The sequence below is a fragment of the Mesocricetus auratus genome, unplaced genomic scaffold (assembly GCF_017639785.1).
Source record: "Mesocricetus auratus isolate SY011 unplaced genomic scaffold, BCM_Maur_2.0 Super-Scaffold_100008, whole genome shotgun sequence".
Classification (NCBI taxonomy): Eukaryota; Metazoa; Chordata; class Mammalia; order Rodentia; family Cricetidae; genus Mesocricetus; species Mesocricetus auratus.
Genome location: NW_024429192.1, coordinates 4,728,677 through 4,800,765, shown reverse-complemented (window position 1 = coordinate 4,800,765; position 72,089 = coordinate 4,728,677). Strand labels below are relative to the sequence as shown.

Here is a 72,089-nt window from a genome sequence, read left to right as displayed (position 1 = left end):
TATTTCCATGAACATTCGCTGTCTCTACTGGGGTAGACACTGTAGAAGACAGAACACTACAAATCACTTTGTTTAAACTTACAGAAGAAGTGTGTAGGGGCGTAAAACCATCCGAGAGCCTGCTGTTAATTAAAGGCAGCCAGTGACATGCAGCCATGTGTCTGGGGGCACTTTTGACTATATTGGTTCCTTGACAGCTGTACTTTCCTCCCTGTGTGTGTGGTTTGAACTGAGTCCAGTATGAACTCGCTAAATCTGAGATAGCTGTTGTTTAAACAGGAAAGGGGGGGCAATTTTTCAGAGAGACGGGGCGATGGGCCTTGTATCATATTGAAAGCGTTACTGTTTGTAGATTATTTTTACTGTGCCCTGCAGAATGCCTCTGGATGCTTTTGAATCCTGCTGATGTTTTTCACCACACAAATGTCAAAACTTCACTTCCACCCTGAGGGAGTCCTGCCATCGGCAGAGGGGAAATAGCATGAAACACCTGACCTATCTCAAAGGATGCTGGGGATGGGCGAATTTCACAATGGAGAACTCCCTAGAATCGAATCCATTTGAATATTTGTTAATGGAGACAAGGACCCCCCAAACTAGGGGGTTTATGAAAATTGCTCTTTTAGGTTGGCAGGCATTTGGTGTGTATGAAAAATTAACCAAAATATCTACCTCCAAATATCAGAGTGATTTAAAAATGAAGAGACACCCCTGCTTTATAAAAGACAAATTGACATTACAGGTGTATACAAAAAATCTTGACTGTGTGCTTATGAATACCCTAAACTTGGGGTATGTTTTATTAACATAATATCCTTCCTAAATAGTCACCAGTCATATTATATTCACATAAAATAAATATACAATACATTGGTCTAAACAGATACATAAAAAGAGAGCACATTGTTGATAAGTATGTACAGCTAGATAAGACAGATAGATTAGAGACATTGACAGATGATCCATAGATAGAAGATAGGGAGAAGATAGATAAAAGATAGGCAAACAGAAAAGGCATAGATACATAGTACATATATAGATAGTGGACAGACAATAAATAAATACATAGGTAGATGACACAAGAGTACACGCTAGATATACGAACACGATACATAATAGGGAAATGATGGGTTATATAAATTATAAATAAACAAAAAGATATATAGCTATATAGGCAGAATAGATATATGATAGATGCATAGATTGATAGTAGATAAATAATAGAAGAGACAGATGACAAATAAATAAGCAGATGATATATAGACATGTGCATATATAAATATATACAATATATAATACAGAGATGATAAGATAGATAGATCTATAGGTGGAAGATAGATTAAACACATGATAGATAAATACACAAACACATAGATAGATGGTTGATAGATAATAGGATAGACTGTTGAGAAATAGTGACATAGTTTGATACATATATGATACATATATATGGATATATAATAAGCAAATATGATACATACTGAAGAGATGATAGGATAGATAGGTGATAGATTAAACAGATATGTGCATAGATATAGATGGGCAGATAGATAGATAGATAGATAGATAGATAGATAGATAGATAGAGTAGATTGACTGGTTTAGTGTTTCATTTATACTTCAGGGAAATTTTCATTTTTGAAAGTCTGTTGGGGTAGCTGCTTTTACTACCAGATTTTGGTTTTGCTTGCCATGGCCCTTAGGTGTTCCAACACAGAACTGTAACTCCTTTCTTACATTTTTTAAAAAATATATTTTTAATTAAAATAGAATTACATCACTTTTCCCTTCAACGCCATTGTCTCTACGGAACTAAGAACTCTTGGGCTGCAAGCATAGCCCTTGATTTTTTCTTTTCTTTTTAAGGACTTCGGGAATTAGAAAAATCTTCTATTCTGTCTGGTTTCTAGGCTCTCAACTCCTGGAGCAATCTGCATCAAAGACAGGTGTGCAAGCTGTTTCGGTTGATTCAGAGTCATGGTCTCCTGGCCCCTCTGTTTCTGAGGCTGGCGAAGGCCGCATGGTAGTCTGGCTCACCGGAAGTTGCCCAGTGCTGGGTTTTCAGCACCTCCTGGGGTGAGTTAGTTTTTTGTTTTGTTTGTTTGTTTTTTGGTTTGGAAGATCCTAACAGGTTGGTTTAAGGTACTGGGGGTTCAAAGAGAGGGGGCAAAATCAGGAATTGGGGTCCTAACAAGGACCCTCAGATAGGGAAGCCAAAATGTAGCACTTAATTGGTAGGCAAGTTTCAATTCAAAGCTACGTTTTGATCACTGAAGAAGGCCATGAAGGACGGTTTCTGTGCAGAAACCAGGCTCCGTGAGCTCTGTGTTTGCTTCTCCGGCCTTGCCTACCGTTTAGAAACATAGACGAATCCTTCAGAAAATATCAAAGGAAATAATTTATCGATGAATTAAAATTTTCCTTGTGTTCTCTGACTTTTGGGGGAGAGTTTGATGCTCATCTTCTCCAGTCTGTGGACTGCAAACCTGAGACCATTGGAAGGTCTGCCGGCCTTACCTTCCTGAGGGTCTGTCCATGGCAATCTCTCTTCTAAGACTGTAGAAACAGATGGGCATAGAGTATGGAGGCAGAATCGGGTTCGAATCCATGTTGGTTCAATAGTTTTGTGAGTTGGCTTACTCAATCCTCAAGGCTTCAATTTTTTCACTCAACAAACAAAAACTTGATTATCAGTGTGGGATGGGAGCATACCATGGCGTAGGGGTTGGGGTCAGAGCTTTGTGGAGTGGGTCACTTCTCTTCTGCCACTTTTTGCGATTCCCAGGGGTGCCAGACCATCAGGCTTGCACGGCATTCGCCTTGACCCATGGAGCCATGCTGCCAGATGCCAGTTTCTCTACTTTTTAAAATGGAGAGAAGAAAAGCATCTATCTTGGGATTTTCAGTACTTCAGGGTAAGAATTTTTTAAAAGGCAAATAACAGACATTTGATGTAAGGCCAAGTATGCAACAAATGCCAATATCATGAGCTCCTGTGATTGTTTTCATAATCTTTCTCAATGACAGTTCCCAGGAACTGAGGCCTAGCTGGAGAAGCTGACAGACATCCCTAAATGGTTCTGTGTGCTCAAAGGAACCCAACGCCAGCAAGAGTGAAATACCTGTCAATCACTCCCTTCCTAGGCCAAACTTGTGTTTTCTGGACTGATGATTCTAGAAAGTATTCAAGGGGTGATCCTAGAAAAGACACCAGGCAAGTGCATGAATTCCCTGGGTCATTCACACTGGATTTGTTTTCTACATAAAACATGAGCTTTTAAAACGATTATTGGATAAGAACTTTCCTGTGATGGGCAGAATAAATATTTCCGTGTCCCAACTGCTTCTGTGGGATTGTGTGGTCTTGTATTTACTTATCTGAGTGGGTGCTTTGTGGCTTGACGATTTCAAATTATGTTTTGTTCTAAATAGTCACGCATTCATCTTAAGTGTCAATTAGATTTTAATATTCGTAAGAGGACTATTGTTGATAATAGACTAAATATCACTTCTAGCACACAAATCCACTGCCCCCCTAACAAGAAAGTTACCTGAATACAAAGCTGCTGATCTCAAAACCACTGGCAAGTTGGATGCATCAGGCAGAGGCTGCTGAAAAACACAGGTTCTCACTAAGGATCTGGGTTTGAATTCTTATTTGAAATTGACTGGCAAAACTGGTTTTATGTGTCTTCTGATTCAGGGGCCAGGGAGGCAGCTCAGTATCTTGCAAGGAAGGGTTAGATTCCCTGCAGCCACACAACAATCAACTGAACCTGTAACCCCAGAGCTAGGGGTGCAGAGACAGAAAGATCCAAAGAGCTCCATGGCTAGCCAGCTCAGCCATGAATTCCAGGCCAGACTCCAAATGATGTGACTTTGATGATCCCCCACTGAAGGCCTCACCCTCCCTGGGGAGTGGATGGTGGGTGGGATGGGGGGGATCAGTGGGGGAGGACATGGGAGGAGGGGAGGGAGAGGGAACTGGATTGATATGTAAAACAAGATTGTCTCTAATTTAAATAAAAAAGGACAACAGGGAAAGCACCCCAGGGATATATGGCATCCTAGGCTGACCTTTGACCGCCCCCACACACCTATAGCCACACATACACATAAGCACGCATGTACACTATCTACAGACACACACACACACACACACACACACACACACACACAGAGGCTTCATTCTTCTACTAAATACCTCCTAGAAATATCCCCTCTTAATACCACCACATTATAGTAAAGATTGTAATATAATATTTTAGTGGCATGTTGGCATATTCTGTCCATTTGACATCATCATTGCCAAGTAACAGCCAAGAGTGATTGTGCATAATTGGTTGCCTTGCAAATATTACAAAATATCTAAAGAACCTTCAATTTTCTTTTTTTCTAGCTCATCAATATTTTTATTAACATTCACAAATATAGTTATTGGGGGGGGGGAGAGAGAATCAGAACACCATAATACCATAATAAACCCTTTAGAGACAATCAAACCTTTTAGCTAGCCTGTATCATGTTGGCTTAAATGCAAATATTTGCTGATCACTGCTGGGACTTTCTGAAGTGTTGAAAGACAGTGAGAGTGACTGTAGGTGGTTAACTCAGCACCACGGAGTGGATTTCGGGGATTTCTGCTGTAGAATATGCTTCAGTTTGGGCGAGTCATTTGTTTTTGTTTTGAGCATTACACAGGTTGATCATCCCCATCCAAATACATGGATTCCAAAATGTTCCCAAACCTGAACCTTTCTGAGCTCTGACAATGATGCTACAAGTGGAAAATTCTACCCCCAACCTCAGATGGCAAACAGAACTAATAATTCAGTCAGACTCAGAATTAATTACATACAATTGCCTTCAGGCTCACCGTATGTGGTATGTATGAAGTACAAATGGTTTCCATGTTCTCACTTACATCTCATCTCCAGGATAGCTCATTGAGTGTATGCAAATAGACCAAAATCTCCCCCAAACAAAAAGCAAACAAGCGAACAAAAGAAACCCCTGAAGCACTTATCTAAATTAATTAACATTTTGGTTTTTTTTTTCAAACAAGGTCTTGCGTATCCCAGGCTGGCCTAACTCACTATATAGCCCTGAAATCCCAACCTTCCAGCCTCCTGCTTTCAACTGCCGGTTGGCATTCCAGGTGCTCGTCAGCATGCCTGGTTCTGAGACTCTTAAACCTGGGCATTTTGGAGAAAAAAAAGACTCAGTGTATTCCAGTTCTCTGGGGACCTGGAAAAAACGCCAATCATCCTCCCAACGTGCAGGTGACAAGATGGATTGGACGTGTCCTTCTTTGCTTCACAAACGTCCTAAATGCCATTGCCCCGTCCAGGCTGCTTTCTCTTCGCATCATCCGGGCCACTTCCCTCCGTCACGTTGTCTCCCTCCTCCCCACCGGATGACGGGTCTGATAGTAGAGGAGCTGTTTCCCCTCCGCTCCAGTTCAAGGGATCTAATGTTGTCAGTGACTTCGGGGTTCAGGCGGATGACAGGCAGTCCTGACTTCCTTTATCCCTCTTGCTTCTCTCTCTCTCTCTCTCTCTCTCTCTCTCCCCCCCTCTCTCTCTCTGTGTGTGTGTGTTCCTGTGTGTGTTCATGAGCACACGTGCAAGCAAACAGGTGTGTGTGTCCCATGGTAAATACGAGGTCAGAGGGCAGCTTTGGGGCGTTGGCTCCCCCCTTCTGCGCTGGGATACGGGGATGGAAGTCATGTCATCGGGTTGGAGTGAAGCACCCTGATCCACTGAGCTGTCCGGCCAGCTATCCCTCTCTGTTTCTTCACTTCTGCATCTCGTGGCCCTCCCTCTACACTCGCTCATTCCTAGGCTCTCCTTCTTAGGGCAGAAGTTGGAATTTGCATCCATGGATTAGTAAGCAGAAGTGGCCTACTTAGAAAACCTTCCAGTCGGCCTGCTTTATTTCCTCAACATGATCTTGTGACCCACCGTGCTCCCCCTGGCATACTCAGCTGGTTCAGAATCTGCCTCTTCCTGTCTCCCTTTCTCCACGATTGGATGAACCACACAAACCTCTTTGCCTTCCTTCCAACCGAACTCCAGCGCAGGGGTCACTATGTCAAGGCATCTGTCTGCATCGTGACTGGGTTCTCCATATTACCAGCAACCCTTCCCCTTATTGTTGGGCAGCTAATTGTCCAGTACTCCTCAATGCCTATTAAGGATCTACATCATTCTCTGTAAGAACTCCATCCCACAGATGTCCCAGTTTTGACAGAAAAGCTTGCTCCTTCCACAAATCAGTACATGTGAAGAGGCAACACGTTGGAACAGATGTGAGAAAGGTATGGAGCGTGCCCATCCCGACCTCGTGACTCCACGAGACATCTTTTCTCTGACTGAGGACCACAAGCCTTGCCTTTAACAGCATTTTCTCTCTCCCTCTAGTCCTTTCCACTCGTCGTCTTGGCTCCACCCAGATGTTCCTCTGTTTTCGTAGGACCCTGCCCTTCAGACTATTGGCACCAAGTTTTCCCAGCTTCAACATTCCTTCCCAGACTGACCTTTCCACTCAACACCCAATGGTTCCGTCTCTCCACACCTTCACAGAATTAGCAATCTCTGTTGCCTGGCATGCTTTCCTTGTTTCTCATTGTTTCCTTAGAACATACTGTAGCGCTGTGATTCTCTGGGGGAGGTGCAATAAGATTTTTATTGAAAATTGTAAGGTCAAGTTCAGTCCCTAACTCTTGGCTTGCCAATGGAGCAGTAAGAAAGGAGGGTTCAGGATTCCACCCAATGCCAAATGGAGAGCTTTGGGTGGTAAACTGGGGAGCACAGAATTTTCCTAAAAACCTTGCAAATGTCCTGAGGGTTTTCTTCTCCCAAGCTGTTTCCTCCCTTCTCCCCTGATGTCAGCGTCTCTCCCTCTGCTTTCACCCTCTCTCTGTTTCAGGAACATTTCCTTGTGTTCAACAGTGACACACTGTTTGTTGCCCCCAAAAGTCTGTTCAGCTCTGCCTTTGCCTGGCCATTGCCCAGGGCTTCATTGACTTATGTGCTTTCAAGTGCTTTAGGGCTAGACGTAGACACTGAACACTGGCTCCGAGGAACAACTTCAGATTTCCTTGTCCAGCTGGTACCGTATCAGTCACAGATAACTCACACGTTATGTTCCTCAAACTGAACTTACCACGGCTCCATGGTTATGTCTTCCTGTGTGTTCCCTATCAATTCACTAATGGTTGGAAGAAGTAGGTTTGGGGTTACATTTTGCCTGCCATCTCCTTCATCCATAACCAGTCGCCCACCAAGCTCTGTTGACTGGGTGTCTTGACTTCATCCACTTTCTCGACTCCTGCCAACACTGTGTAAACTGTTTCGCCAGCTTTCAGGGGAGCTCAGCCATTTCATGGCTACTCTCCACTACTCTGCCGAGATCAGCACCGCTCCTCTGAGAGTCATTCTCCGGAGGCAGCAGAATGATCTAGTCCCTGCAGAACCCAAGCATGGTGTGCCGCTTGAAGGAAGTCGTTGGTGCCTGCCATCCCATCTGAAACAAGGCCCAAGTTCCTTTTAAGGCCTCTCCATCCCCATCTTCCTTGGAAAGTCTGACTCTTCCTGACTCACATGTCTCAGCAGTGTGAAACTCTTAATGTCCCCAGAATGCTTCCCCCACCCTCTTCGGTCTTCATGAAAGGTTTTTGTTGGAGCTCAGTGATTAATACCCCCCGGATGGACGTCTCTTATGACACCACAGGCTAGACTAAACTCCCCTGCCCTAAGGAATGAACCTGTATGAAGAGCTTTGGTAATTCATTTACTTTATCAGGCACATATACTGTGACACATGTGTACATATGTGCATATATGCACACACGAACCTTATAATGTATGATAGCCATCTGTGAACATCGTGAATCTGGAAACGCACTGCTGTCACCGTCTGTGACACCGCAGTGACAACCACAGGATATGGGCAGAATGGGGGTACTTGTGGGCTATGTAAAAGTCCTCACTTCTGACTAATGGCGATAATCCAGGGGAAAGCATGACATCATCCTTCTCTCAAGTAGACTAGAATGTGGGGACAATTGGGCTTTGGGGAAAGCTCACTCTGTGTCGCAGTGTGTGCTCGCGCAGACACAGACATATGCACGCACCCTCATTTGACTCATTTATAGTCGACGGGCTTGCTATTGTTTGGTGCCACCACAGCAACGAGAGGTCTAGAAAGGAACAACGCAGTTCTCTTGTCCTCACATCCCAGAGTGAGGAGGAGTCTGGAACTGGAGGCAACATATCAATGAATAAGAGGACTTTGAGTGGTGGTAAGTCATTCCACAGAACAGGTTACTGATCTCCAAATAAGGGACCAGAAAGTTCCAAGTCCTGAAAATACAAAGGAGTGTCAGTGAGGCCACTGGAGTCTGTCCCACTGCACACACGGTCTCCTGGGAGTCCATTCTTCTCCAGACAGTAGACGCAGGTCAGCACCCTGGCCAGGATGGCGATGGCTTGTCCGGAGATGCTACCTGCAGGCCTTCTTGGGAAGGTGACATCTTTACTGCCATTTGCAAATGTGGAGATTTGTATTTTATAGTGTTTCTGTAAGTCTCTAGCTGGGAAGAACGGTTGGCTGTGCATCAACCCCCGGGGGACACAAGGTGATGCGTGTTGAGTGCTGGCTCTCCTCTTGGAAGCCTGGAGTTCTCGTATGTGTCAGGGAGACAGTGCCTGTGTGAACAGCCCAAACGAATGCCTGAGTACCAGGTCTTCCTAGCTTCAACAGCTCATGTGTGTCACAAGAGGTCTCTGGGGGAGGAGGGAAACGCAGTCTGTGCGGTTATCCTGGGAAGGAGGACTCTACCATGCTCGTGCCCGGCTTCTTCCCTGTCTTACCTCACAAACCCTTCTGCTTTGTTGGCTTTTTTTGGCATCATTTCACTATAATCAGTTGTAGCCATGAGTTTGGTTCCATTTTGGGTCGTACCAACATTTCTAGTGAATCGATGACTCTAAGAGTTGTCTGGGGACACTGAACATCACGCAACACTTATACCATAGATATCATTTCTGAAGAAAGATTAAAACGAGCTTAAATGGATGAGTTGGATAGCAAGAGTAAAACACGAGGGAGGTAATGGAGGAGGTCCTTCTGTGTATATGTTGTCCTATTGGTTGATAAATAAAGCATTGTTGGCCAATAGGGAAGCAAGATAGGTGGGACCAGGAGTTGAGGAGGATTATGGGAAAATATATTCAAGAGTACAGAGTCACCATGTGATCCCTGGAGGAGAGGATGCATCAGGATGGTGTCCTTGGAAAGATAAGTTCTTATAAAAGTGTATATTAGTAATTATGTGTTAATAAGTTAAGTCAGAACTAGCCAATGAGAAGCCCTGTACATTGGCCAACAGCATTGTAACTAGCAGAGTCTCTGTGTGTTATTTGGAGTTGATGCAGCACAGGGACCAGGCTGGCAGGAAGAATGATCGTTACAGGGAGGGTACAGGAAAGTCCAGATCACCAGAATGAAGGTCAACATGGCTGTGTGATGATGAAGTCATATGTGGGTTTCATTATGGTTAATTCTCTTCACTTGTTTTTAATTCAACATTATTTAGAAAATGTTTAAATACATGGTTGATACAAGGCTAAGATATTTTCTTCTTCAAGTCATACTTTCTGTATTACAGCAAAACCAATTCACAAAACTATCTTTAATATGTCTCAAGATGGCATTGTGCCATCATTCAATAAATAGTCATCAAACACAAATGTTTCATTTCACCCAGACACCATGAAAGTCTCTGGTGACTTAAAGGTGACAACACCAACCCGCCTCTCACTTCAAAGGGTTCACTCAACGGAAGAAAAATCTTACAGTAGGATGAGCAACAGGGCTCTGAACAGACAGCAGGCTCTGGAGCGCTGGCCACCCAGAAGCACATGTGCTGTCCACAGCCACGTCCGACAGGTGAACGCAGAGCAGGGAGAGGCGCGTCAGCTCAGGGGGATTCCTGAAATAGCAGTGAGTCATTAATCACTGATATCCTGGCTCCATCCACCGAGCAACTGGGGATGAATAAGCAAAGAAAGTGAGCTAGCCACCAGAGGATGGAAATACTCCGGGGGACATTTGTTGAGTCAGTACAAGGACATGGAGACTTCAGCAGTTACAGTTTCAATGGAGAGAAAGCAGAGCAAAAAGCATTTCCAACAGCTTGAGCTCCAACCAAGAGCTGCCGGGCAGCATCACGCTTCTGGATTCTGGGCTGGCTTTGGGAACTGGAGGAAGGAAGGAGAGAGAAAGGAGAGACAGGAATAAAATACTAGTTGAACCACAATGGGGTGTAGATTTATGAGATGGGAACATATGGTTCGTAACCTGTGTCTGATATGTGAGTTAACATTGATGTATAAAAGGCAAATTACAATATAAAAACAAATTCACAGCAGAAATGACTGTGGGAGGTTGAAGGGAGGAAATACGGGCCTTGGATGAATTAAATGCCTAGAAAAGACTTAAGGGCTTTAAGCTGCAAATTAGAATACATGCTGTATATATTGTCCCAAGACGCTGCTACGGCTGGAGAAAACATCAAAGCAACACTAACGCGGGCACTTCTTGTTTACAGAAACTTCCCATTAGACCTGGAGTCCCAAAATTTATGTAATAAAGATATGAATCTCTATGAAATGTACAGCCAGAATTTTCATTGATTCCCACAAGAAAACTTTAAAGATCTATCTCTTAGAGAAATATTAAAATCCCCCTTTTATGTAAAATTACCTTAGGAACACAACAAACTTTGCGTTGGTGTTTCGCCTGCCCTGCATATCTGTGTGAGATTGTCAAGTCTCCTGGAACTGCCATGTGGGTGCTGGGAATTGAAACCGGGTGCTAAGAACAGTCGGTGCTCTTAACCACTGAGCCATCTCTCCAGCCACGATGAACTTTGAGAAACACAGTTTCATATGAACAGCTGTTTCAGGTGAAAACATCACGCGTTGCAGTTGAAGATGCCGTTTTGGAGGGGCAACTGTTGGTTCGCTTTCTGTTGCTGTGCTAAATATATGGCAAAGGGCAGCTCAGTGGGGGCCCCCTTCATTTTGTATGTTACAGTCTACCGCTGAGGGACCAAGGCGGGACCAAGGCGGGAGCTTGAAGCAGAAACCAGAGAGAAGAGCTGTCTTAGAGTTGCTCTCTGATCCAGCCCAAGCCTACCCACCCAGGGATGGTCCCGCCCACAGTGGGCAGGGCATCCTACATCAATCTAGATAATTCCGCATAGACACTCCTGCAGGCCAGTCTCATGGAATCAACTCACCAGGTGAGGTTCCCTCTTCCCAGGTGACTCCAGTTTGTGTCAAACTGACAATGGAAATCGGCCACAGTCCCGTAACTGAGTCAACTCAAGGAACGCCAATGGTCTCCACGCCTAACCCAGTGCTTTTTCACTCTCTTTCTGCTCTTTATTAATAACTCGCTTCTGTATGGTATTATCCAGAAAGTGACTTTTAGAAAGGGTGTGGCCGGTGGCCTGGAGAAACACCGTACAGGACGGGACTCTAGAGATGCCCGGCAAGGGTTTGCTGTAAGCAGCTGTCTCCACGCCCACCAGCCCTCCTGGCCTTTGAGTCTGTCCCCTCGGACCTCCATTTCCTTCTCTGACTACATAGACACAAACAGCCGAGTGCACGGTAGCAGAGGGCGTATCTGAAGGATCCAGTTCTCATTATGGATGCGTTTGTGAACGTACACACGTCCACGTGGGTGCCGCACATGTGCGTGTGCGTGTGTGTGCATACCAGAGGATAGCTTCAGGTGCCTTCCCTCAGCTGTCACCCACATTTTCTTTTATTGGAGACAGGGTCTCTCACTGGCCTGGAACTTGCTGAGCAAGCTAGGCTGGATGGCTGCCCAGAAAGTGCCAGGGGGCGGGGCAGGGGCGGGGCAGGTGCTCATGAGCCAGCTCCGGCTAGCCAAAGGACTTCTGTAACACTCTTCCTCGAAGTGCTGGGCCTTATAATTTTTTAATGTGGGTTCTGGGGTTTGAACTCAGCTCCTCACTCTTGCATAACAAATACTTTACTGACCGAGCCATCTCCCCAGCCCCTCATCATTGCTGTTGCTAATGACTTGGTGAGTGTTTATTCCCATTTCACAAGTGAGACGATCCACCTGCCCAGTTAGTCCTTTCCCTCTAATGGAACTGGACTCAGCCCAGAAGCTCTCCAATCGAGATGTCTCGTCCCGCCCACCACACCCTCACCTTTCCCTCAAGGCTCTAAGCTACCTCAAGCACTTTCTGCACCGTTAGCTTTGGGTGTCCTTGCTCTTGGTACAGCACTTACCACAGAGAAAGGGCTCATCAAGGTTTCATCAAAGGAATGCGTCTTAATAACATCCATTCCTTCACCATCGTGCTGTGCAAAGTCACTGTGGTCACCCCTTGAGTATCTCCTCTCAGACCCAAGTGCTCAACAGGAACAATAGCAAACTTTCCACTGTAAGTACTGTGCGCTGTGGACAGCTCTAAGAGCATCTTCTCTCTCTCTCTCTCTCTCTCTCTCTCTCTCTCTCTCTCTCTCTCACACACACACACACACACACACACATACACACACACACACACAAACTCGGGGAGCTAGGTACCATTCTTAGGTTCAGTTCAGAGATGGAGAAACAAGAAATAGAGGGCATCCGCCCTGGCACAAGCCTTCTTCCCAGTGTCCACACAGCCAGGATGAAACAGAATTGAGGTCTCAACTCAGGTGGCTGGCTTTTCACACACACACACACACACACACACCCATCTCTGCATCCCACTGCCGTCCTCAACTCCGGAGATCCCCACTTAGGGACAGCACATAACGAATACGGAGACGTACAGGACGCTTCCTCACTCTTAAACAACGCATTCTCAGCAACACGAATTTTCCATCGCCTTGATGGAGAGGATCGACATAGTCAACACCCAGGGAAAATGTGGTTCCAGCATTCTTATGCACTGGAGGCCAGGGGCAGTGAGAACACAGAGGGAAGTAACCAAAAGGAAAATAGATGACTCTGCACTGGAGGAAAGACAAAAATGACAAACTTCTGGCTGCTGCTTGTTATAAAATGGGATGCTGGGAAACTGCAACCAAGAAAGGCACGTTGTGGGGGAGAGAGAGAGAGAGAGAGAGAGAGAGAGAGAGAGAGAGAGAGAGAGAGAGAGAGAGAGAGAGATATCACACAAAAATTTATCTTTTCCTCAAATGTTTTAAAAAGCCTGGAGCAAGACCAAACCAGATCATACCAGAAGTCGTAGGTCTGGAGAACTCTGTTTCAATAGCTACTTACGGGCTTGACTGAAGTGTGAATTTGTAAAGGAAAATATGAGTGGAAAGTTCTAGCCTGCTTCCTACAATTCCTGATGCTTCCCATCCCCTTCCCCAAAAATAAAATGAATAATTTCTCCAAGGATCCAGAGGGAGGCAAAGTCCTTGGTGATTTCTCTGGTTTGGAATCTTACCAATGTCACAAAAACTGTGCCTCTGCCCACAATCCTCATGCCAGTGTTAAACGACTACTCTCAAGGACTTCCTGGGGTTCGTGAGAACCCACTGAGGAATGAGGCCGTTCCACCCAAGGGTCAGCTCTGGTCTTTCCAGCTTATGTATGCAATGACTTTGGGTCTTTATCAACATTTGGAAGCAAAGGAGGAGCACATTTTTAATTTTTTTTGAGAAAGTTGATGACTTCAGGTGGAGAGTGAGCAGCTGTGGGGATGGTTCTGGAAGCCCAGTGAAACATCCTGTCTTCACATAAATGTTTATGGAAGCAGGAAGACTGGGGAAGAGAAACACAGCAGAATGTCGCATGACTCACAGGCTGAGTGCCTTCTAAATAAAGCATGGCCCAGAGTTTCCCAGGGGGTGCTCCATGTGAGCAGGCAGCTAGGATCCAGGGGGCAGTGAAACCAAGGTGCTCCCAAAAGTCACTCTGTCCCTTTCGAGGTTTAAGAGAACAGCATGCACCAAGAGCAGGAAGTCCTGGGCGCAGGGTCCCACTCCGGCTGGCGGTGGCAGCTCCCAGCTCCTGGTTTTGTGGAGGAGGAGCCGAGACCCGGGCCTATGCCTCTTGCTGACTCAGAGGTCCTCTTGTCGTAGAGCCTCTCCGACTGACGATCGTTTAGTTTAATTTTAGATCCTGAGTGCTGGATCTGGGAATGTTTGCACACTAGAAGCAGGCTCCATTGACATTGGCATGTGAATTTGGAAAGGAAGTCTGTAAGTCCTAAATCCCTTACACGGCCCAGTCTCTTATACTCTATAACGTTGTGAATTTGGACCAAGCAAGAGGAAATCATCTTTTGGCACTCACTGCTCTGCCAGGGAAGGCACTTTTCCTGACTCTAGCTCTCATAGATTAAAAAAAAAACCCACAGTACTGTTCTTTGTACTCAAGATTCTCTGACTAGAATGATCTAGAAAGTTCTAGAAAGTTGCATAGTAGAATTGAAATTTCTCCTTGTTCATTTCAATGTGTCTTGAACTTACTAGGAAATATGTTAGAAACAGAGTTCAGATTCTCATCGCAGCTTAGTAATGGTGGCCTCCTGTGATCTGAAAGCAAATTGTCATCATGCCAGGTGAGTTAGTTAGAACAATCACTTCTGATGTCTCCTATTTAGATGCAGTTAAGCAATTGAACAGTTCAGAGGAATAATCACTGTCTAGGATGGGTTCAACTGTATGTTCGAATAGTCCTAGTATCCAATGAGCTGACTTGTTCTGAGCTGTCAAATCAGATAAAAACAACAACAACAACAACAGCAGGATGCCCAATCAGCTGAAGTTTAGATGAACACAAATGCATTTTTCAAGTGAGTGCCTACCCCACGCTTTGTTTTATTATTGGGGTTACCCTGGAAAAATGTAAAATGGTTACACTGTATTTTAAATAACAATGCAATGGAGGTCTGCGAGTTTTCTGGGGTACTGTGTGTTGAAAACACATTCTGAGTGTGTCCCTCCGAGATCTGGGGAGTCTAGATAAAGGGTATTAAAGGTATTTAAAAGAGCAAGGAGGGAGAGGCATTTTCTCAGCCATGGACATGCAGCCTAAAGTGACACCCCTAAAGTGACACCCCTAAAGTGACATCCCTAAAGTCAGAGTAGTGGGGATACAAAAGCAGTGGGAAGCTCTGAGGTGACCTAGCACTTCCCCCAGGGGGGTCTCAAGTCCCTGAGTCCTCACTTTCTTTCACTGTCATCCATTGTCTCCCCGTGGGGACCAGGCAGGGAGGAGATGGGCCTGGGGCGGTGAGCCCCGCAGTCTTTAAGGTACGTTTGTTTCGTCACTAGCTGAGGTCTACACAGTCCTGGCCCTTAATCGAGTCCACGTGCGGCAAAGCCGTTCACTGGGAGAGCTGGCTCTCACCAGGAGCCGTTAGCAAGCATGTGATCACAGGAAGTCAAGAGCTGTGGCTGCTTCTAAGAACGCAATAAACTCCTACTGGCCTGTGGAGGGTCCAGACTTGTGTGTCTGTTGTTTTGTAACTTCTACTGTGCTCTCCAACGGGAGATGGGACAGGAGGAAGATTCCCAAGCCCGCCCCCAGTGCGGGCAAGAAGCCTGTCCTGCTGTTCAGTGTGCTTCCTTCCTGTCCAGGGAGGCCAGCTGCTGAGCCTATGACTGTGCAAGCAGCCGCATTGGGATATGGCCTGAGACAGCTTGCAGCCGGCCGGCCGGGCTGAGTGGGCGTCTGTCAGACTCAGACAGGGCTCCCCCATCCTGCCTGGACAGTGAGAGGAGCTCCTGAGAACCTTTGATTTATCTACAGCCCGGGTACTATAGTGCAAGACCTAGGAAGAGAGGCTGTGGCAGGTGAGGCACCAAACATACATCTCCGGGTCTGTATGCGCACACACATACACACACACATACACACAGACACACACACACACAGACATATTCACATTGATACACACACAGATATATTCACATTGACACACACATGCACACACACAGACACACACACACACACACACACACACACACACCTGGCTTTCTATTCACCTTGGGAGTGAGGGAGAGCCTGCGTGCTGGGGAGAGAGACAGGGGTGGGGAGTCCCTGCCCCAATCTCAGGCAGGTGACAGGAGAGTAGAAACACTGCTGCATTTGCCAGTTATCTGTCCCACCGGGTAACCTCTCCTCATACTAGCTCGGCACCATCGAGGTGTGGTTACAGTCTATGGAGGTTCCCGACTCTTCATCCAGAGTCCATGAGCTCCTATGAGTCTGGGGAAGCTGCCCCTAGTCATGGCCCTCTCTGGCTCATACAATCCCTCCTCCCTTTCTTTAGCAAGACCCCCTGAGCTCAGCCCAGTACTTGGCTGTGGATCTCTGCCCCTGCTTCCATGAGTTACTGGATAGAGTATCTCTGATGACAATTGGGGAAGTCACCAATCGGATTACAGTCGATGGACAGCTCAGGCCCCCTCTCTAGTACTGCTGGGCGTCTTAGCTGGGGTCATCCTTGTGGATTCCTGAGGGTTTCCCTGGTGCCAGGCTTCTCCCTAATCCCCAAATGCCCCCCACCCATCAAGATGTCTCTTTCTTTATTCTCGCCCTCCATCTCGACTCCCACCCTCCTCCTGCACCCAACCTGCCCAGCCGGCACCCTCAAGTTCCCATCCCTCCATGGCCAGCTGCCCCGGCCCCCAGTTCACCCAGAAGATGCCCTTCATCAAAGACATGAACTTCTGGGGGGCATTTCAAATTCATACTCTAATGTAAGTCTCTGACAAGGGACAAAGGCCATTCACAGGGGCACCTGCAATGACCGCTGGGGAAGAGCTGGTCCCCACACCACAGCGCACTTCCCTCTCAGTGAGTACCCTCTCTTCCCTCTGTGAGTAAGACAGCTCTGATCCATGGTATGTTTCTGAGTGAATGAAACTTCCCCAGGAAAACAGCACTTTCCAGACCCCAGCCTCAGTCTGACCTGGAACCTTGCTGCCTGCAGTGGGGGAAACGCCACGCCCCCTCTGCTCCCAGGTGTGCTATGGGCAGATTTTCTTCTTTCCGGGTCTCTTGGTGACAAGCCAACAGGAGAGCTGCGCCTAACCTGTGTGAATTTTGTTCCCTGCACCCGGCGCTACACCTCACTGGCCCTGGTGGGTGTCTGGGGAACACATCACAGGGACAAGAGTCCACAGCCCCAGAGCTGGATGTAGCTGAAACCACAGCATCTGAGGCGCACGTTCCCTTCGGTAAACTCAGACCCCCCACACACACATGATTGCCTTCCCCGTGTAGCATGCTCCTCTCAGGGAAAGGCTTCCTCTCTGGCGTCTCCACTCAGATAGTCTCCCCCTATTGCTCTCTAGCTGTCCCCTCTCCCCCTGACTCCTTTACTCAAAATCCACATCAGCATGTAAGAATGTCCCTATGAGAGAAAGCATGGCATGCCTTTGCAACGTTAGGACGGGCACAGTCTACATTCAGCACGGCCCTTTCACTTGGAGAGCTTGCGTTTTCTGGAATCTCCTGGAACCTCATACAGGCTGTTGAGCACTGACACGAAACTCAGTAATCAATATGACCCAATCTGTGGCGTCCTGAGCTACAGGACGCTCGTTAGAAACTGTTGCACCTCCTAAGCTTTAGTAATCTAATAATTCAAATAGTAGTTGATAAATTTAGTAAAAAGAGAGAATCTGCCTTATCAAATTGTTTCAGTTGGGCGATCCCCATTTGTTCTCTTTTGTCCCAGATGATCGTGACATAAATTGCTGGTGGAGAGTGAATTTAAAACATAGTATTTTGGTCTCAGTGAGGAAGGTTTTGAAGTGGCCTTGTGGGTTTCCATAGCAGGACTCACTCTGCGTGGGAGTGAGTGTTCCCATGCAGCAAACCATGCAGCTCTGTTGTTTAGCTTCTCCAACAGACGAACCCACAACAGCAAGGCAAGTCTACAGCAAGCTGAAACTGTTGTTTCTGGAAGTCTCTTGAACCTCAGCTATCTTGGGGTCTCCCCAGGGACAGATTACTTCATGTCACAGCAAAAATTCTCCTGACTCTGTAAACAGCTCAAAGTTCCAGGAAACAGGGAAGCCAGAGGACAAACATGAAGTTATGCTGTGTTTGGGAAATCTGTGATCTGGAACACTCACTTCTGAGGTGTCTGCCTCTAGGTATGGGTCCACGGTCCACCCCTTCCTCCCAGAGCATCACCTCTACCTGTGGGTCTATGAATCCTTCCTTCCCTCATGTTTGGTGAGTCTCTTTTTTTCTTTCTTGGAATACCCATTGTCAAATCCCAAACAACAGACTCCCACCAACCCAGATGGTTAAACGTGCATTTTCCACAGTTGCATATTTTATATAAAACAATAAACAACTTCATAGCATATCAGAACCACAAACAAACAAACAAAGACTTAACAAGGTTCTAGGCCAGTGGCTCCATAGGTAGAGTTGTTTGCTACACAAGCATGAAGACCCTGTATTGGGATCCACAGCACCCACTGGGAAGTCAAGTGCAGCAACATGTCCCTAAAGCCCCAGCCCTGGTGAGGAGACAGTCTTGCTGCGTAGGTAGTCTAGCCAACCGGTAAGTTCTAGATTCAAGAAGGAGTCTTGTCTCATGAAGTGAGATCTACACCAGTAAAAGAAGACAACCTCTGCCGTGCACAAGCTCACACCCACCCGCACCCACACCTGTGTGCACACGTATATACTACACACAGGGAGAAACGAGTAAAACAGTCACCCAAGTGTTGTGGTTTAAATAAAAACAGACGCCCCCCCCACCACACAACTGACTCGGTCCTACCTCAACTTGATGTGTCATTCTTTGTTCATGGGAGGCCTGCCCTCTCTGAGTGGAGAGAAGCAAGGGAAAAGAAACTACAGTATGGTCTACCCATTCCTTTGGTAACCAGGGCATTCCCTTGTATAAACACTAACTGGGGAGAAAAAACAAAAACAGTGAGTAAATCCATTGTCTCGACAACTCCCTTTGCATGACCGAGATGGTTTTTGCCTTGCCTGCTTCTCTATTTTGTGGAAACTTGGATATTCTGGAGATGTCATCGGCACAGACAAATCTGCACTGGGTTTTAGCCATCCCAGATGTGGAGGAGAACATGGGCCTCCCTCCCTCAAGGCCAAGGTTGGCTGGTAAACTACAGCTGTTGTCAAGTACCATAGCAATGGGATTGGGCATTGGTGACAAAGGCCGCCCACTGCTGGCTGACCTCTACTCAACGGTGGCTGAGGGACGGCTGCACGCATGTACAGGGAGGGCTGTGAGCTCTGGGCTTTAGGGTTAGGGCCAGGTTTGATGTACGTTTACACTGCAGTGAAGGACACCAGTGCGTATGGTTCCAGGCACCCGGATGACCATGGGGGTTACTTGGGTGTGACACCCATGGTCAAAAACGTGGTGGTGGCCAGAGAAGAAATGGACACAGTCTAAAGTGCAAATTCACAGACGCACCAGCAAGGGGGTTTGTGCCGGCGACTTTATCATCGCGGTGACAAAGTGCCTGGCGAAGGCAGCTTAAAGGAGGAAGGGCTTGTTGCTGTAGCTTCCTTGTTCTGCCTGCTCCTGCAGCCCTTGAGCCCCAAATAAAAGCACGGATGCCGTATTAGTTATTAACCGTTGGCCGATAGTTAGGGCTTCTTACTGGCTAGCTCTGCCTTAATTATTAACCCAAAACTACCAACCTATGTATTTCTACATGGTCTTATCTTACCAGAGAACGCCTGGCACTTCCTGTCCTCCCCATCCCTCCATGGTGTCTCCTTCTGGCCTTCTATGCCTACCTTTCCTCCTCTCCTGGGCCCGCCTGCCTTCCTCCCTCTACCGCCAGGGTTTTATTTATCAGCCAATAAGAGAAACATATGTACAGAAGGACGCCCCTCCCCCATCAAGGGCTGGTCTTGGCTCACAGCTTGAGGCTATCATCCATGAAGACCATGAACTGACAGAGAGTCACCGAAAGCTCAGCAAGCCCCTTGGAACTCCGGGGCACTTTGTAGCCCTCTCAGTCCTTGAGACCCATGCTCCCTCGTGTTGTAGCCACGACAGCCCCTCCTACTCATCGCTCCCGGGTCAGCTTATGTGCCCTCCCCCACCTTGGTGCTCCATGGGTCCCATCACCCCCCCTCCCCGCCCATTCTGTCCAGAGGACACCAGCTGTAGCGCTCAGCTCAGTTGCTCAGAGACGGGCTTCTCCACAGAGCTCCGGAGCCAGGGGCATACCTCATTCCTCAGTCCTGGTAACTTTCTTACTCCAAGGCCCTTGTTGAGTTTATAAAGCCATGCAAGGAGGTTTACCATGGTTAGTTAGTACCTTGATGAAGACGTGAACAAAAACGTTTGAGTAGAATACAACAGGAAGTGAGAAATGACCCAGGGGGAGTAGGAGACAGTCTGCAGGGGGGTAGGAGACAGTCTGCAGGGGGGGTAGGAGACAGTCTGCAGGGGTAGGAGACAGTCTGAGGTTCCTTCCAAATGCTAGGACTCATGATCCATAGCTGGACCTATGATGGTTTGGATCAAAGCTACTCACTTTCCCAACACCCTTTGCAGTCAGGCAGGAGCAGGTTTTGGATGAGCTCTGATCTGTGAAACACAGAATCAAAGCTGCAATAAATCCTTTGCAAAACTACCCTGCAGCCCTGTCACCTACTACTCCTGCATGGTGAAGAAGATTCTAGCATTCGCCTGAGTGACAGCTAGAAGTGGCTCTTTTTAAACACCTGGGATGGCAGCATGATGGCTGAAGCTTTGGCCATCGTGTTGGGTTTTGAAGAAGCGGTTGTATTTTAGAGGTAGCAAAATACCGAGGACCGCCTATCCTCTGTGCTTTACACTCAGGTGGGCGATTACCGTTACTGTTATGTCCTGCTACTCACAGCTGGGTGTCGAGGAAGGCACTAGCGGCCGAGGACTTCATCGTGAAAACACGGCAGAGGAATGGGTTTCAGAGAGCCTGGAAGCCGCTTTCCTAAGAGAATTCACCGAAGAAAGTGAGTGCCCGGTGTTGAGAATCTTAATGTGCCTCGCTGGTGTCAGGCAGCTACGGGTTCCTTAGCTGTGTCACTTCCAATAAATAAGTTTCTATATTAACACCCCCGCCGTAGAACGTTTGACAAGGCCCTTTGGTGAATGAGGGTTCCCAGGGTTTCCAAGGCAAGAGAGGACAATATCCATTCTTCCTGTGTCCACACACTGTTTATCTCTCTAACACAAGCCCAAGGCAACCAGGGACCTGAATTCAAAATGCCTTTGGCCCATACAGAGCCTGGGCTCTGACCAATCAGAACAGACTTTGAGTGTGGACCTAGTCTATCCACTCTAAGCCGTTCCAGCATGGCATCAAACTGGACGGTCCCGACAGCACTGTAGCTCAGTCACATCATCACGCTTATGTCACGTGGGTGGGAAGAGCCAGATCCACAGAGAGGCCTTCTCCTCCCTGTGACTTCCCCTGGTTGGTGCAACGCCCAAGAGCCTTCGGGATGGATATTTGCAAGGCCGCTGGGGTTTAGCGTCTGATTTTTCCTAACCGTTGTGTGCTGGGTTTGAAGGGGTGTCCATGTATGTGTGTGCACAGGCACGCCGTACAAGCGGTACACAGATGTTGGGCATGCGGCAGGGAGCCCCGCCTCCTGTCCTTACGGGAGGAGCAAGACACTTGAGAGCCCTAGCCCTGGGCTTACTTTGGGCGGCCGGGCCACAGGAGTCCTAACATCTGAAACGACATTCTGGTGTGCAACAGTGGTGACTCAGCATCAGAGAGCCATTCCTCTCCGCTGGCCGGGTTTGGCGCAGCCTGCCGGTAAATGACCATTCAGCTCAGTCCTCACAAGAGCCCAGAGGCTGATATTAGATAATAGCTCTTACCAAAAAACGGAGTCTTTCCTCCTCCTCTTCAGCCCAGAGGATCCCGGTGCTCAGAAACCTGCAGAGGCACCTCGGCAGTCCAGGCGCTTGCACTTTCAAGACCCATGGAGTCGCACCTGGCCTGACCCCATGTTAGAACGGGGTATTCTGAGTCGGGACCTCCTTGCCAAGTCCTTGCCATGTGTTCACTTCATAGTCTTCCTCCCTGTAGGTTTGGAAATGAATAGCTTTGCCTCACTGAGTCAGCCATTTGTGCACAGGGGGACCGCGGTGCAGCTCCCCTCTGCGATGAGCAAGTGTAAGATTTAGCAGCTGTTAAGGACCAGCGCTGCCCCGACCACAGGCTAGGGTGGCTCCTGGAGATACCCTGTTTACAGGGCCAGGGGCTCAAGACAGCATCTATGTGACCGCTGGTATGGGGCCTACGTCCTTAACAACAGGCACAGCTGTCTCCGGGTGCCCTGTGGAGAGACCCAGCCCCCAACTTAGCAAGCATGTTGGTTATCTGACCTTGAGCCATTTCTCAGCCTTCCACATGTACGTGATGACAGACAGCTGGAGCATTCTTCAAGGCCAGATCACCAGTGAAGTCTGGCTGGCCAGTAGCTGGGGGGCCATTGCCTGTATTCGTTGAATCATTTTAGATCCTTAAATATTCCTAAATTTTAAACTGATGACTTATATCTAGCAAATAAATACCCTCAAATGACACTCCTTTTCAAGCCCAATGTAACAGAAATATCTGTTCTGTTCCCTGCCAGGTGCAGCTTTATCCCTTAGCCTAAAATTTATACATACGAGTAGCTTCCCCGCCCCCTCTGAAATGGGGGCTCACATTACACAGAAATCTATTTATAATTTTTTTTTGAGAAACGGTGAGCTGAAAAGATGGAATCCAAGCACCACGGACACCTCTGGAAAGACGCGGCAGATGTCAGCTTTTGAAATGAAAATAAATTCTCGCCCCATCCAAGCTTTGTGGTAGCATGCTGACTTTCAGATGTTCCCAGAAACACGGCTGCTTGAGGTGAACACCATCTTGGGCCACATGTTTCGGTTTGAGGGGTTGGCGGCCTTTCTTTGGCTTCCCGGAGGCAGGGTTTCTTTAAGTCTTGGTCCCACAGAAGGGATGTGACGAGGGTGCAGAAGGCTTGGCCCTTCAGAGGTCCCATGCGACGAGTAGCTCAGGGCAGCGCAGCACCGTGTTCTGCTGGCTTACACTGGTTCTCCACACATGTTACCCACAGCCTGGGGACACCGTAGCCTTTGGTTTTGGCACCTTCTGATGCTGTCCCCACGCTGATAAGTACACCGTACCTCAATCAGTCCTGGTTCCTGAAAATGTTCTCTGTGGCAGCCCCAGGACCCAGCAGAGAGGGGAGAGACACAAGACGTCCAAAGCCTGGGTTGGGATCGTGAGGGAAAGACTCCCAGAGCTGGAACCTGAGGTCCCTGGGAAGCGGACAGAATTTCCAGCCAAGATGATGCAGTTAAAAGGGCAAAGCTCCTGGGTGAGGGGGAAGCCGGGGTCTTTGTGTTGTGTTGTCACCGCGGTATGTGTCACCCACCTGCGGTCCTCCTAACACTCACAGACAGTGGTCTGCAACAGCTGGGGGGGGTGAGGGGATCTTTCTTCCTCAGGGGGAAAAAGAAAAGTCTGACTCCACCACGACGACGATGACTCTGAGTTATCAACAGCTATTGGCCACCTAATCAAAACTGCGGTGTGCGTTTCACGTCTTAAAATTTTAAGACATAACTTCTTTATTATTTATGTATTCGAGAGTGTCCCCTTGACACGCGCACTTCTAGTGCCATAGAGCTGCCCTGGAAGACCATTGGCTCTCTCTCTCTTTCTGCCATGGGGGTCCTAAGGGAGTCAAAACTCAGGTCCTCAAACTGGAGGCAAGAAGGGTCTTTATCAGCCAAGCCGTTTCAACAGACTAGGGCCACATTTGACAGTTTTTTGTTTGGCCACATAATTTTTTATTATCAGGGCTATCAGTTGTGAACTATCCCTAGTCTCCTCTACCCGGGTGTACTTAACATTGCCCCATTGTTCATACAACCTACGTTTAGTTTAACTTCCTTCCCTTGTACACGGGAATCCATTGACTACTGACGCTGCTTCTGTCCCCAGCACCCACGTGGTGGCTCGTGAACAGCTGTGACTCTAGTCGTGAGGGATCCAGTACCCTCTTCTGGCCTCTACCGGCACAGCACACATGTAGTGTAGACACATGTAACATATATATATATATATATATATATATATATATATATATATATATATATTAGGTTAGAAACAATCTTGTTTCACATGTCAATCCCAGCTCCCTCTCCCACGTCTCCTCCCCCTCCCTCCCCACCAGGCCCTCCCAATCCTGCACCCAATCTCCACTCCGATCCCCAGGGAGGGTGAGGCACTCCATGGTGGATCTCCAGTGACTGTCATTTCATCCAGGGCAGAGTCTAGGCCCTCCCCCAAGAGCCCCAGCTGAGAGAGCCTCCCATATTGTGGCATGAGCACTCAAAGTCTATTTGTACACCAGGGATAAATACTACCCAAGACCCCATAGATTACCTAGGCCTCCTCACTGACCCCCTAGGCACCCACATTCAGGGGGTCTGGGTCAATCCCATGCTTTCCACACAGCCATCAATCTGGAGTCCAAGAGCTCCCCCTTGTTCAGGTCAGCTGTTTCTGTTTTTAAAAACCTTTTTACTGAAAGTACCCCTGGAGAATGCTTTCAGTATTGACAGATATTCGATCCATTGGCTCTGGAAGCAACAGTTGTAGCCAAATTTCACCAAAGGAGGTTAAACCAAACCGCACTCATTTTTAAACCAAATTCTTTAACGAGCCTCAACAGCCAAGCAAGAGCTGCTTGTGGCATAGCATGCATTTAGAGAGGACAGCCCCAGACAGGCCAGCACAGTGGCACAGCCCCTGAGTCAGACACGCCGGCACAGTGGCACAGCCCCTGAGTGCCGAGGCCAGTTCCCATGTTTCTAGCCTACTCTCCGGCTCAAATGAGGCTGGCTGGAAGGAGCCTGATGCTTCGAGAGATTTCTCTCAAGGCAGTGAACCTGCCATGTCCTTCTTCACATAAACGGAAGCCTGTGAAGCAAACTGGTAACAAACTGTGTTCACTAAAGACCTGGCCCCCGCGGGAAAACAAACAAACAAGCAAACAAAACAAAACAGGTCTAGGTTTCCATTGCAGAGACAGCTAAAGACTCACTCTTTACTTCTTTTGTCTTTCTAAAGATGATCTAGCCAGGGGAGAAAATAGACTTTTACAGAGCCAATAATGGAAGTTATCCTTCAGAAGGCTACTATTTGACTCTATCACCTAAAGAGAAACAAAAATTTTATCCTTCTTAAGTGAATGGCCCATCAAGGCATACATGGAGTCAGCCTCGTATAGGAAAGCAAACCATTACTAGACCCTATAAATTTACAAGATTGCAATGACCCACATGACAATAAGCCTGCATGCTGGGGTGTCCCCAGCTAACAGTGCCCTTGGGAACAGATGTGGTGGGGGTGGGATATGTCCCTACCCTTAGACCCGAGAGAATGCAAGCAGATTGCATTCAGATCTGCTGACATTGTGACTCATGCTCTCTCGCATACCAGAAGGGGCTAAAAGAGGTGCTAAGATAAACAGCCAGGCCCGTGGGGGCTGGTGCATGCTGACTTGGCGGGAAAGAGATGTGGTTGAAATGGCATGAGTGGATTGGAATGCCCAGACCCTAATCTTCAAAACAGGTGCCTCCACAGGCATCAGAACAGTATGATTTAGCATGGCATCGACAACTGTGAGCATATCTTGATTCTGCAATGATGAATAATGATGGTCATTCATTCAGAGGCATTTTAGATTGCATATAGAGTCGTGGTGAGCATTTATTATTCTGTGCATTGTGCTGGAACACAGGGATGCTACCAAGACATGGAAGGACATAGTCTCTGCTCTCAGATTACTTAAAGGGTTTATTCACAGTTCTCAAAGACATAGGTAAGATAGACTTACATATAAACAAGCCTGGAGATAGGTGACAGATAAGCAAGTAAACAGATGATAGATACAGAAATGAAACATAATGATTAAGTAGATAGATAGCAGCTAATGAGGGAGAAGACAGATAAATGAAAGATAGAGTTCCCACAGTTAGATGGTAGATGATGTTACATAGGTAGATAGATAGAAGATAGATAGGAGATAGATGATAGATAAGTGATAGATGATGAGACAGATAGATAGATGATAGATAGATAGATAGATAGATAGATAGATAGATAGATGACTGGATAGATGATGTTGATGAAGATAGATAGATGATACATAGGTGATAGATGATAGATAATAGACATATGATAGATAGGTGATAGATGATTAGATAGATGATGATGATGGAGATAGGTAGATAGATAGATCAAAGGCATATAGAGGAGAAGATTAGGCAACGCATAGATGAAAGATAGATTAGTAGAATCTGGTAACAAGCCTCCCACATACGTTCCAGAACGTTAGAATGTCTCCAGGTTGTCTGTCACAGTTGAGGAGACAGGATTCTCTGTCCTTTGCTGCTGAGGAGACACTGAAAAACTTTCTGAGTTTTAGAGAGAAGTGTCCCCATGGGAGATAAAGGGTCACAAATAAAGACCCGACCCACCAAAGGACAGTGGATGTGGTGGAGGCGGCGCCTCCGTGTTGGCGGACCAGTTCTTCACTTTGGGGGTCCCAGTTCCTGAGGGGACAATGCACCTGTTTCAAAGTATTGGGCGATTATGACGCCAACGGCTCTGCCATGGCAGGTGCCCCATAAATGTCAGCTGTTTTTTCTTCACTCTTCTATTTCTGCGCACTTAAGGTGCACAAAGCATCTTGCGTCCACGGATGATCTGATGCCATGGGTTGTGAATGCATAGCATCGTGGCTCCCAAGATATTCTAAAACTTTCTCTTTTCAAAGTGAGCAAACACTTTCTATAAAATCAAGAACGCTTTTAGGGTCGTGGCTTAGGGAAAAGTCCAGGTCACAAAGAATACAAATAAACACAGGCGAAGTGTCAACACAGTCCAGAGCCATCAGCAGCTGGAGGCTGCCCGGCTGCTTCGGGGACTAAAGCTTTGAGTTTGGTTTAACAGTCATCTGATGGCTAGATGACCTCACATCACACAGGAGTCTTCAAAGACCGGCAAGATCGGTGAATGGGCGAACCAAAATACATTCTCTCCCAAGTGTGCGTGTCTAGGGAACTTACCCTGTGTCAATTCTGGCTCTGGGAAGAGGAGAAGGAAGAATTCTTTGAGAATTAAGAGAAAGTATTTTCATCCTTCGCGCAGGTTTGAGCTCCAGTTCCCAGCACGAATGTGGGCTGCAGAGCGTCAAGCTAAGAATTCGACATTCTGAGGCCAGATTGGCAGTGGCCCCAGGTGTTTGGCAGGAGTAAGCGCAGATCTTCTCAAGGCTAAAGCACCTTCAAAGGGAATGCTTTCAAGAGAGGCACATGCTTCAAAGAAAGGGCCTCAGGCTTCAAAGAAAGTTCCAAAATGTCTAAGTGTAAAGAGAAGGGAAAACGAATCCCAGAACAGATAAGTAAACAATGTACTGCCAGCGAGAATCTGCAGAGACCACACCCAGCAGATGCAACCAACAGACACCGGACAAAAACATAATATAGACATACTCAACAGGTTTCCAAAACAGGCTGAGTCGAAAACGTCAGTGAAAGAAGCTACATAAACTGACAAATCAGACCTGAAGAGAAGCAAGGATACCCCAGAGGATAAATCCACGATAAATGCAACTCAAAACTCAGAACAGATACGAGGACACATTACATGCGGCCCAGGAAAGAACTGATGAAATGCAGGTGAATCTGATAAAATAAAAATAAAGAGGCTGAGGGAGACAAGTAGGCGGAGAGTAGTCGGGGTGGAGAACGTGAGTGGAAACTACAGTGAGCGCATCCAGCGGGACTGTGGAAAGAAACAGTGCTGAACACAGATGCAGAAACTTCTCTTGGACTGATGGGACTCCCAGTCCTCAGAGTTGGGCTCTTCAACTTATCTCAAGCAGAATCTCAAGCTAAGAAATCCATCAGAAGACCTAAAAAGGTAGAGAGAAAAGACAAATGGCCTCCTAAGAGCGCCACAATTAGGGAGGCCTGTGATTTCCCCACAGGGTAGCTGTGGGAGTTCAAAGGCAGGACAATGCTATCGCTATCGCAGAATGCTGGGAGTAAACAGCCCTTAACCAGCACAGGGTGCCTGGCGGGAAAGCCTTTTGGCAAAGCGACGAAGGCCAATGAGAGAGGCTCTCCCCACTAGACCCTCACTAACGGACATCCTCCTGAGCACACGCTCAGGGGAGGGAAAAGGTCCCAGAGAGAAGGTGGGATGCCAATGGTGTGTGTGTGTGTGTGTGTGTGTGTGTGTGTGCCTGAAGGAAGCGCACGGATATCACAAACAACACAAGGCAGACGCCACACCCGAGTGTTCACTCCTCGGAGAAGCATCTGTGGAAGGTTCACGCGGGGGACGAATGCCTCATCCGGGGCATGTATCAAGGGGGGACATTCACGTGGTACACACACTGAACTTCAGGTCGTGTCTGCTGCCTCCCAGAGAAAGCAAACCGAGTTGCGGTGGCTATGCTCTCCTGCAAAACTGAGTCGCTGTTTCCAGAAGTTACGTTTTCTGTTGCTGGGATGACACACGGCGGGTCAGGTAGCTTAAAGAAATTTTATTTTTTTTTCTTACGGTTCGAGAGCACAGAGGGGAAGCGTGGCAGCAGGCCACACTGAGAGGACATGTCTTGAACCACAGAGCGGGAGAACTGGAACTGGCCCAGTTATTTAACCCTCAGAGCCCACCCCCAAGGGATGTGCTTCCTCCTAAGCCACACCCCCTCCAACACTGCCACTCACGGATGACCAAGTGCTCAAAGACACACGCCTATGTGTGGGATAGTCTCATTCAAACCACATCATTCTGACGTCCGTTGTACCACATCATTCTGACGTCCGTTGTACCACATCATTCTGACGTCCGTTGTACCACATCATTCTGACGTCCGTTGTACCACATCATTCTGACGTCCGTTGTACCACATCATTCTGACGTCCGTTGTACCACATCATTCTGACGTCTGTTGTACCACATCATTTTAACATCCGTTGTGCCTTTGGCATATTTGAGTTTCCCGTGATTTAGAAGATTCAAATATTCTCTCAAAACCCACTTCAAATTTATAGCTGGTATGTTTTGAACCGAAAGTTCTAAATTTGACCCACTTCAACATGCGTGTCTGGAACATACTTCCTGCAGTATGTTTCAGAGAGACTGAAAGACAGATGGAAACGGGACAAGGTTATAAAAGGAAAGATTTTATCCCATCTGACATATCCTAGAATCAATATTAGATCATACACAAACTGACCATCTGATATTGGTATCTTCCAGATATTTTCATGTGATATTTTGGCTCTGTGTGTGTGAGAGTGTGTATATGCATGCATGTCTTTGTGTGTGTGTGTGCATGTGTGTGTGTGTGTAAGAGAGAGTGTGTGCATGCCTGTGTGTGTGTGAGAGAGTGTGTGTGCATGTGTGTGTGTAAGAGAGAGTGTGTGCATGCGTGTGTGTGTGTGTGTGTGTGTGTGTGTGTGTGTGTGTGTGTGTGATGCTAACTTGCAGTGTTTTGGGCTCAGCCTTTCTGGCATTCTCACTATGGGGAGCTAGCATTGATTCCTTCCCCTGGCAGCTCTCCACGGCACTGGATGGGTTGAAACTGATGGAGGAAGGTAGTGAGGAGGGTCTTTCCACGGGATGGAGGTTTGCCAAAGCAAAGAAAGAGTACCTTGTGGTCCCACTGAGGAGCACATTCTGGGCTTGGCCCCACAGCCAGTCACACAGATATGATGGTATCTGGTCTGTGGTGGTTTTATAGATACGAACCAGATGAACGATGCATCTGGACAGCTCTGCTCCTGTCCCACTGCTCTCTGTAGAGGGCATGCACTCATAAGCATGTATGCGCTCATAGGAACACACAGGCAACATGACCACATAGAAGTAAACAACTACTCTCTGACTGGACGGGAGACCCACTCCAAAGAAGGGAACCCATGCCCGGTGCTGAAAGTCTTGTCAAAACTCATGCTCTGAGAGGTCGTAGGCCCTGGGAGGAAAATAACCGTTGATGTTTAAATAGACAAATTACCCTACTTTCATTCTGTTGCTGTGATAAAGTATCCTGATAAAAAGCAACTTAGGGGAGAAAGGGTTTATTTTGGTTCACAGTTTCAGAGTATAGTCTATCGAAACAGGGAAATCAAGGTGGCAGTGACATAAAATGCCTAGTCACATGTCAACCACAGTCAAGTGGAGAAAAGTGAATGCATGCACTCACTCTCACCAGGACCCAAACCCAGAGAATGGTGCTGCCCACAGTGGGCCATGTCTTCCCATCTCCAGCAATGTAATCAAGACAGCCCTCCACAGACACGTCTACAGGACAGTCCTTCCTAGACACATCTACAGGTCTACAGGACATCCCTCCCAAGACACATCTACAAGACAGCCCTCCATAGACACGTCTACAGGTCTACAGGACATCCCTCCCAAGACACATCTACAGGGCAGCCATCCACAGACACATCTACAAGACAGCCCTCCATCAACAACATCTACAGGACAGCCCTCCACAGACACATCCACAGGACAGCCCTTCCCTTCCTAGACACGTCTACAGGACAGCCCTCCACAGACACATTTACAGGACAGCCCTACATGGAAATGTAATCAAGACAGTCCTCCATAGACACATCTACAAGACAGCCCTCCATAGACACATCTACAAGACAGCCCTCCACACACAAGACTACAGGACAGCCTGACCTTACAGCCTCTGTGTGTTTATTAGGGACTAAGGGCTGCAGGACCAGGCATGACAGAAACTCTGCGTAATATCACCTGCAGAGCTAGGTGCCTGTGACATAGGTAAGGTAGAGATCTATGGTTTGAAAGCCACGCTGGTGTCCTGGGTGAACAGGGGGTGAGATCTGCCAAGTTGCCTGCACCCATATACCTTGGTTATTGGCTTCTTCCCTGAGTTTCCCGAGATGCAAATAGTTGTTGAAAGGCCTGATAACCAGCAAGAAGAGCTCGGGAGTTAGAGGACCCAGGGCACCAGCAATCTATAAACAGAGCCCAAGGATATCATTCCTGCCCCACAAAGTGTCCCCTTATTACAGTCAAAAAAGCTCAGATGATCATATGAATGGACCATCCTCGGTTCACTGCTCACAGTGGAGACTTCTCTTCTCCACCCCAAGCGTTAATCAAAGATTTTCTTAGCGCTGGTTTCTCTTAGTGACTTAGGTGGGTGGGGAAGAAAGAAATTACAGCGTCTAAGGGGTCCAGACCTCCCGAGGACAAATCTGAGCAGCTTTTGGATGACAGGGTAAAGAAAGCCTCCTGAATGTCTGAACTCCGAGAACAGGATAAAGGAGTCCACTCGGCACTAGTCAATAGGACACTTAATTCTAGTCTCAGCTTTCATGTGGTCAGTCCAAGGAGTAATGAGACAGGTCACATTCCGCAGAGGGGCTTCATTGTCCAATTGCAGGCATGAAAGACAGCTAGCTTCAAAGGTTAGCATGAAGGCTGGGGAGACAGCTCACTGGGGAAAGCGCTTGCCATGACAGTGTGTATCCCTGAGTTCACATCCCAAGTCCCAAGTAAAGATGGGCGTGGCAGCGTGTATCTGTAATCATGTAGTGCTCCTACAGCAAGCTGGGGGTGCAAATGGGAGGGTTGCATGGCCTATGCCAGTGTACCCAAGAATGAAGACCCATCTCAAAGAAGGTCAAGGTAAGGAAGAATGTCTGCGATTGTCCTCTGACCTCTACAAATACGTGTGTCACGGCGGGTGCATGCACGTGCACACAGGCATGAAAACACACACATACACACACATGCACATCACATATGTGTGCACACTCACACAGGCATGGACACACACACGTGCACATGCACACCACACAAGTGTGCACACTCACAAGGCATGGACACACACATGTGCAGGCACACACACTCACATGCGCGCGCACACACAGGCACACACACACACACACACACACACACACACATGGATGGGAGTTAAGGCAACATTTTTCTTACTCTTTGAGCATTCCACACAGAGCATTTTGATCTGATCCACTTCCTCATCCCTCCCTCAACTCTTTCAAGACCTCCCCACCGGCACTTCCCTACTCCCAACTTGGCGTCCTTTTCCCTTTATTTTTGAGATCCTATCAAGTGTGATTTGCGCTGCTTATGTATACTCCCGCGTGTGGGGCTATCCTCTGGAACATGGTGGACCTAGCAGGGGCCACACCCCTAATGAAAACTGACTCTCCCTCCCACAGAGGCAGCCAACAGCTGTGGTTGCTGCATGAGAATCAGACAGTCGGCATTTCAGGATGGGGGATGGGCTTACGAGCCCCCACTCTTAATGGAGGAGCCATGGGGAGACAGATTTTTTAAGTTATCATGAGACTGGAACCCAGGACCCCCAAATTCTTTTGTCCTCTCCTGACTGGAGGCAGGAATCGAGAGCTAAATGTTTCCAAGAATTAACAGGTGAATTTATTAGGGAAATTCTGGCCTCTGACTCGGGTGTAGTTGTACACAGCAGGAACACGCGTGTTTCGAGCCCTGGAAGTCACAGTCACATTGTTTTCTCTCCAGGCAACATGAGAGAGTTCCTGGTAGGAGTGTGTGGCCCGCTATAATCACGGGAGGTGTCTGACTGGGTACTCACAGGAGCCACAGGAGGGAAGACAGTTATTTGTCTAAGGCCTGTGAACAATCACTCTTCCAAGGTCTTCGGTTGGACGACGGAAGGACTGGGTCTTTTCATAGCTACATGGGGTCATTCTCTGTTCAGTTTTTGCCCGCCTCTTCTCTGTGGGTTTCTTTTCTGGGCCTGCTCTGCAGTGGCAACAGTTAGGGAAAAGGTCCTGGCCCCACCTGCTTCTTTGAGTTTCCAATTAGGAGGCAAAACTAATTCTTACCCAAGTTCATCCTTGCCAAGCTCCTGGGAAGCATGGGTGATGGCTTTTGCTGTCCCCAGAGCTTACATTTTCTGTACTGAACTGGGCAAGAGGTTCTAAGCACAGAGGAGCCGTACAGTGGCCCGTGGCACCCCTTCTATTGGGAACAGGGCTCTGGCTCTTCTGCAAATGGCCTCAGGGGCTGTGTGACAGTCATGCTGCACTCCAGGGGAGTGGTGGGCAGAGCCAAGAGAGGCTGAACCATTACCGGGAGCTGCTCACTCCAGCCCGGAGCTTAGGGTCAGACCTGGGTGGCCACCTTCCTCACATCTCTCTGCTGACTTCTGGGGGCGCTTGGGAAATCAGGCATGTGAGAACTCAAATTTCTGGTTAAAATCACCCATGGAGTGTATCCCAGGCACTTGAGAGCGTTGCTTTTATATGAGAAACTCTTGGCACTGGGCACCGTCTTCCGCCTGACCGCACCTGGCCGTCTGTCTCCATGACTGAAACTCGGCACAGAGTGAGTCTTCCCAGGAGGGTAGTCCACATGAGGTCTGCACTGTAGCTAAAGGCTGCAGCCCAGCCTGTAGTGTCACGCAGAGGGTGGTACCAGGACGGAAGGAGTGTGCCCGTGAGGGGATGCTGGGACCTCAGACCTTATGTCTCCTTTCTTCCTGACCAGAACAAGGTAAGTCACTTTGTTCTCCCACAAACTCCCCGCCATGACTTTTGTCTTCATCTCTAGCTTAAAGTGATGAGTCAGGTGACCGTGGGCTGAACCTTCAGAAACCGTGAGCGAAAAATATGTTTCCTCCTTTAAGATAAATATCTTGGGTATTTTTTTGTGGCAGTGGGAAGCTGATTGACAGCTTGGCAGGGGTCCCTCTGAAGTCTGAGAGAGCCCTGAGTATAGCCCCCACCCCATCACCATCTCCTGCTCATAGGGCTGCTCCCCTTGAAAGCTCACTCCTCTACTCAACCAGGGACCAGGGGAAAGGCATGGTGTTGCTGTAGTCCCCGGACTACACTGTTCATGGCTGGGATCTGCCCAGGTAGAACCATAACTCTTTTCTGCCTGAGAATGGAGGAGAGAGGTGGGTGCCACCCATGCCAGACCTTGGGAAGTTGTGACTTGGTGTAGTGTGTGTGTGTGTGTGTGTGTGTGTGTGAGAGAGAGAGAGAGAGAGAGAGAGAGAGAGAGAGAGAGAGAGAGAGAGAGAGAGAGAGAGAGAGAGAGAGAGAGAGACACTGCCGGGGAGCTGCTCCAGAAGACAGACAAAGAGAATGGAAGAACTGTCTGTGAGTGGAACTGCAGGAGATCCTGTCACGCAAGCCACCCTGCCTGGCAGCTTCATCAGCAAACCACGGAGGGCGAATAGTCAAAAACCCAACTGGAAGACTCCACTGGGCAGACAGATGATCGAATCCAACCATCCCACGCAAGCTGTGCTTCCTCACCCCAGACAGACACCGCACAGCCGTATGAGAGGTAACACTGAAATGTCATGCATAGCGTCCCCGAGGAGGGCAGGTGCTGAGCACCTGTGGCACAGCCGTATGAGAGGTAACACTGAAACGTCATGCATAGCGTCCCCGAGGAGGGCAGGTGCTGAGCACCTGTGTCATCTCAGGGACTTTGCACATCAATTCCACAAAGCAGTCGCCTGACCTGTGCTCCCGTTTAGCCGCCAAGTAGGCTGCGACTGAGAAAACGCCTTTGCTGAGGCTAAGCACCTCAGGAGACTCCCGTCATGGCATCCTGTGACGATGGCTCGAGATGTTACCCTTCTAGTCTCTCTGCCCTGCGTACATGTCCCCGTGGGAGCGATGACGTTCTGAAGAACCATTGACGTCTCCCATGTCAGCAACTAGATCACTGAGACAGTGGTGCCCTAGGAATTCTGACTCCCCAGGAATCCCATGTTGAGGGGCAAGAAAAGGCTGCCTGAAGCCTGACTCCGGCCAGAGGAGGGATGTGTCTCCAGTAGAGACTTCACAGGGTGCTGAGGGCTTGTCAGAGCACCTTATACGAGGGACTGGAGCCCCGACAATGATGGGTCGGAGGTGGGTGGCCATACTATAGCTGGGTCTGCTTAATTATATAGATTACTCTTTTTTCTCTGCTTAAACTTCCTGATGTCCTTGAGGGGTCACTGGATCTTATTGTCCTTCTCCCTGATGTGGCCATACTGAATATGTCCTTTTTCTGTTTCATTGGCCTAATTATCATGTGAGTGTGTGTGTCTGTGTGTGTGCCTGTGTGTGCACATGTGTGTATGTGTGTCTGTGTGGGTGTGTGTATGTGTGTGTGTGTGTGTGTGTGTGTGTGTGTGTGTGTCTAGATGTGTGGATTGCCAGGGCCCAGGTTCTGACCCTAACAACTTCAGTGACACTCAAAGGTCCCAGAAGGCATGAGTAAAGATATATTCATGCACAATGCAGAAGGAATTTATGGCTGAGGTGCAGCTACCAAAGCCAAGACAGTCCCAGGCCTCAGAAACAACCCTGGACAAGGGGCAGGTGTCATCCTGGCACCATTCAAAGCAAGCTGAGGTCAACCGCAGTCTCTGTCAGGAGCCTGGGCACCTGCCAGTGTGGAGAAGGAGGAAGGTGAGGCGTGGGTGTTACCACAGCACCTGTTCTCCTACAGTGACGTGGCCAGAGGCTTCTGGACAGTTGGCAGAGGTCACAGACCAGGAAGTGCACAGTGCGGACATCAGAGAACGCCTCCTTAGGAGCTCTGACCGGGCAGAGCCCAGCCAGCAGGAATGCTGGAGTCCCCAAAGTCTGCAGGAGAAACAAGACCCAAGTGGGGTAGGGAGTGTTGACCAGTAAAAGATAACATGGATGCTTAAAAAAAGGCAGAATGGATAATTTTAAGGCTGAAATGAAACTACCCCACTGTGTAAATAAGTGACTTATTTATTTTATTGTTTATGGCACATTGTTTCGTGGCATGTAAAGAGGTGGTTGTTTGCATGGGGGAAATAATTACAACCAGGTTTACTTATTCTACACAAATTGTTTGATTTTTATTAGTCTGTGGGGGTCTACATGGAATGAACCATACAGCTAGTTAACCTGAGCCTTGCTTGAAATTTTGCTTTACCTGAGTAAATTTATTTTAAGAGTATTTATTGAGCATACTCAATATACAGGCCTGCTGTTAGATCCCTGGGCTACCAGGATGGACTGGGTGTTGTGTTGGTCCTCAAGAGTAAGATATAAATAACAGGGAAGCAAGAACTGGCAGTGGGGGAAAACCCACTTTCAGAATGGGGGTACCTTTTCCACAGAGAATTCATAAACAAAATATTCAATAAATTTCAGTAACTCTAAACAGTATCAGTAATAAAATATTCCTGTAAAAATATTCATGGCTTGGCAAAGCATAGCCTGTGGTGATCCAGGCAGCTGTCTGTTTTTACAAATAAAGTTTTATTAGAACAACTCTTATTCATTTATGTGGTATCCATGCCAGCTTTCTTTTATACCATGGCGGCTGAGTTGAGTGCTTGTGACGGAGGCCAGATGGCCACAGAGAATAAAATATTTACTATCTGGCCCTCGTGGAGGAAGCTTGCTGACCTCGGTGCTCAGTCATAAACAACTGCTGCCACGTACTGGATAATGCTCACATCAGTGTCAGCCTCAATTAGCACTTTTTATTACTCGTCCCTTAATAAGCAGCATGCTCCACTGCGCAGTTCATTCTGGAAGTCCCGGTTGTATGCTGTCACCCAAGGGCTGGGCTGCACGCGTGTGTTTGGAATAAACTTGTCGCTGTGTGGGCTCCATTCCTGTCCCCAAGCCTTATGATGCGCCTGGGGGGGGCTTCCAAGAGAATGGCTACACTCTCTGGTTATGCCATCAAAGAGCAGGACTGGAGCCGCGTTGGCCTTCTACTCTCTGTGTCTGCATCTGTCTGGGGCTCACGTCCCTGTGGAACCGTCAGTGTGGCAGAGCAGGTGCACACTGGGGAGTGTTGTCACTTTGCTGACATACAAATTTGGTTCTGAGACACTTTCTGTGACCTTAATGGCATCTTTAGACTGGCATTAATTTACCCATAAGGGGTGGTTATCACACGACTGCTATATTATATAAGGAGGAAGTCGGCGTGTCGTGCCTCCCAAGGTGCGTGACCATTCCACGCTATCTCATGAGGAAAGGCCAAAGCTCACGAGGAGTTCAGAATGCAGAGAGCCATCCAGGCCGTGGGTGAAGACAACCTTGCCAAGGACAACCGTGTCGAGTGGAGGAAATCAGGCCCCTTTTTTCCAGGAATCGCTTCTGCCAGCTGCCGTGGTGACCCTGACGACGGGAATGCTTGTGTTTGCTCATGGGCTAGCCTTAACCACGTGTAAAAGCGACCTCATTTCTCCCCACCACAAACATGGGAGAACTTGGTGGGTGGGCCATTGAAATTCAAGCATGTGCATGATGCCCCAGGGCATTGTCATGGTGGTAAGGGCAGAAAGGGAGGAGAAAGCCCTGAGGGCTAGCCTTCCCTCCCTGAAGATGAACTTCCGCTCTCGGTCCAGAGGGACACCCTGACGGAGTGAAAACAGACTTCTCTCTGCGTCTGCACTCACAGCACACCTCTAGAGCTACCATCAAGGGGAGCTGCCCAGACCCGTGAGGCTTATCACCGCAGTGGGGATCCAGACCTCGGACCTGGGCCCTGATGCTTCATTTGCTTGTTCTCGGAAGGCTGAAGGCAGCACGGTTCGAGGAGTCTGACCGAGCTCTAGACACCGCCACAGGACAGAGAGCCGTGTCTCTAAGCCTGGACCATACACAGTGTACAATATGGTGCTCTGCTTACAAGGGCAGACGCTGGGCCCTGCACTGCGTGGGTCTCACCAGGGAGCGGGCCTGGGAGGTATGCGTTTAGCAAGCCGCTTGAGCGGTCCTTCTGCTGACAGTCTGAGGCTCGAGACGAAGGCTAGCGCACAGTCAGCCTTCTCCAGCTGAGTCCCAGCTCCAGGTGTAGCCTGAATTCAGCTCAGAGTATTTATAGACAACCCGATGTGTCATCACATTCTATAGCTTCCGAGCTAAAGTTGCGAAGTGCAGGATTTAGGAACTGCATACATACAAAACGTTATGCATAGAGCATTTTTAAAGTGAGGCATATAAGGATAGCTCATCATTTGGACACCTGGGCATCCCATGTCTATCAGCTCATTAGTCTATTCTGTGAAACAGGTCTAACCTCAGAGCGTCCCGTTATGTGACCATCTCACTCATTTTACAAGGGGAGAAACTAAGACATGGAACTGAGTAGTTCCCAAGATCATTTGAGCTACAAAATTGACATGAGGAGGCGGACACTGAGGATACAGCTCAGCTGGTAGAGTCCTCACCTGACACACACCTCCCAGCCTGCTGTAAAACTTGACTTGGTGACACAGGCCTGCAATCCCAGCACTAGGAGAGTGGAGTCAGGAGGGGGAATAGTTCGAAGCCATGCTAGGATACACAGGGAGCTTGAACCAGCCTGTGTTACATGAGATCTCTCTCTCTCTCTCTGTCTCTCTGTCTCTCTGTCTCTCTGTCTCTCTGTCTCTCTCTGTCTGTCTGTCTGTCTTTCTCTCTCTCTCTCTCTCTCTCTCTCTCTCTGTGTGTGTGTGTGTGTGTGAGTGTGTGTGTGTGTCTGTGTGTGTATTTGAACACTGTTTGGCTGACTGTAGCGGCATGGTGGAGTAAGACAGACTGGCCCCGTTATGAATATAGCCTCAAGCCTGGAACATATGTAGTTCGCGATTCAGAGCCTTGACAAGCAACAGAACTACTGTGGGAAAGCAGGAATCCCGACCCAGGCTCCGTTTTATGTTTCGTCGGTGTTGAAACCCCTATAGCAGTCTCCTGTGGCCCTACCCACCATTCCAAAGTTCTGTCCCAGCTGGAGTGTCAAATTGGAAGGCAGGACATCTGTTGTATGGGTGGGCCGTTGGGTCTGAATTTGGCCCATGGTTCCTGTGGTCTGCAAAGGAAACAACCAGACTCATGTGAGAACCTTACAACAACATAAATTCCTGGCTCCTGGGGGGGGATCCTCAATCCGATCACTAGGAGGAGGGTCATGAGTAAATTCACTCACTTTTGTATGGCCTAAAACAGGCGCCCTCAGATACACTACAATTTGTAAAACTGTCTTTCCTCGTTTTAGCTCCTTGAGCTTTTCTGTGGGAATCCTGGCCTTTTATCTTTCTTCTCTGCCTGCCTCCTATTCTTCCTCCTCACCCGCCTTTCTCCTCTCCTTTATCCTCCATCCTCTTTCTTCCCTCTCTTCCTCCCATCCTTTCTTTTAGCCACAAACACAGAGCCCGCTCTTCATCGTACGCATTGTCCTAGGTCTGGGAAAACTCACCCTACGGAGGCTGACAGTTGGGTGCGTATATACCAAGAGTGCCAGGAGGTCCTTGAAGCTGCACCCTTGCCTTCACGAAGCAGTCTCGGCTGTAACGATTCCTGGAAGCCGAGATTGTTGAGGACATTAGGGAAAGAGAAGCAACCTCCCCAGCTACTCCTGCCGGGCCCTCAGGACTGCTTGTGGCTTCTTGGCCACAGGTCCCCTGGCTTGTGCTCATTCATTTCTGTGAGTCATGCAGGAGTCACCGCTGACCCTGACCCATACCAAGGATGGTCATTTATTTACCCTTTGAAACGTGATCAGGTGGCCCATTAATTTTGCAGCATTAATTCTAAGAGGAAATTAGATTCCAACCAGAGTCATTTGTCTTTTGATAATAGAGCCACAAGAAGAGAACATCGATAATCACAATGTAATTTTCTGAGTTAGGAAGTGGCCAGGACGGCGGTGTCCGGGTTTCCGTACATCTAAAGGTTTCGTGGCATTTTCTTAAGTGAAAGAATTTGTTTTGAGAGTTGGGTGAAGAACACTTCAAAGGACCGTTTCTCTCTAAGATGTAGCCGAGGCATTTCTGTGTAAATGAAAAAGTCATTTACACATAGTTGCGGGTTACTCTTCCCCAGTACCGAGATGAATCTATTAGAGCCAGGGAAACAAACTGGTAAAATAACTCACAGGCAAGTACGGTGGCCTGAGTTTGGTCCCCAGAACCCGCGTAAAAAAGCTAGGCACAGTAGCATACCCTTGGAACCCCAGCATTGAGGGAGAGAGGCAGATCCTTGAGATTTCTTGACTGGTCAGCCTCACCTGAGGGGCTGGAGTGCCTCAGGTCCCAGAGAGAGACACCATGTCATAGAGCACAGTCGATGGCCAGCACCTAAGAGCAATACCTGATGTTGACCTCTGACCGTTACATACACATACATGTGCACTCATGTGTGCCTACACACACACACACACACACACACACACACACACACACACACGGAGGGAGGGGGGAGGGAGGAAGGGAGGAAGGAGAGTAGGTCTAATTGAGAAGGGTGTTCTCCGCTTGAGCGCAGCTGGTCACAGGGTGTCACTGAGTGATTCATTTAAGCTACATCCATTTTCCTTTTCAAACTTGTTAGTTTTCTCAAATCTGCTATGTCTTCAAAGTGATAACTGTTTTCTCCAAGGATATATCAACCTTAATAATTTAATCTAGAAGTGCTACCTCCATTGATAATTTTACTGCCTTCTAATTTAATTCTCTATGGTTTCTGTTTTCTGCTGAAAATAAAGTAATCATCTCTCTCTTTTTTTTCCAGTTGTTTATTTCCAAGATTGTAAACAATGTTGTTAATTAATGCTATCGCTACAGCTTTTCTGGAAGAATCTGTAGCTGAAGGCTTATGCAAATATCTGGCTTTCACGGCTCCTCTTGTACAAACAAAACAAACAACAGAACACAATGGGATTTTGGCATGTCCTTGGTGACGGGGTGAGTACATGGTCTTGTCGTGTTGGGGTACGTGGTCTTATTGTACTGGGGTACATCTGTATACACAGTCTCTGGGTTTTACTCCATAAGAATGGAAGTTATTTACCAATAGCCATAACATACTTCATAAATGTTCACTTATTACAGGTGAAAGAACATATAAGGAGATCGAATTACTAAGTGCCCTGATTGGATCATAATACATTATCTACATGGGCTAGACCACTAATCTATATCCCCATAAAAATGTACAATAAAGATTAAAAGGCAATAAAGTAAACTCTCATATATAAGAGAATAAAATCCAGTAATCATCCTAAAAATGAAATTCGCTCTAATGATGTATTCTACCTAACCCAGTTCATCATAAATATTGTCACTCCAACATGCAATCAATAATAAAATTGATGAAATATTGTATGTATCTTTGTGTACACTGTAGCACATCATAAGCCAGACAATAAACTTCTGTGAGAAAAAAAATTTAAAAATGTATATAACCCTCAAGTCACAATAAGGAGAAACAGAGATTCAACCACATATTAGTAACTTTTCTGTTGCTGCGATAAAATAACAAGAACAAAAGTAACTTGAGGAAGAAAAGGTTTGTTGTGGCTTACTCGTCTAGAGAGATAAAGTCCATCTTGGCAGAGAAGACATAACCTGGCCTGATCCCATTTTCATAAACAGGCAAATAAGAAAAGGAGAGAGAAGGAAGTGGGGAGAGGCATAAGCCCTCGAAGCCATTCCCTGGTGACATACTTCCTCTTCACAGGTCCCACCTTCCAAATGTTCCATAGCCTCCCAAAACATACCGCCAGCTGGGAACCGCGTGTTTAAATACCTGAGCCGGCAGGGGACAGTCCTCATTCAAACCACCACAAGGCTTTACGCAAATGAATCTGATTTGGATCTAGTTTTGCGATTAGCAGTTGGTGTAGAGAATGTGTCCCTGATAACCAACTAAGAAACAAAAGGGCATCCATGTTCAGAGTGACCTCTTTCTTAGAAACCATTACTAGGAATGTTTTCTCAACTGCCTGGCCTTATCTCTTAAGGCATAGACAAACTTATTACTTGATTTGGCCTGGCCAGACGGTGTTATTATCAGAGACTTAGCATGTATACCAGAGGTCTGTCATTTCAAATTCACAGTCCACGAGTGTTACCACATGGCTTGGCTTGTACAAGGGACTGTGTGTCTCCCAGCACAGATTGGAAGCTTCTGAGTATATCATGCGAGATTCTAAGGGAATATATGCATTTATCCTTTTTGCCCTAGAGACAAGAGTCTCAACACTGTGTAGCCCAGCCAGCCCTCAGACTTGAATTCTTCCCATCTGAACCTCCTCAGAGTTGGGACTACAGTATGTACGAGGAAGCCTGGCCATTGCGAACATTCGTACATACAATGGTAGGAGCCGCCACATGCTTATCCATTCTAGAGATGATTCTAGAAGAGAATGCTTTTGTACCTTGTCTATGAACATGTCAGCATTTCTCCTGACACATTCTTACCAACATTAATAGCTATTGATAGGAAAGCAAGTAAAAATCTGTCCTTTATCCATTAAAAACACACCCCAGGCCTCTCAGTGTGCTTGACTTTTCTCCTCTGGTGAGAATGCCACCTGCCAAATAATAATGCCAGCCAAACAAACCATCTTACCAACAACTTGTTACATACAAAAGTTTCCTTTATATTTAGTCGAGACACTGAAATACAGTAAGTACTAAATGTTGGCAAATTACTGTCCCATGAGCCTTTGGGGGTGAGAATGCTTAACTGGTAACATTGGTAGAAATATCTGGATGGATATCATTTAACTCCTGTGGCAATTCCAAATTAATTTTTGCTATAGAAGAAATGTGGCAGTTATTTTTAATTTGAAACATTAGAAATGCCAACAGTCAGATGCTAACCGCATCTTCTCTAAATCGGCGACACCAGGCAGTGGTCTAAATATGAGCCCTACCATTGTGGTTTTGGCTTCAGAGTCCCAGCACAGTTGTTAGTTTCTTAGCAGAAAAACACTGCTCAGGGTAGAGAAAGGAATGTACAAACTGTCATGGCAGGCTAACTTAGACTGACTTGGGCCCAACCCCAGCATCACACAGGCCTTGGGGGTCGTTTGACCAAGTCCGTGCTGGTTTGGTTAACAGGAGAAGACGGCTCTCTGGTGATTTACAGTAAAACAAGACAGTGTGACGAGCAAAGGCATTTTGGAAATGTGACACAAGAGCAGATTGTTTTTCTAAAATGAGAAATGCCATGACTGGAAAAGTGAAAGTTCTGCATGGCACCCAGCAGCTTTCCTGTCCGTGTGCGGATGCCACGGATGGTGAGGACACCCAGGCTGGAATGAGTGTTGTATGTTCTGCGTTCTGTGTTCCCCCTTGATCACACCGACTTATTTCCTCCGCCTCTGCTTCTACAGCCGCAAAGACACGGCATTTTCCCAGGGTGGTTCTGCAGACTGAGCACCAATGACAGCTGTTCTACACATCCATTCCAACAGCTCAGCGTTTCCACCCCAAGTCTCCACCCAGGAGTATCTCCCGTACGTGTGCGCCAGCCAGCAGGAGCTAGGATACACACGGGAAAATACTGTCAGCATTTTCTTATAATATCTAAACGTTTAACACCAAGGACATGGATTATTGACAGGTCTTACATACATGGGTGTGTCAGACTTTTGCATAGGAATAATATTGCTCAAGAATGACAATGTATCAATATGGACAAGCATCATATTAGAATAATTCGCAGAAGACATACAGATGCGAGAGCATTAGCTCGATATTTACATATGTTAACACGTGCATATTAACAATTAAATCAAACGTAGAGATGAAAACCACTCAGGTTTCTGTCACAGGATTAGGAAGAAAGCGGTGTGAAGGGACTTAATTGACTAATATTTGCTTTTTAATACTTAACTGGGTACAAAGCTAAAAGCTAATTGTACCTTTTATGTAAATACTACAATTTAGATACTGTTCCTTATATAATGTTGCTCATTCTAATTACTTTTGGAAGTCCAGGGGGGCATAGAAGAACTGGAGACAGAGCCCTCCTGGGTTCCTGCGTGAGCATCCTCCAGTGAAGACGTCAGCCAGGGATCAATCACAGCCCGGGTGACTTTGTGCAGCAGAAGCAGAAGGCTAGTGGGAAGGACAGCTGGGTCTTCTCTACACAGCGCAGCCCAGCCAGGGAGAACAGGCGCGGGAGGTAAGCCCGGCGAATACTGCTGCCATTTCCTCCTGGGCGGTGAAACGGGACCGCACGTGGAACCAGAGTGAGACTAGCTTCGGAGAGCCTGGCTGCTGGGCGCTGAGCTCTACAAGACCAGCTGGAGGATCTGCTGGCTTCTGGGTCCCCCTGCTTCCCTCTTCCTTCTGGCCCCTCCGCTCGTCACCTTGCCACAGAGCGGTTATGCACCTGTCCTATTTCCCCCTTGGCCCCAACATGAGGGAAGTATTCTCATCTCTCCAGCTCAAGTCTTCAGCAGCCTACTTAGAGCAGGGGAGCGCTGGTCCAATAGTACTTTTCTGGCCAGAAAAATGATCTGAGTTTAGCACCCCTCCCTCCCCCGATCTACATGGTGGATGAGAAAGCCAGCCGCCATAGTTGTCTTTGACCTCTGTGTACCCGTAAGGGTGGAGACACTCACACAGGCATAAGTTATAGTTTTTTTAAATATCTTTAAAAATTACCTTCTAACTGAATCAAAGGCAAGAGGCAGTATTACGATTAGGCTCCCAGAGTGGGAGTGATAACCTCTGTGTGCAATGTCCAGGGTTCTACAGCCCAAAGCCATGAAAGGCAGATGGAGGGGGGCGTGATCTCTCCATAAAGGGCTGGGTCTCTAAACAGTGAGACTTTCTTCAACCAAGGCCCGAAATACGAAATCAAGAACTGGAAAGCAGAGTTGAGCAGTGATGTGGGATTGTACCCGACATAAAAGACCCGAGAGGAGGCCAAAGTGTCAAAGAGTCACTGAAATGGACCATGGAGGAACCTCATGTGAGTAGGGCCTTGAGTAGCGGGGGGGGAAGGGGGCGGGAAGCGCGCGGGGGGGGATTAACTCATTCTAAAGGGGCCAAGACTCCAGAGACCTAGCTGGAGACAGAGCATGAGAGGCAGGGGTTGGGGCTGAACAGGTGGGCAACGGAGTCCAACGAGAACAAGCATCGGATGTACCAGACTGAGAAGGCAGGAGAACGCTGCTTCAACCATGAAGGTTGCCAAGAAACCGTGATGGAGGCGCGGTGAGGCAAAGCCTGCTGGACGGAAAAGAGCGGGAAACAAGGGGACAGGCAGATGATTTGTCCCCACCGTCAACCATGCTAGCTTTGTAACTGGAAGAGTGAGGATAGTGAAAGCACAGACAATTCAAACGAGAGAGAACAAAACTAACCATGTGCACTTGAGAGCGGAAGAGTGAGGACCTATTCTGATGTCTTTACTGATGACCTGGTCTTCGCGGCAAATGCCCCTGTCCACGGGCCGTGCAGCTTGGCTGGCTTTTCTCCGCACAAGGCTGTTTGAACTTGGAGTTTAGGGTGAGTTAAGATAATTGGGCACATGAATGAGACAGAACTATAAAAGCGATGAGAGTAGACATGCATATCGTTCTTACAAATACGGTTACACTCTTTAGCCTGCTTTGTGATGCTGTGACAGAGCACCCGAGCCAGGGTAATTTATAAACAGCACAGACGAATTTTCCACAGCTCTGGAGGCTCTGACGGGTCTGTGTTCCACCGCTGGGCAGGAGAAGATGCCAGATGAAGAGTGACCAGACAGAGTAACAAACAAGAGAAGGGAATTCCCTCTATTGCAAGCCCACTCAGGATAACAAAGGCACCCCCACCATGGCGAGGATTCCCGGAGGCAGAGCACCAAGAACCCAGTCATGCCTCTCCACATTGTGGCCTTGGGTTACCTAGTTTTTAACACGTGGAGCTGGGGAAATTGGGCCTAGGAACTCAGGATCATTGCATTACATAACAATTCACATGTGTGAGTCATTGGATTGACACATAGTTTGGAGGGAGCTTCCTTAGCCTGTCTCTTTACAGTATGAAAAAGGTACATGAACTGAACGTCTCTGTGTTTGTTTGTTTGTTTTTTCTAATCAAAGAGACAAATACCACTGATGGTGGGTGAACCCTCAGAACACACTGAGTCAGGTCGATGGAGAAGGCAGGAGGGGCACGTGAGAACGCGTGCTCCCCCGCTCGGCAGGTGGGAAACGATTCCTCAGCCCCTCTAGATATAACAGAGTTCAGAGAAGTACAGTGACGTGCTGGTGATGTCTTCCTCAGCCGTTGAGCACAGCCACTCATGACCTTATCTTTAAAATTATGTGGATAAGGGTGATTAAGAAAATGAAGGGATGTTTGGTTGCCGGAGGAAGCCGGAGAGGAAGTATATTAGTTACTTTTCTCCTTGCTGTTAAAATACAAAATGCCCAATAAAGGCACCTTGAGGAAGGAGGGGTTTATGTAGTGTGTCGCACAGTTTGAGAGGAGACAGTCCAACCAGGTGAGGTCAGGCCCCCGGTGACGCTGCTTCCACAGTCAGGAGGCAGAGAGACCAATGCTGGGGTTCTGCTGGCTTTGTCCCTTTCTCTCTCTTCTTAGTGCTTTCAGGACCCCATCGCAGACAGACGGATTCTAGACAAGAAATCAACCTAAATCATCAGTCTAAATCTGTGTAAACTTAGTTTGGCCAGTGCGAGGTTACAGAACATGGTTAGAGAATCTAAAAGATGCCTGTACACAGGCAGACTGGCATCTGGGTAATGCTAAGCCATCCCTTCTTATGTGCATGCATGCATGGATGCATAATGCATGCATGCATACATACATACATACATACATACATACATACATACATACATACATACACACACACACACATACAAACAACCGACGAGCCTAGACTACTGGAATTAAGTGAGAAGAACTCTGCAGGACCAGAGAAAGAAAGGATCAGGCAGAAACGGATGGTCGGGGCAGCCTGGCTTACCCATCGGGCACACATCCTGTAGCTCTCTGACAGCAATGCCAGCCTGGAGCTAGGCGCTCATTTCTCAAAAAGCAGTATTTACCTAATTAAGAGCTTCTCCGTGGTCCCCAGTTACTTAATTGTGTCATTAGCAAGATTTCTGACATAGCCAGCAATCCTGAGTCTTGAATGCCTGCCTGGCCCACGGCGGGGAAGCCCAGGGGAGCGGCCCCCAGCGGGGCTGGCAGCAGCCTGTTGCTGTATGTACCACACAAAATAAAATAATTGGTCCCCAGAGGGGCTGTCTCCTCAGCTGCCAGTAGGGAAGGGCTTTTTTTTTCTCCCTGTGAATAAAAGCCAGGCCTGCCCTGCTCCTCCGCGGAATATTAACCGTGACTCTGGTGCTCAGAGGCGCGGGGCAGGAGGTGGGTCTAGGATTTGCTGTGAAGACAGGAGCTTTTGACAGTCAGAGAAAGAGAGGTCCTGTTGGTCGAGGGAATAAAGCAGTCAGGGCTCCTGGTCCTCAGACTGATAAACGTTGCTTGTATCATTACGGCCTCCCCTTGGGTGGGATCACAGGGGCTAATTCTGAATCAGGGTCCAAAGGATGCTTTTTGTTCTTGTCAGATTTGAGCAGGACCATGCTGGCATCAGGTAGATGCCTCTTTTTCTTTTCTTCTCCAGACTCTAACAGCAATAATAACAGAAATTTAAAAGTGGAGAATATATTGTTTAACCCCACCCCCACCCCAGGGAGCAGTATTAAGTATATTTAGAATGCTTTTTTTTCCCCACTTGCAATTTTCTAGTTGAGACAATAAATATTAATGATAAGAGTAAATGTTTTAATGTGCAATTCAGGGCTGGGAAGACGGCTTAGTGGGTAAATACTTGCTATGAAACAACAAAGACCAGAGTTTGGGTCCTCAGCACCCATGTAAGTGCTGGGAGGGTGTGGTGGTCCACCTGTAATCCCAGCCTCTGGGGGGGGGATGGAGGATCCCTGGGACAAACCGACTACCCACAGTAGTCCCAGCAGCTACTGGTGTTAAGGGAGAAACCCCACTTCAGTAGAGTTGGGAGCCGAGCATCCTAGATTTGCACAGGTTATGAGTGCTTGTCCAATCAGTCTCCAGGTGAGGCAAAGGGACAGTCTCACTCAGCAAGGACCGGTGGGCTTCTGGACGGCGCAGAATATTGCTGGGACTGCACTCTTCTCCCTTGTAATGTTGGTGACTCTCCTGATGGCTTTAGTGTCATTTGTCCATCATGCATGGGACAGATGTGATCATTCCTGGAAACCCCATTTTTTTCCCTCGAATGCTTTCCCCTAAAATTCTTTGGGAGCTGATGCTTCTGATGTTTCTTGTCTGGGGATGCCAGCTGTCACTTCAGACCCCGGGGAGCCTTCCTAGTGCCGGGCTGACAGGATGGGAGGCAGGTCACCCCATTTCTTTAAATGCGTTTTGAAAGATACTGTTGGTAACGTGTGCCTGTGATTACCACCTTTAGTTCTGTAAACACAGCATGTACCTGGCTCGGTATCTGACCAAGCCAGCGAAATGATGTGTGGTTTCGGTTTAGAGATGTTTTGGTATAAAGGTTGGGAAGGAAACATATATTTGATTTCCCCGGAGGTTAATGTTGGAGAATGAGAACACTTGTCGGTTAGTGTGGGAAAGCTTTTCACTGCTGGAGCTATTTGGGGCCGGCCACTTGTGTGGGACTCGTCCAGTGATGGAACACTTTACTTCTTCACACTGACGCCCCTAATCCTTCTCAGGACCGGAACCCAGGCTGAGGTTGGACCACAGCAAAGGGAGGCACTCAACTTCTGGCCTCCATTCGAATGTGCACACACACACACACACACACACACACACACACACACACACACACCTGCACGAACACATCACACAGTTCACTTGGCATAAGCCAGCACCAATGTCCAACTCACGGTGATTTCACCATCATCCCCCCGCCCCTCCCGCCGCCCCAAAGCCCTGAATTCAGCCCTTTCACTCTCTCCCCAGCCGTGAGCCTTACTTCTGACGTGACAGAGTGTGTCTGCTGTGGGCGTTTCTAGGAAGCTTTGACAGAGATTTTGTGTATACCAGACAGATGTTTAACTGGTGCGGGAGCACAGGAGGAACTTTCTGGGGTATCTCATCTGGAGTTGGATGTTGGCCGCTCTGACAGAGTGGAGACAAGTGGGGTGCACCCAACTGTGCTGCTGCCTCAGTCTTCCTTGTCAGCAAGACCTGCCACAGAGACTCACGCTACACCGTGTCGGCAAACAGCTGTTTCAGTTGTTTTGCATTTTAGATGAAAAGGAGTGAAAAAATTAAAGACATAAACATTTCCATTTGCATTTTGAGTGGTTATGTCAGAACCTCTTAATTCAAGGTTGCCCACATGTATCTGTAAATGGAAACAAAAACCCACCCTGCTTCTTGCGAGGTGCTAGAGAAAAAAGAACAAAAACCAGAGAAAAAGCTTAATGAAATTTCACTTCCACAGAGAGGATTTAGATTTTCTGAGCCTTTGAACAGAAGATCCAAATTGACTTAGCCAAGAAAGCTACTTAAAAATTAGCCTTCTAGCCGGGCGGTGGTGGTGCACGCCTTTAATCCCAGCACTCAGGAGGCAGAGGCAGGCGGATCTCTGTGAGTTCGAGGCAGGGCTGGACCGACAGCCTCCAAAACAATACAGAGAAACCCTGTCTCGTAAAACCAAAATAATAATTAGCCTTCTTGGGGCTGGAGAGACGGCTCAGAGTTTAGTAGCATCTCCTGTTCCTGTAAAGGATTAGAGTTCAGTTCCCAGCACCCACACTGGATAATTCACTATCACCCCACACATGCATGTACTACACATGTAAACACACACACACACACACATGCAAATAAAAAGTAAAATCCATCTTTGGAAATTGGCCATTGTATATGTATAGAGCCACCCAAACAGCTTTTAGATATATGACTTCCCATTCAGTTTCCCACAATTGATTTATAACCATTAGCTCAATTTTGCCCCTGGCTTTCTCATTGGAAGCTTGAACACCTGCTGTCCTTATCCAAACCTGCGCCAACTCTTTGCCTTAAGGAGAGGGACTTGGCACATCTTCCACAGAGTGGTGGGTGGATAGGGAGAGTTTTGCTCTTGTTTGAAGCTGTTTCTCTTCAACACAGCCCTCCGGGTTGGGCAACATCTCAGCCCTGCTTCTCCCGAAAGCAAGAACTTTCATGCATTTTAGTTTTTTGGCAAAAATCCCTAAGAAAAGGAGTGGGAGACCAGACGGGAACGAAAGGAGATCACCCCGAGCTTCAGGTACCCCACGGAGCCGCACCCGGAGGCATGAGATTCCCGTGGCCTCCTGACCTGGCGCTCGGGGTGGAGGCGTGTGGGTTTGCAAAGCACACAGCATACAGTGCGGCACACAGCGGGTGACTGTCTGCTTGTGATGCTCTGACTCATACAAGCGGCAGACAGCAAAGGCGGGCACAGGGATCGTGGCAGGAAAGAGGCCCCAAGCGAGCAGAGTTCTGCTTGGCGTGACAGCGTCTGTGCTGTGTGGTGGCTGGGGCAGGCATGGCCCGGATGGAACCACAGGTGGACGTCAGGCTCGGTATCTTAGTGAGGGCCAACCGGACCCACTCACTCTAGCTTTTGTGCTCCTCAGATATGTGCGAGGCTTTGAGGACCTCATTCCAGAATTCAAGTGCCACCAGGTCCAACAAGACGCTCGCTCTGTTTGTGAACAACTGCATCCGCCAATTCTCCCAGGCTTATTAAACAATGTCTGATAGATTAGTTATTTCTTGATAGGCATGACAAAACAACGCAAGAGGGCAGCTCACGCTTTCAGTCAGTCTATGGTGGTGGGAAAGGCTGGGGAGAGCACCTTACGGTTCTTACGGCCGATGGGGAGCCGGGAGTGGGAGAGTAAAGACAGATAGGAGGCAGGATAGGGCACAGCCTCCAAGGACGCGCCCCCTAATTGGCCTCCAAATAGGTTCCGTCTGTGACTTTTGTGACCTTCCAATGAGGCCAGTGTGTTCTGAATGCATCCAGGGATAAACGTACTCATTGGGTCAGAGGCTTCACGATCCAACTGCCCGCGGGAAACGCCATCACAGACATACCCGGAGGTGGTCTGTGTTAACTCCCTACACACCCCAGTCCAGTCAAGTTGGCAAGAAAGCTAGGTGGGCTGGGGCTCATCTTCAGAAAGAACACTTTGGGGTTCTTCAAGTGCTATGGACAGAGGACACTTTTGTAAAAGAGCAATTGGCAATGGCAGGCAAATTCTTGAGGCCTACCAACAATTCTGCTTTAAAAAATGATCCCAAGGTTGGTGAGATGGCTCAGTGGGTACGGGCGCTTGCTCTCAAGGCTGATGAGCCCCGAGTTTGAGCCCCTTAACCAACGTGGTCAAACGAGAGAGCCCACTCCACCCAGTTCCGTGCCCTAGCATGTGTTCCTACCTGCGTACGTGTGTACGCACAATCATCAATCAGTGCCGTAAAGAATCGGATCCCAAGGGCAAGAGCAGGAACTTCCACAAAGAGCTGCTCAGAGATGCACATTAGGGTCCTCAGGACCACTGGGGAATCGAAGACAAGTCTTAAGCCTACCAGCGGGGGGCTGCTTAAATACATTTTAAAGTAACTAAACATCACGGTATCCAAGGAAGCATCAAAAAACCGTGGCATGCTCGTGTACACGTTAACACAGAAAGGCAATGTCAACACTTGGGGTAATAAAGGTGAGTGATATCCTCTGTGAGTCCACTTATATAAAGTTAGACGCCAAGGTAGACGCATCTAGGCAGACAGACGTCGTCTGAACCCTCAGCACTGACTGTCGCGGTCAGGGCGTATCTCACCCAGTGTTTCTGCCTAACTACCTCATGTGTTCTCTGGGACTTTTCTGCTCTGTCACTTCTGCAACCGGGCAAAAGAAGTGGAGTTATTTGAGACTTGAGGGAAAATATATTCTAGTTCCCACTTTGGGGCAAGAAGTAAAAATAAACGAGGATCAGATCGTACCTTCCCAAATTTAGTCCGGGTATACGACTCGGTAGAGCAAGGACTCTGGTTGCATCGCCCGTGCTAGTGACACAAAGGTTTGGACTACCTTAATCTTGTTGGGTTTTTTTATTTGGTCGGGTGGGCTTTGTTTTGTTTTTGCTTTTGAGAGCCAGGTACAAAAGTCCAAGGACACTTACTTTCCCTTCTTCTTTGTTCTGTCCTCGGGCTCACTCAGCGTGACGTGACCATGGTCGGAATCATCCACTAACGCTTAGTTTCTCAGGGTGCAAGGGAGTCACCTAGAGACTGGCATTTGGGACACAACAAGATCAGTATCAGGTGAGCATTCCCCTGTGACTGCTAACCACACTCTTGCTCCACCGTCCCTTCCCAGTGTTCACTGGGTTCATGTGAGATTCAGGCTTCTCCTTAGCGCACTTCAGGAGGCTAGGATTTACTGATGGATGTGTTGGGTTGAGGCACAATGTGTTCAATAGCGAATATGCTGACAATTGATAATTTGCCAATAAAGTATATTTTGCCAGTCTCTTAATAAGTTGCTAGATTAATTAGGCCGACATGCTAAATAATTAATTAGCTATTCAGAGATCTACTGGTGATTGTCCTCCTGTGGCTCAGCTGTACACACCTTCTGATTCATTACGGGGCTAAATGGTGCTCATCAAATCACAGCATTGTATTCTAATTCTCTGCTAATTGGTAATCCTTACGCAGTAGTTGTGGGTACCCTGCCTAGTGAAATCGTTCCCCTTTCCTCCTCGTGTCATCGCATAAACAACCCCTTGCGAGTCATTTATAGCCGGCTGCTGCACACACTCTCTTTCCAGGGCCATGCCTTTCTCCTTTCCAATCCTGTAAGATTCTTTATTTTGACTTCTGGAAGGGTTAGGACTGTGTCTTAGCTAGGGTTACTATTGCTGTGATTAAAAAAAATGACCAAAAACAACTTGGAGAGGAAAGTGTTTATTTCACCCACAGTTCCATGTAACTGCTTATCACCAAAAGCAGTGAGGCCAGGAAATCCATCAGGGCGGGAATCTGGAATCAGGAGCTGATGCAGAGGCCATGGAGGGGAGCTGCTTACTGGCTTGCTCCTCATGCCTTGCTGAGTCTGCTGTCTTATAGAACCCAGGACCACCAGCGCAGGGATGGCACCACCCACAATGAACTGGACCCTCCCCAATCAATCATTAATTAAGAATATGCCCTACAGGCCTGCCTACAGCCCAACCTTACAGAGGCATTTTTGGGGGGTGAGATTCCCTCCTCTCGGATGACTTTAGCTTGTCAGATCGACACAAAACTGCCCAGAACAGGTTGTGTCTCAGATCCCTGATGGTTAGTGTCCCACACTCTGGAGTCTTCCATCTGCGCTACACAGAGGAATGTCAATGACTCTTGGAAGTCTAACTTGCTTTCAAAACAAAACTGAATATTCGAGAAGAGGTAACAGAGACTTGCTGGTGTCAGGAGTTCCAGAAGGAAAATGGCGGGAGGGAAGTCTCTGCTGGCGGATGTCCCAGCAGGAGACTCAGGGGAAGGTCCTCCTCTTGGCTCATGCTTGGTGGTGAGTATCTCCTCAAAGTGAACCTTAGGCAGGAAATGAGCTGTTGTCCCTTGTGCTGGGTTCTGCCCCCAACAAGTTCCACACAACACAAATTTTGTTTGCTTTATTTTTGTTGCCATGTGAATACAACACAATGCCTGATAACAACTTTTGTAAATCTTACTGAAGTTTTTTAAATCTAGAAACACTTTTTCAAACAACTTCTTAATATTTTTTTATCCTAAGTTATTCTGCTTCCTCTGATTTTTAGGGTCTCATGGGCCTTGTCTTCAGCAGTTCTGACTTGGTGAGTGTGGGCTGGACCGGATCCCTCTGCTAATTAGAGGGCAGTCTGGGTGATTCTTACAGCTCCTGAGTTTCACAACAGCCGACTGGGTCACTCGGCCTCCAAGAATGGCAAAACACTGTCACCAGCTTATGTAATTTTCTGGCACAGACAATCCTCTCCATCAGTCATTTGTAATTCCAATATCTACCTAGGCTATACATAATGTATCAGTTACTGCGTGGTCCTGGGAATGGAGGCAATGCTGCGAGCTGGGGAAAAAGCAAACCTAGAACCAAGTAGACTTTATTGAAAGAACCTCAACAAATGTGTCGTGCGGCTTAATAAAAAGGAGCACGGCTCTCTTTACCTTTCTAAACGATTCTGTGCAAGAGGCAGCAGTGAGGGTGTTGAAACAGCAGCACTCAGCCTCGTGTCTTTTGAAGGACCAGCTGAGAACCGGGCCACAGCAGCAGAACCATTTCTTCCAAACACTAACGCCCCTAGGGCTTAGTATAAGGTAGATCTGAGCATGCAGACCATGTAAAGTATGTAACACACTAAACCACGCAGGTGGCGTGTACTAGACCGCAGTGGAATTTTAGTACTGAGTTAGTTCTAATTCCCGCTCCTTTGGAGGAACCCACCCGCCTCTCCTCTATTTGTATGGACGCCACCAAGGCCATGCTGTCTCCACTCCAGGAGTGCCTCCCGTTTTTCTGAGGTGAGGCAAAGCTGAGGAGACCTACTCCCAGTGGGGGTGCTTTTTACTCTCGGGAAATCTTTTAAGCCATTGCTTTAGCATAAGAGGGAGTGGGGCTTTTGTGCTCCTTGTCTTTCCTGCTGGCTGGAGAGTTCTAGCACAGGACACAGTTTTAAGGCACCGGCACTGCTGTCAGTGGCACCCTCCTCTCCAGTCCGTCTTTCGTCCATCACCGAAGTTTCCCGACATACCCACGGTCCGGCTCCCGTTGTTATCACTGAATGAGGTAGGCTTGCTGCTTAAGCCCTGCTGTCAACTTGACTGGATTTAGAAGGCCCTGGAGACAGGCTTCTGGGCTCATACGGAACAGAGTTTTCAAAGACGTTTAACTTGAGAGGAAGTCTGAATGGGGTGGCATCACCCCCCGGCCCGGTGTCCCAGAGTCAATGAAATGAGGGAGGAGAGAAAGGCCGCCTGAGTACCAGCCTCCGTCTACCTCTACGTCCTGATGATGTGACCTGCTGGCTGACACAAACCTGTGTGACGTTGGTGCGACGGTGCCTTCCTCTCGAGGCCAACTCACTGCAGCCCCTCAAACAGGGAAACCAAAAATGGGACCCTTCTCACGTTGGTTTATGTCAGGGAGAGTTACCAACACAGCAGGGAACAACAGGAATCCCTTCTGACCTTTCTCCACACTGTTCTCTTACTAACGGGCGCAATTTGTGAGGCTCACGCAGGCTTCCAAGGCTAAGGAAATGATGTTACTGCTGGTGTAGTTTCCAAAGAGCACTGCCGGCTTTGCTGTTTCTCGGCTGCTCGTCCTCAGGAGACCTGGTAACCTGCTTGCTTCCCGGTTGCCTCATCCGTATAAAACGAACCTCCCTTCAAGATCACTGTGAAGTTTATCCAAACTAATGTTTGTATTTGAGTCAAGTGTTTACAATACTGTCCGGCATGTAATTAGTGCCTCTGTGCACCTGATCATGGTAATGTTATTTATTTATTTTTGTTAATTCTTTGTTGCACAACATGGAAAAGTTTTTGTCTCACGATGGAAATAAACTCAGTACCTTTTCTGCTGTGTATTTTCTAAGACTGCCTCATGGTGTCAAACAGCTGACACATTTGCATACACGCACATACACAAACACACACACGAACATGCACAAATTACAAACAATAAATCTTTTAAAAGTGCTAACAATGTGTGGGAATTTTTTTGTAGAATTTAAAGCATTTAAATATTTTAGGCCAACGTTAAGTAGATACAAAAATCCTGAAGTAACTTCTTAGAGCACAGTTTGGAAACCAGTACTTTAAAGTAAAATGTATTAAATCCATTTTTTCCTTCCAGCAAGGCATGGTTTATAAGGTTTTATAATACAGAATTTTTTATGCTACAGATTGGACTTATAAAATAGAGCTTTTTAAAAATGCTGGAGATTTTCAGGTATTCTGTTATGTCACTAGTGTGGGATTTCTCTAGAGTAAGTATATAGGCAATTAGTGATATGTGCTTTCCTCTTAGAACTGATTTCAAAGTATCCCATAAGTTGAATATGTTGTACATTAGTTTTCGATGAATTCTAGGAAGTATTAATGTCTTTTTTTATTTCTTCCTTGATCAATGGGTGACACAATTGAGCACTGTTCGACTTCAATTCATTTGTAGACTTTCTGCAAATTGTATTTTTTTAAAAATTAAACTCTAATCTATCCTGATCTGACTAACAAAAAAATGCAAAAAAAAAAAAAGCAAAGAAAAAATGCTGGAGTTAGCTGGGCGTAGCGCATGCCTTTAATCCTAGCACTCGGGAGGCAGAGGCAGGTGTATCTCTGTGAGTTCGAGACCAGCCTGGTCTACAGAGTGAGTTCCAGGACAGTCTCCAAAACAATACAGAGAAACCATGTCTTGAAAATCAAAACAAAAAAAATGCTGGAGATGTCAAGAAAAAGAAAAACTTATGTCGAACACCCCGGTGTTGAGGCTTAAGCTTCGGTAGAGCCATGAAAGGCTGGGCAAGCCCTCTTGGTTACTCAGAGCCTTTCCAGTCTCATCCAGCCCCACGGGTATCCGTTCGTGCTGCAACATGAATGATGTGAGGTAGGTGGCAGGGACATGTTCAAGGCTTCTCCCTGGGACTCTGGCGGTATTCTCTGGGCATCACTTGGACAAGTCACCAATGCATTATCTTTTACAGGAGGCGGGAGGATGCCCTCCCCAAAGATTTGGGGATCCGAATAGCCAAACCTGCAAACATGTGAATGGGCATCTTACACAGTGAAAGGGAGCTTGCCTGTGTGATCGAGCTGAGCCCTTGAGGGTGTGTGAGCATCTAGGACCTAGGCGCTCTAGCAGAAGTTCCACCCAAGCCCTCCTCCCCTGTCTCCCTCCAAACCCTGCCGCATCTCAGAAAGGCCGCCAAATAATGGCCCCTCCCCCAGAGATGCTCAAGACCACTCACACAGGGTGTTTAAACTGTCCCCCAGAAAACAGATGTGGTTTTGTGGTCTCTCTTTCCCATCTCCTCTCTGAGGGGCTAGAAGGCCATCCAGAACCTTGCATCTATTAAACATGTTCTTTTTCTAATTCTGTTTGATTTGATCTGACTTGGATTGCTGCGTTGGCAGAGGTGCTTATCGGGGTGTAGAAACTTTTCACTAGGTCCTTCAAACAGTTCTTAAAGTGGGGGTTCTCTTCTGACTGTGATCCAAGATCTGCCTGAAACAGATCAGGGATGAAATCTGGCAAGCTTTGAAGGTGGAATGGGGTGTTTATAAGCCAAGGAGCACAGGCTCCTCAGAAAATCATAAAATTCGAGGAAACAGGTGTACTAGGGATCCCAAAAGAAAGGACCACCCCACTGAAATCTTGATTTAACCCAGTGAGACTTGTGATGGACTTCCACCTCCTCGTGAGTTTGTCTAAAGGTGGTAAGGTTGGCGTGCCTTGCTACATAGGAAACCAAAACAAAATAAGTCACTGTCATCCAAAGCCTAGAGTGTTTACCAAGATGGTTCTCATGTTCAGTGAGCCTCCCCGCAGCGTATAAGCAGGCAAACTGCTGCCCACGTCCTTGTTGACAATTTGGACCTGTCTCCCATGCAAGGGTTCTGATGCCCAAAGACTCACTTCATGATAACTATTGTGTTAAGCCTAAGCAGGCAGGCAGGAAAGAACAGCGGGCTGGCTCCTCAGATTACTGCAGAGGAGAAGTGAGGTCCCCTTCTCTTCCTTCTCCCTGACCTAGGGAGCAACATGAAGTACCTGGCATTCACGGGCACCCATTACCCTTCTTACCACAGGCAATGCTACCATGGTCCTTATCTTGCAGATAAGGCGACTGAAACACAGACAGGCGGAGGAGAGCTTTGCCAGGGTCATATGCTAACCGTGGTGGAGTCAGGACGCAGTCCCACACAGTCTGGCTTCAGAGTCTGTGGCTTGACTGTTACAGCCCACGGGCTTGCATACAAATCGTGTTACGGGCAAGGCAATGGCTGACACAATGCAGATGAGAGCAGGGAGAGGAGGTGTCACATGCCCGAGTGCCAGCCAAACATCAAAGTGGCAGACTCTTTTGGAGGAGATGGAAAATGCCAACAGATACAGTAGCTTTTTTTTTTTTTAATCTTCCTCTGAACTGGTGATAATAGCGCTAACCCTTACTTTCTCCTGTATGTTATCTCTTGTTATGTAACCGCCCAGAATTGTAATGGTTTAAAATAACAAACGTTTGTCCACGCTCAGAAGCCTACCTGTTTCCCAACCAGCTCTCCTGGGCCTCAGCTGGTGTCAGTTTGAACTCAGGAGGCAGCTGTTGTAGACGGCGGCTGAGCACTATCCTGTGTGTGGGGCTGTCTGGCTAGAGGCTATGTTCCTCAGTCTTCCTCACCTGGGCTGCCTCCCATATGCCAGCCTGGGCACGTTTGCCCTCAGTCAACCACCCGACACAGTAGTAACTTCTACTGAGATCTGTGGTGGAATAAGAAATGGGGGACTTTAGAAAAATCAAGGCAAGAGATTCGAGGGAAAAAAATATACTCTACTTTTGGATGGTCAAAATACAAAGGGACTTGAGCACAAGACGGGCAGAAAACTGGGCCGTTTGAGTTGCCAGCCAGTCACAGATGTTGCTGGACTAGCTTTGGCTTACAGCCAGTCGCTAATATACATAACGTTGTTGAAGTCATTTGGTAACTCATTTGCATTGACTGTGGAGGCAGCGTTGGTGACCAGAGCCTGAGGAGGACAAGGGTGGACAGCTTGCATGCCCAAGGCTCACGAGGAAGAGAAGGAAGGCGAGCAAGGGTTCCCTGGAGCCTCAGTGTGGTGGGAATAGAACATGGGGCGTCATGGCGGTAGGGAGAAAAGCAAGGGTCAGGGACAGGTACCCGGCAGGAGGGGCTAGAGAGGGGAACCTCGGCGGTGGTGAATGACTGTGATTGCAGTGCGGGAGCCGAGGTGAACGGTTTTAAAGAGCAGGGGGCATGAACTGTGGTGAATGAATGATATGATGAGCAGGGGAAGCAAGACTTTGATTAGAAGAGGGGGTCAAGGGAAGAGAGGACGGGCAGGAAGGAAGTGAGAGGGAAGGTCTGGGGAGCCGGAAAGACGGAGCTGACACTCACAAGACAGGAAACGGGAGAGGCGGGGTGATGTGAGGTTGGGAGACAGTTCAGAGCCCATCCTGTGCAAGTCTTACTCTAGGGACCCGAGGAACATCAGAGAGCAGAAGCAAACGTCTGTCTGAGCTTTTTAGTGAGGAGATACTAGCAACACTCAAGGAGCTCACTGAAGAAGCATCTGTGCAGTGTGTCTCGACCATGATTACTCTAGGTATAGGGAGCTCTGGCTGCTGTAACAAGGAATCACAAACCAGCTGCCATAAAACATAGGAGATTTATCTTCTCATAGGTCAGGAGCCAAGAGTCCAATCATTGGGAACAAAGTCAAAACTAGCAGGGCCGCACTCTTTCTGGAGGCTCTAAGGGGATGTCTGCTCCCTGTCTCTTCCTGCTGATATGCCTTGGCTTGAGGCCACAGCACACCAGAGTTTACCTGCAGGTGTGTGTTTATCATGGATTTTCTGCAGCCTTCTCATGAGGGAACTTGGGATTGCATGTAGGGTCCACTCAGGTGGTAAGCTCTCACCTGAGGATAAGAGAGGAGGATGACTCTAGGCCCTCCAAATCCAGGGAGGGAAGACTTGAGGCACCTGAGGTCATGATCAGAGATGCATCACTCCAGAAGGAAGGATGTCTCCCAAAATCAGCAGTGGATTGACTCTAGAAAGTTCCATGGAATTCTAACCCTCGAAACAACATGGTATACTTTGCATGTTGCCTACACACATCTTCTGCCATACTTTCAATCATTGTTAGATGACTTATAATGCCAAAGGCAATGTGAGCACAATGTCAATAGCTGTCACACTGTATTATCTAGGAAATGATGGCAAGGAAAAAAATTCACCCATAAGCACATTCTCAGTACTATTGCTTAAAAGGAAACCCCTAGGTTGGTCAAACTGGAAGATACAATGTGATACAGAGAGAAGGTTGTGGACAAGGATGGAGAATCTAATGGGCAATGGACTTTAACCTCATTGGTATATAGAAAGTGGAATTTAGAAGACAAAATAGCAGAGTGTCTTCTCAGAGGAACCCAGACACTTGGGCCAGAGTCTGATCTCAGCTAACTCAATGACAATATTCCACTCGGAAGCCACGCCAGTGCCGGGACGCCACGCTCTGCCGCTAGCCACCTCTCCGGTGACCATATAGTTCCAGGGCTTTGTAGATGCCTTGTATACAGACAGTCTAGATGCTCAGGATCTCTGAATCCATGAGCCATGCCTGTTGGCTAGTCTCAGTGCTAAGAGTCTCATCGTGAGAAACAGCCCATCACATATTTGAACACAGGTCCCCATTGGTGGAGCTGTTTGGGGGAGGGTCTGGAACCTTTAGAAGGTGGAGCCATGATGGAGGAAGTCCATCACTTGGGCTGTGCTTCAGGGTGGAGAGCTTCTCTCTGCTTCCTTTCTCTCTCGGTTTTCTATGTGCAGATGAAAACGGGATCCATCAGTGTTCCGCCCCTGCCACCAAGCTATGCCTCCCCTGCCATTATAGACTCTTCCTCATGGAGCATAAGCTAAGAAAAACCCTTTCTTCTCCCCCACCGTTTTTTGTCCAATTGTCTTATCACAGCAACAGAAAAGCAGCATCAGGTTACTCCCTAAGTCCCATGTGCTCACAGCCAAACCAGAAGATGGTTCACTTCTTGAACATATCCACGACCCTTGTTAGCTCCCGTCATTCCATTTGATAAACCCATAACCTCCCTAGACTTTTTATAATGCCCCTATTGTAATATTGTGGCCAGATCCACAGTAGATTAAAACTGCCTTTTTCGAGATTGGGCTCCTATGTTATGTCATGTACCATGTGCTAACAGAGCCTATTTCCCTGATTAGATGCAGCTGTCGGGTGACGTAACCAGAAAGACACGTCCTCCTGGAGTTTTATCAGTATCAAAAAAAAAAAAAAAAAAGATGAAGAAGCAGCCAAGCCCGTTGGGTGACTCTGCAGGACCGGCATTCTACATGAGTCATAACCGACAAAAAGGCATTGTATCTGGTTGACAATTGTCAACTGTGAACAAAAACTGAAACCTGACCTTGCCCAGCCTGTGAAATCACCACGTGACTACATGGGGGGGGGGATAATCCCCATGTGTGGCTAATTTCTCTCCATGGACGTATTCAGTTTTAGATTGGCTGCACTGTTATGGCTGAGGTGGCCGTATGAAAATGGTTGTGAGTTTTAAATCTCAAATGAAGTGAGCCTGCTCTGTAATTCACGGGGTAGAGGCCCCCACCGTACGCGTGCTAAGAATGGGGTCTGTCTGCATCTCTCTCATCCCCAGCTTTCTCAAAGGCCCTTGCTACCACCTGAAGGTTTGTCCTCCCAAGAGTCAGGCTGAAATCTGAGGCAACCTCCAAGGGGGCGGTGATAGAAGCGGAGTCTTTAGCGTGTCACTGGGTTATGAAGGATGAGCCTTCCTGAATTATGTGAGCGCCCGCAAAAAATCATGACAGGAAAGCTCACTTGTCCTGTATAGGAAGAAGAGTTACCGGACTTGGGGGCTACAACCAGTACCCCCAGGAATCTGATAACGCTGTAAGAATCCAACTAAAACATCTAAATTAAGAGTTTAAAAAAATAGTCAGGAAAAAGGGGAATGTATTCAGTGAGTAAAGGGACAAAGGACCTCTCTCAAGTCCGTGCTCTGGCCCCTGAAGTGAGATTAAAGGTTAGAGTCAGGGTATACGGCCATCCACGCAGTCATGGCCATGGTGTCCCTGGCCCTCACCGACCCACCACTGTCTGGACTCCCGTCCCTCCAACAAGGTGCTCTGGCAGCTGCCAGCACTGAGAGACATCTGCTTCCAGGAGGCCAAGCTCCCTCTCTGGCTGGCACCAGCCTTTTGCTTCTCCTCACATGAGATCCTTAGGGGAATTCCAGTCTCTCGATGTCTCTTGTTTCCCCATCTGGCAGTAGGATGGAGGAAAAGAGTTACAGAAGCAGATGTCCGCTGGATGTCAAATCATCACATGTGCCCAAGCCCCTAGAGCCACAAGAAACACGCTCCTCTTCCAGCTCCCCGGACAGTCTACTTCTGAGTAAAGCAGGCTTCGCAAAATGCAAAGAGGGCTCCCCCGACCCAGGTGCTATCTGCTCCCACTTCCGTGGGCTGAGCCCCAGCAGGGCCCCCAGTCTCAACCTTCCTCTGTTTCTCCGCAGCCTTGGCCTCATACCAGCTGTTCTGACCCCGAGAGGGTGGGGCAGGGAGCAGGATTAGACACTCCATCGGGGTCTGAAGCATGAGCCCGAGAGCTACTGACACCAAGAACCTTAGGCCCCTGTTTTGATGAAACCTTGTTCAACGCTTCAGTCCCCGCCGAACCGTGTGATGCGTGACTCTCCAGCAGTTTACTTGGATGTCTGAAGATGTAATGAGAGCTGTCTGGTGAAGATGATGGATTGTTCGTGACTCCATCGTCACTGAACCGAGTGCTGTATGTTGTCCTACCTAATCCTGCTGCAGTCTAATCAAACAGCTATTTATCTTTCTCATCTTATGGATGAAGAACTTGGGGCTCAGAAAGCTTCCCATTATAAAGAAGCAAAGTCAAGGGCAAAGGATGGATCTGCTTAGACTGGGTTGCTCATTCTCCAAGTGCCGCCCTTAGACCACAAATATCAATACTACCTCAAGCTTTTCCAAACCCCAAAATCAAGGCCCCCACCACGGACACCTACAAAATCTCCTTTTCATATTGAACCTCACTGATTTTTAGGCTATTTTCTAGTCACCGAGTTTGAGAACATTAGTTCTAGAGCAGCCAGTTAGAAAGTATTTGATTAACCACTAACCTTAGGCACCACTGAGCCAAATAGCAGAGCTGGTAAGTGATTGATGCCATTCAAGCCAGAAAGGCAACCTTTTTTTTCTTTCTTTTTGGCTTGTTAGTCTCTATCATGTGAACGGGGTAGAACAAAATCTAACTGGAGTATTGAAGCCCTGATACCCATGTGGACTGGCTATTATGACTGTCATTGATCCAGGAGTCCTTGAGGTCAAGAACCCCGCCCACTGCCATTGCTGATGTGTCTTGTATCTCACTGCATTCTCCCTGTGGGTGTTGTAACCCTGGTGATCAGGTCGGAGCTGCATAACCCTAAGTGATCTTTACAGGTGCTGGGAAAGGTGTTTGTGTAGATTCTCACGCCAAATCCACCCGTGATTTCCCCTTTTTAGTCAATGGGTAAGATCATGAAAAAATGTACTCTTCTTGTGTGTGTGAGTAGGTATGTACATGTATGGATAGTACATGACTCTGTGTGTGTTTGTGTGTGTGTGTGTGTGTGTGTCTGTGTGTGTGAGTAGGTATGTACATGTGTGGGTAGTGCACGACTGTGTGTGTGTATGTGTGTGCGTGTGTCTGTGTGTGTGAGAGTGGGTATGTACATGTGTGGATAGCATATGACTTTGTGTGTGTGCGTGTGAAAGAGAGAGAGAGAAAGAGAGAGAGAGAGTAGGTATGTACATGTATGGGTAGTACATGACTCTCTGTGTGTGTGTGTGTGTGTGTGTGTGAATGGGTATGTACATGTGTGGGTAGCATATGACTCTGTGTGTGTGAGAGAGAGAGAGATAGAGTGGGTATGTACATGTATGGTTAGTACATGACTGTGTGTGTGTGCATATGTGTGTATCTGTGTGTGTGAGTGGATATGTACATGTATGCGTAGTACATGACTGTGTGTGTGTGTGTGTGTGTGTGTGTGAGTGGGTGTATACATGTATGGCTAGTACATGATTATGTGCTGTGTCTGTGTGTGTGAGTAGGTGTATAAATGTATGGATAGTACATGACTGTGTGTGTGTGTGTGTCTGTGTATGTGTGTGTTTCTGTATATGTGTACACCAGATACACATGTTGCTGCCAAGGAAAACATTAGGCGTCCTGCTCCACCAACTCTATCTTATTCCTTTGAGACAGGGCTTTTCCCTGATCCTGGTAGGCTGGTGGCCAGCAAGTACCTGCAATCCTCCTGTCTCTGTCCCTCCACACGGGTACATGTGTGGCCACACCCAGCTTTTTATGTAGGCTCTCGGATTTGAACTCACATCCTCATACTTGTGCACACATACTCTTAGCCACTGAGTCATTTCCCCATCCTGATCATCATCTTGAGTCAGACTTGTAAATTTTAACTTCTCAAAGCAATCAGAGCTTCCCATAAAATGCTGCCTTGGAACCAGGAGCTGTGCTCCCCCAGTGTGGACCGTGTGAAGCTGGCTGTTTGTATGAGTGGTGACACCAGAACTGCAGTAGCCGGAAAGGCCTTGTCCATCACAGTCAACAAGGCTCCGTGACTACAAATGATGCACCGAGTGGCGTTAAACCCTGCGTCAGCTTCCTTGCCCCAGACTGGTCTTCCAAACTTGCTTTCTTATCTGGGGAATACGAATCCCGTCTTTAGACGCAGCATGTAGGGAATAAAGGCAGGCTCAGAAACCACGGCCTTACACGGAAGCTGGCTATTTTTTCTGGCAGGTTACACATTGCACACATCCACTGGCTACTCAGGGACTCTTTCAAACACCTCACGCAGCAGCTCACCAACAGGGTCGTAGTCCAGCGGCTTGCTACGCAAACTGTGACAGTGAGTGTGGCTGCCTGGACTGTGTGGCATGGAGTCTGAATTACCTCATACCTGGAGACGAGCAGGCCCTCCTGGTGAAGGAGTGAGCGAGCAACCCCGCTTCTTTCCTCTCATGAAGTCCCATTAACTCCTGCTTCCAACTTTCGATACTCCCTGTCTTTGGCAAGGAGTGTCACCAACACAATGACACAATGTTCTGCCTGTTTGCATTACCAAACAGAGGAAGTGCCACGGGGAAATGGGCTGCTCATAAAAAATGACTTCAGACACTTGTTACAGACGTGACAAACACCACGCCGATGTCCATGTGTGTGGGGCTCTAGTCTCATTTTATATGGAAACAAGCTGGACAAGACGGCAGGGGTGGCAGGACTCCAATTTCAGCTTCTAAGTAACGCAAGCATATGGATGCCCTATGAGAAATCCTCCCAACTTCAGTCTCCTTCATACTTGGAGTGTCTGTGTGCATATACGTGTGCATACATACGTAAATATGCAGATATAAATATGTATATGCATGCGGGCTGGGGTGGGTCCATGCGGCAACCCCACCTCCCCAGAGGAGGTTAACCAGTCCTGCCCATGGTATTACAACAGAATTCAGATGGGTGTTGTCTGATATTAGTTATTTCTTAGAAATTAGACTATGTTAAAAGATTCCTAAGCATTGCAAGTTGTCTGAAAGGAAAAATGAAACCGCACAAAGACTTGTTAGGTGGTGAAAGCTTTACCAGCTAATTCACCTTTCTAAAGTAAACAGTCTTCCCTCTGTACACACAGACACACACACACACAGACACACGCAGAATAGGCCTCTGTACACACAGACACACACACACACAGACACACGCAGAATAGGCCTCTGTACACACAGACACACACACACACAGACACACGCAGAATAGGCCTCTGTACACACAGACACACACACACACAGACACACGCAGAATAGGCCTCTGTACACACAGACACACGCACACACAGACACACGCAGAATAGGCCTCTGTACACACAGACACACGCACACACAGACACACGCAGAATAGGCCTCTGTACACACAGACACACACACACACACACACACGCAGAATAGGCCTCTGTACACACAGACACACACACACACACACACGCAGAATAGGCCTCTGTACACATAGACACACACACACACAGACACACGCAGAATAGGCCACACACTCACAGATGCAGACATACGCACAGCACACTACACACACTCGCTTGCTCTCTCTCTCACACACACACTCACACACAGATACACACCACACACATTCACTCAGAGACACCACACAGACACACACACATTCACACAAACACACACTCCCACACATTGAAACGTACAGTCACACAGACACACCATACATACACACACACACGTTCACACACATGCACATTCACACACAGATACAGACACACCATGCACATACTCACATACACAGTCACACAGAGACATATATCCACCACACACATTGACATATAGTCACAGAGACACACTGTACACACACACACATGCACACACACACACACACGAGTATGAGAATCCCTTAGCAATACCATTTCTTCTTCACTGTCACAGTCATGGCCAGTGGGGTAAGGAGTGGGGTAGGAGTGGGGTAAGGGGTAAGGAGTGGGTATGACAATCAGCGGGGCCGGGCTGAGGACAGATGGCGCGTCCCCACAGAAGTGTGCTGGGGGATTCCTGTCCTGGTTTTGACATTTGATTTTTTTAACCTTTTACTGAAAATAGATTTTTTTCTCACACAGCGTGCTCCGATGGTAGCGTCCCCTCCCGCTTTTAGTTTGGAATTTCACTGCAGGTGCTCACAGGATGCCCGTGGAAGGGACGCTGGTGTGGGAGGAACTGGTGGGTGCAGCAGGGAGAGAGACTCTCAGAACCCACCCTCTCTGCCCCTCGTCTCTCCCTGGGGAGCCTGATGCCCTGTCTCTCTGGTTGGTCTTGGCTGTCACATCCAGGAAGGAGCCCAACATGGGCTGAAACAGATTCATTCACATGGTCCTCTCCCCTCCTAACACTGGCTTTTAGTGGCTTCAGGGACTGTGACTTAAATCACCCTGAATTCCATCCCTTCTGCTGAACCCTAATGACTAATCTGTCCTTTCTTCCGCCAAGAAGAGAGGATGTCCCTCGTCATCCCTCTACTTCCTGTGGCCAAGATCAATTCCACTGATATTTATTAACCATCTCCTGCTAGCGAGAGAGCAGGCACGCGGCACTGACGCCATGTCTGCTCTTGCCAACTCCCCCAGCCCACCCCCGTCCTCTTCGGCTCTCTAAAACAAGCAGCCCGGCTGCTCTCTTTTGAACTCAGAAAATATTTTCTCAGAGGCAGACCCCTCTTTCCTGTCTTTAAGCTCCCTGTAAATTTACTAGATGATGCACTCTCATCTAATTGGCCAAACTCAACTTTAAACATTTTATTTGGGGAAACAAATTATTAGTTCATTTTTTAAAAAAAGTCCCACTTTTCTGCTTATTCTTTTAGACTTAATTTTTGGAGCACCAACTGGCAATCAGAATTTTCTATGAAATAATTGCAGTGGGAAAAGATCCCTGTAACTGTGGAGAAACCCTACAACCTTGTCCCTGAGTTTTAGAGAAATGGAATTTGAATCTAATGGTTATTAATAACAGAAACGAGAGTTCCTTATTTGTTGGACCCATCATCTCCTGCAAGGAACAAATTTAAGATGTCTGCCCTTTATAAGGGTTTCAAAGCAATTTAGAGAAAAATAAAAAATAAAATGGAGGTCTGGGTCAGAACGGAGTTTGCTGAGGTAATCAAGTTCTTTCCCCAACCGCTATGTTTTATAATGAACTCATAGGATGCCATTTTACGCCCTTCGTGTTAGTGCAAAAGTTATGTAAGCTTACAAAGTGCAAGCATGCTTTCTTTCTCCTTCCTTCTCTCCCCTTTGGCTGGCTGGTGACTCCATCTTTATTGTTGTTTGGTTGAGTCACCTTATAATGTTATAAGATCTTGTAGGAACGCATTCCTGGATGAACAAAACCCTTCTGAACTTCTGGGAACCTTACCTTTGTGAGCGAGCCTGATTGGCATGAGGAGTGCACACACAGCCTCATGTTCTTGAAGCACAGTTTTTACGAGGGAAGTCATCATCAAAGCTAACAGGATGACTGGTGCGGAGCCTGCGCAGGACACCCAGCCTCCCCTCTGTTGTTTTAGTCAGCAGCTGCTCAGCCTGTTTTTCCCATCACCCGTTGGGATTGCGTTAGACAGAAATCCACCTTATAAAAAAAAAACATGAAAACTGAGAACAGGGAAGCAAGCAGCGGCCACGGGAGGCAAGCTGCTGTCATCCTGGGCTCTGCTCCCAGCCTTGGCACCTGCCCAGTGGGGGCTGCATTCTCTGCCCAGCAGGGAGTTCCAGATGACCTGCTGAGAAGGTCCCAAGTGAGTCACTGCCCTTAACTCCACTGGAGCCGTTTGATGCCCACTTGGATGACTCTGAACAGCTGCCTGGCTCTGAACCCAACTAGTAACTGGAAATGTGGCCATTGTCTCACTTATTTTTAAACATGGAGTCGGGGGGGAGAGACAGAAAGGCACAAACCCAATCAAGAAAGACGGACAGTTTAATTTTTGCACCATTGATTGCCTAGGAAGGCATTGTAAAGGAAGCAGCAATGACAAATAAATCCAGTTTGCCCTTTTCTCTCTGGTGTTGTCTCTTACTGTTTCCCTAAGGAAGCTGGGCGTGGTCTCATGGAATTGACGTGATACACAGAGACTTACCTCCCTCAAGGAGGGCTTCTCATCACCACGCCTTTTACCCGGCTTGTTTTCCAAACACAACAGTGAATATTTCCTCTTGCTCAGGAAACATTTTTCCATAAAAAATTTTGAAGTCCATTTTTGACCACATCAACAACTTCTTAGAGGCTTTGATTGAGCAAGTTTTCTGGGAGACACATTAACCAGGGTATCTGAGAAACATTAGACATGATTCTTGAATTTAGGAATTTGTAATGAAATGCAGAGAAAATGCCCCTTCAAATGATTGGTCCAGGAGCAGTCTGGGGAGGGGAAGGATGTTACATCAAAGTGTCCGATGCCTGTTGCGAGAGCTGCTCAGGGCCTCTGGAGTTGGGAGCCATGTCCCAAGAAGCTTCTTTTCAATCTGCGATGACGGTAACCATTTGAACAAGTGAAATTGAACTGACTTTGCAAACATGGGCAGTGTGTCATCGCTGGGCACACAGCCCGGGTGTCTATGTTAAAGGCTGAAACATATTCACATGGCCGCAGGGTTTCATTAAATGGGAAGTCTGTGATTTATATGTGCATCTTGGTATGCGTTAGCACACCCATGCATTTTTTTAAAAAGTCTCTTACATCACCAGAGACACTGCAGACAGGCAGTCGTTCCTCTGAGATTGGTGCTCTACCATTTTGTCTCTGGCACCTGGCCCTTATCTGAAGATAGAAGAGTAGACATAAGGGACAAGAAGACACTTTCATTCTGGAGGACCTGCAGATTCACTGTTTTCATTTCATTACAAGTTGCTCACCTAGAAGGAAGCAGGGAGCTAGGGCTGGAACCAGAATCAAGCTACCGCCCATGAGCTCCACTCTGCAGCCCAGTGTCCAAAGGTTCCACAATATCACAAACTGTGGGGGTGTTAACCCTGTACACACCTACAGGCACACACAATCACACGCGCGCACACACGCACACACATGTGCACTGCAGGGTATCTAATGTCCAAGTACAACATGTAGATTCTCTTGTTCTACAACACAGCTTCAGCATTTACCATGAATTTTCCTGAGTAATAAGCTCAGAAGGCTGTTGTGACTATTAGTGTTTTGAGTTCCTTCCTCTCTAAACTATTTATCCCAAATCAATGAGGGTTGGGAGATAAGATAAATGTCCTTCCAATATTAGATTAATTATTGCTACTGAATGGGTGAACGTACACAATTACAATGCTACTAATTAACATTTGAGCACAAATTCATTAAGAAAAAAGTCTATAGTTTTAATCCTAAGGCTTGCTGCAAATAATTTTTTAAAAAATAGGTTAGAGCTGAGCAGTGGTGGCACAAGCTTTTAGTCCCAGCACTCTGGAGGTAGAGACAGGTGAATTTCTGAATTTCTGAATTTGAGGCCAGTCTGGTCTACAGAGGAAACTCCAGGACAGCCAGGGCTACATAATGAGACCCTATCTGAAAAAAAAAGATTAGAAAGAAATAGTTCAATTTGGATCCCTAAAACTCTATAATTTCCTAATCCAAAGACTAATGAACTATTAACAAATTTACCAAAAATGCTACAAATCAATGGGCATGGCAAATCTAGATTTTGGTGTAATCAAGAGTTTCCTAAGTCGTATCTGTAGATTTGATATAAACAAAGGATTTTCTCCAGAGGAAAAGATGGGTCACAAAGCGGGTCATGCCGACGGGAAGCAGGATTTAGGCACTAAACGTACAAAGGATAAAACTGCAGGCCACTCATGAGAGCACAGAGGCAAAACAGGCAGGGGAGCAGCGACAATAGGAGAGTAATTCACCCTCCAGGCGTGCCGTGGTCAGCAGAGTATCAGAGGGACAGTAATGATCACCTGAACTGGCTTCCCAGCCTGCCTACACCATGCTGGCCCAGGCTGGGCTTGAGCAGAAATGAACAGTGTTCATCCAGCAGGCAGCCACTGAGGCGTCTGTTTTGAGCTGGTGGTATTTCGAAGCCTCCCTAAGTTTCTGTGGTGAACGAAACCAAATCCCTGACCTGACGATATCCCTGCTTCCATGTGGAAAATCGCAAGTAGGATTCGGTTGGTGCGGCAAGGTCAAGGAATTGGCGAGGACCAAGAATGCTAGCGCCATGGTAGGCTAGACCCAGGCCTTTCGTGACCACGTGAAGGTGTAGAGCGCGGGGGGGGCTCACACGAGTCAGCAGAGCCTCCTGAGAAGTCAGGAATCCTGATGGCAGTGGAGTCAGAAGACGACTGGAAAGCATGCTCCAACCTCAAGCTCCGTGGGATCTCAGAAGGCCTCCTGAGAAGTGTGGACTCTCATCTGCCAGCAAACTACGGTTTGGGGGTAAACGGGAAGTTTCATCAGCAGGAGACTGACATGATCTGTGTGTGTGTGTGTGTGTGTGTGTGTGTGTGTGTGTGTGTGTGTGTGTGTATCACTGTGTTTGGGTTGAACGACTCTGGAGATAAGGGGGTCTCTGTTAGGAAAGGTGATGCTTGTGTCTTAACAGTTCAGCTGACAGGATTTTACACAGGTTACCATCTATCTGGTAGACTACAAAGAAGGGACTCAGGCCGCGTGACTCACGATGCGTGGGTAACCCCGTTGTGGTTGCCATGCCTACAGCTCTGAACCGAGGGGCTGCTCCCAACTGCCCACTCTACCTGCTTGTAATTTCTACTTAGGATGACACCTGATTAGTTACTGTCAGGCCAACTCTGTGATTTATTCCCCCAGTGTATGTGTTAGAAACAGTCCCCAGGCCGTTAGTGTAGAGTAGAGAGGCCTCTGAGAGGTGATTAGGTCTTGGTGTGGTTTAAGAACGATTAATGGGGCTATCGTGGAAGTAAGCCAGTCATCACAGCAATGGCTTCCTGGTGAGTGAGTCAGATCCCCTCCTCTTCCTTCTCAACCTCCCTCACTCGATTCCTCCCTCCAGAGAATGGTGCAGTGAGGAAAACCTGGCCATGTGGGGAGCACTTCAATGCCGGGTGGACAATACAACTTCCTTCTCAGCAAATTACCCTGTCTCTCATGTTTTGCTATAGCAATATAAAACAGTCTGAGACATGGTGAACACTGGACATAGCAACTCAAGCGCAAGCTCATTACTGGATGTGCTGCAGTGAGAACGAAAGGCGGGTAAACGAAGACGTTTGGTAACTGAGACGCGGGGGAAACAGAGGCACCTCCTCCCTGGTACGGCTTCTGTCTAGAGAGCAGGTCCAATCAGGACCACAGTGGGGAAACTAAAACCTTGTTGAGATCCATGTGTGGCTCTCAGCACCCAGGCCACTGAGCCAGGAGGATTGTCACCAGTGTGAGTCCAGACTGAGTTAGGCAGTGGGTTTCAGGCCAGCCTGGGTGACACAGGCAGACACAGTCACAATAAACAAACAGACAAACAGAGCAATTTAGATGGGAAGCAAAAGTCTTGGAGGCACAGAGAAACAGAAAATTCGCTTTGAGCAGATCAAGTCAGACAGGAGACGGAGAATATCTAAAGTTCTTCATATAAACTTGTCCTACATCTGCTGATGAGCCTTGAACTGAAAATGCTCCAGGCGGCCTCCGGATGGCTCTGGGGAGGTTAACACAAGTAACTGCTAATCTGCCTCGCAGAAGCGAGACTATGGTGGGCCAAGACTGTTAAAACCATCGAAAGG

The 72,089-nt window shown here is 47.6% G+C and overlaps 1 long non-coding RNA gene across 1 annotated transcript; it reads right to left on the bottom strand.

Moving 5' to 3' along the window:
- Positions 1–38,582: 38,582 nt before the first annotated feature.
- LOC121141882 lies at positions 38,583–63,295 on the bottom strand. Its single transcript, XR_005878811.1, has 3 exons — positions 62,870–63,295; positions 39,339–39,439; positions 38,583–38,951 (listed from the first exon to the last, which is right to left on the bottom strand). It is a non-coding gene; the product is annotated as an uncharacterized LOC121141882 (long non-coding RNA).
- Between the last annotated feature and the right edge of the window lie 8,794 nt (positions 63,296–72,089).